General features: G+C 43.0%; 3 protein-coding genes across 8 annotated transcripts; 1 reads left to right on the top strand and 2 right to left on the bottom strand.

Moving 5' to 3' along the window:
- The first annotated feature begins 21,564 nt into the window (after window positions 1-21,564).
- ZNF488 (zinc finger protein 488) lies at window positions 21,565-31,370 on the top strand. Of its 6 annotated transcripts, none has more exons than XM_016142838.2 (3): window positions 21,578-21,627; window positions 28,771-28,890; window positions 28,986-31,370. In XM_016142838.2, the coding sequence occupies exon 3, from the start codon at window positions 29,143-29,145 to the stop codon at window positions 30,115-30,117; it is 975 nt and encodes a 324-aa protein (XP_015998324.2). In that variant the 5' UTR covers window positions 21,578-21,627; window positions 28,771-28,890; window positions 28,986-29,142; the 3' UTR covers window positions 30,118-31,370. The 6 variants fall into 6 exon arrangements, with proteins under 6 accessions (XP_015998322.2, XP_015998324.2, XP_015998320.2 ...); XM_016142834.2 differs by lacking the exon at window positions 21,578-21,627 and adding an exon at window positions 26,714-26,869 and having other exon boundaries at window positions 28,218-28,890; XM_016142837.2 differs by lacking the exon at window positions 21,578-21,627 and adding an exon at window positions 26,714-28,423.
- A 6,102-nt stretch (window positions 31,371-37,472) lies between these two features.
- RBP3 (retinol binding protein 3) lies at window positions 37,473-46,916 on the bottom strand. The gene is made up of 4 exons (XM_016142777.2): window positions 43,869-46,916; window positions 41,430-41,620; window positions 39,447-39,589; window positions 37,473-37,918 (listed from the first exon to the last, which is right to left on the bottom strand). Exons 1-4 carry the CDS (start codon window positions 46,914-46,916, stop codon window positions 37,473-37,475), a joined length of 3,828 nt encoding a protein of 1,275 aa, XP_015998263.2.
- Window positions 46,917-64,506: 17,590 nt separating this feature from the next.
- On the bottom strand, window positions 64,507-70,262 carry GDF2 (growth differentiation factor 2). The gene is made up of 2 exons (XM_016142840.2): window positions 69,658-70,262; window positions 64,507-67,133 (listed from the first exon to the last, which is right to left on the bottom strand). The coding sequence occupies exons 1-2, from the start codon at window positions 70,001-70,003 to the stop codon at window positions 66,187-66,189; spliced, it is 1,293 nt and encodes a 430-aa protein (XP_015998326.1). The 5' UTR covers window positions 70,004-70,262; the 3' UTR covers window positions 64,507-66,186.
- Between the last annotated feature and the right edge of the window lie 1,173 nt (window positions 70,263-71,435).

The raw sequence follows: 71,435 nt of genomic DNA, 5'->3' as shown, positions 1-71,435 counted from the left end.
AAATTAGATATTATCAATCAAAAGAATGAAACTAGACCCTTTGCTTATATCACTCACAAAAATTGACTGGAAATGGACTCAAGACTTAAATGTAAGACCCAAAACAATGAAATTCCTAGAAAAAAACATAGGGAGAAGGATTCTTAATATCACTCTTAGCAATGATTTTTTAGTTATGAAATCTAAAGATAAGCAACAAAAGCAAAAATAAGTTAGACTATATTAAACTAAAAAGGCTTTGCACAGGAAAAAAATATTAACAAATGAGAATGGTTAAGATGGCAGGCTGAGTAAAGCGGGATTCACCTCCTTCCAGGATTGCATTAAATTACAACCAAATTATAAAACAATTAACATGGAGAATCACCTGAAGTCTAGCTGATCATAACACATGCATCTAAGGATATAAAGAAAAGCTACATTGAGACTGGTAGGAGGGGCCAAGATGTGAAGTGGGCTGGTCCTGTACCCATACATGGCTGTTGAGCACAGGAGGGTGATTGCAGTTTCAGAAGTCCCCTGAAGGAATGAGAAGCCCTAACCCCATGTAGGGAGTTCCCAGCTCAGGGTTCCAGTCCCAGGAAGAGGAGTAGCCTCATAATCTTACTATAAAAATCAGTGGGAATTCTGGCTGTCTGAGTGAGATGGAAGGAACCTAAAAACCCAGACATCCCCTTAAAGCTTCATGCACAGACTCACTCAGTCATAGACACTCACCCTGGGCCCTGAAGAAAGGTCAGCAGCTCAGAAGGGACAAGAGACATATAGGGAAAGACTGAGTTGTGTGGCATTGAGGTGAATGCTGGAGAGATAGCCCCCATTGTTCCTTTGTCTGGCTTTTCTCCAGGGCAGTATACAGATGGGTGCCACTTGCCTATGCTGAACTCTTACCCTGAACAGCCAATTCTGAAGCTGCCTTGGCTCAGTGAAATTGGCTCACTCCATCTCTTGTCTCTCTGAACCCCATCCCCACCCAACCCACAAATCGCTCGCAGTGGGCCTATTGCCAGAAAGCCAGCCCCATCTTGCTCTTTCCCTGGGCTGTTCATTCATTGCAGGCAATGGCTCTCTACTTGAGGGGTAAGTGCACAGTCCATACATTTTGGGGGAGACATTTGGTGGTGAGCCACTGGTGCCAGCACAAGTTGAAGTGTCTGCTGGGAGGATTGCAGGGATCTGAGGGCCTGACGCAGATAACAGCTGTTCTCATTGTGATCTGTGACTTTTGTGGAAACCCACAGACTCAGCGCTGGCAACAATTCTGATTTTGCATTGGCTTGATGGGGTCTGCTTTACTCCATGTCTCCCTGAGATTCCACACCACCCAACACACACATTACTCACGGCAGGTCCATTCTCAGGTAGCCAGACCCACCCTGTGCTTTTCCTGGGCAGTGAATTTAACAGTAAATAACATCTTTTAGCTCATGTGGCCCATGCATCCTGGGAGATACTTTTGGTTGGGGACCATAAACCCTGCCCTGAGCTACAGTATTTCTTGAACAGGTCTTGGGTATCCATAGGCCTGAGGTGGGCAGTGGCTGGCCTTGCTGTGATCTCAGACTTTTAAGTAAAGTCACAGATTCAGCACTGGCACAAAAACTGACTCTGCACTGGCCAGGAGGAAATCTCATTTTACTCCAGTGACTTCCTGGGTCCATGTTCCACCCACCCCATGTACCACTCAAAGGCTCTTCCAGCTATGGAGACTGATGGGCAATTGGCAGGTAGCCTCAGGCCTTGAGGTGCACTGGTCCTTTTGCTAAGCTACCCCATGTCTGGTACTGGGGGTAACCAGACCTTGGTTTGTAGTATTGTCTCTCCTATTTGCCTCCAGACCCAGCACCGGCAGCAATCATCAGTGGATTGCTTGGTATCCCCTACCAGGCAGCCCTGAACAATCAAAGGTAGTAGCTGACCTTGACCTACTTGGAAGCCCCACCCAAGGGGCCACAGAACCAACACACCTGGAGTCTGGCACCAGACCACAACAGAGCACCACCTGACTAGCCCCATGAACAGAACACCAAAAGGGTGGTCTCAACAGGTACACAAGCCTGCTGGAGCAATCCCACTCCTAGAGTTCAGCCCCACACAGTAACTCATACACTAGGGGCATGGCCAATCCTCACAGCCAGTTAGCTCAAGAGTCAGTTCCATCTACTGACACACTAACAGTAATCAAGGTGACAACAGGAAAACACATACAACACACACAAGGAACACACCCAGAGTCCCCAGTGCAGGAGATTAGGGAGATTGCACCACTGGGCCACACAGGACATCTACTACATAAGGCCATCTGGCCAAGGCTGGGAGATTTAACAAATCTTTGTAATATGTAGAAACAAACACAGAGAGGCAACTAAAATGAGAAAACAAAGAAACATGCTGCAAATGAAACAGCAAGAGAAAAATCCAGAAAAAATCTAGAGGAGAAGAAACTATGAATCTCCTAGGACTGAGATAAGAAGAACCAAACAATCTGAACTGACTGCTTATCATCAATGAAATCAAATCAGTAATCAAAAAACTTCTAAAAAACAAAATCCTGGACCAGATAGCTTCATAGATGAATTTTACTCAACATTCCAAGAAGAATTAACACCTCTTCTTTCTGAAACTATTTCAAAAATTCATGAAGATACAAGGTTCTCTAATTTTTTATGAGACCACTATTACCCTAACTCCAAAACTAAACAGACATTACAAAACAAACAAACAAACACAACTATAGGCTGATATTCCTGGTTAACATAAATATAAAAATCCTCAACAAAATATTAGCAAACCAAATTCAGTAATATATTAAAAATATCATATACCATGATCAAGTTGGTTTTATTCCTGGGACGCAAGGTTTGTTTAATATCTGCAAATCAATTAATGTGATACACCACATTAACAAGTTGAAAGATAAAAATCATATGATCATATCAATAGGTGCAGAAAGTGTTTGACAAAATCCAGAATCTGTTTATGATAAAAATCCTCAGCAAAGTGGGAATAGATGGAGCATACCTCAACATAATAAAACCACATATGACAAACCTAAAGCTAATGTCATACTCAAAGGGGAAAAGCTAAAAAGCATTTTCCTTATGATTGGGAACAAGACAAGGATGACTGCTTTCACCCCTTCTATTTAAGATTGTATTGGAAGTCCTAGCTATAGCAATCAGCCAAGAAAGAAAAATAAAAGGCATCCAAATTGGAAAAGAAATAAAACTGTCGTTATTTGCTGATGACATGATACTGTGTATAGAGAATACTAAAGATTCCACACACACACACACACACACACACACACACACAAACTGTTAGAACAGATAAATGAATTCGGTAAAGGAGCAGGATAGAAAATTAATATTTAGAAGTGCTGCATATTTATACACCAATGATGAACTATCAGAAAGAGAAATTAAGAAAATAGTCTCATTTACGGTTGGATCAAAAATAATAAAATTCCTAGGAATCAAAATAACCAAGGACTTAAAAGAACTGTACAGAGAAAATTATAAGTTGTTGAAAAAAATTGAAGAAGATACAAATAAATAAAAGCATATACAAGTGCTCATGAGTAGGAAGAGACAACATGGTTAAAAAGGCCATACCACCTAAAGCTATCTATAAATTCAATGCAATCCTTATCAAAATATCAATAGTGTTCTTCAGAGAACTAGAACAAATAATCCAAAAATTTATATAGAATCATAAAATACTCTGAATAGCCATGGCAATCTTGAGTCAGAAGAATGAAGTTGGAGGTATCACACTACCTAATATCAAACTATACTGTAAGGCTATAGAATCAAAACAGCATGGTACTGGCATAAAAACAGATGCATATCAATGGAACAGAATGGAGCACCTAGAAATAAATCCACACCTATATGATTATTTAATCTAGGCGTTCACAACCCCCGGGCTGCAGACCAGTACTGGTCTATGACCTGTTAGAAACTGAGTCATACAGCAGGAGGTGAATAAGTGAAGCTTTATCTATATTTGTAGCTGCTTGCCAGTGCTAGCATCACCACCTCAGCTTCACCCTAGATCATCAGGCATTAGATTCTCTTAGGAGCACAGGCCTCTAGTGCCAAAAAGGTTGGAGACTGCTGATTTAATCTATGACAAAGGAAGCAAGAATATAAAATGGGTGTAAAGACTTCTCTTCAACAAATGATGATGAGAAAACTGGATGCATACATGTAAAGAAAAACGAAACTGGACCACCTTCTTATACCATATGCAAGAATAGGCTTAAAATGGATTAAAGACTTAAATGTAAGACCTGAAACCAGGAAAATTTTAGAAGAAAACATAGGGAGCAAACTCTCTGATGTTGCTATTGGTAAGGTTTTTGTTTTGTTTTGTTTTGTTTTGTTTTGTTTTGTTTTCTGGCATATATCATTGGACAAAGGAAATAAAAGAAAAAATAAAATGGAAGGACAACAAACTAAAAAGTTTTAGCACATCAAAGGAAACCATCAACAAAATAAAAAGACAATCTACTGAATGGGAGAAGATATTCGCTAAAGATATGATGCATCTAATAAGAGATTAATATTCAAAATGAAAGAACTTATACAACTCAACAACAACAAAACAAACAATGCAATTAAAAAATGGGTAGAAGACCTGAATAGATAGTTCTCCAAAGAGGAAATACAGATAGCCAATAAACATATGAAAAGATGCTGAAGATCCCTAATCATTGGAGAAATGCAAATTAAAACCGCAGTGCAATATAACCTCACGCCTGTCAGAATGCTTATCATCAAAAAATCAAAAAACAACAAGTGTTGGTGAGGATGTGAAGTAAAGGGAACCCTTGTACACTGTTGGTGGGATTGCAAAATGGTACTGCCACTATGGACAGCAGTTTTAGATTTCCTCAGAAAATTGAAAAATAGAACTACTTTATGACCCAGCAATTGTATTTCTGGGTATTTATCCAAAGAAAACCAAAACACTAATTTTTAAAGATCTATTCATCCCTATGTTCATGACAGCACTATTCACAATAGCCAAGATATGGAAGCAACCTAAGTGCCCATCAATAGATGATTGGATAAAGAAGTTATGGTTCATATAAACAATGAAATATTACTCAGCCATAAAAAAATAAAATTTCACCATTTGCAATATCATGGGTGGACTTACAGGGTAAGTTGAGTGAAATAAGTCAGAGAAAGATAAATACCATACGATTTCACTTATATGCAGAATCTAAGGAATGAGAGGAACAAACTAAATGAAAACAGAATCACAGATACATATTCAATCTGATGATGGCCAGAGGGGAGGGAGATTTCGACTGGGTGAAAAGTGTGAAGAAATGAAGAAGTAGAAAGTAGTAGTTACAAAATAGTCACAGGAACAATAGAGTAAACATAGGGAATAGTCAATAGCATTGTAATAGATATGTGTAGAGCCAAATGGGTTCTAGAGTAATTGGGGGGATCACTGCATAAACTACATGAATGTCTAAATAATATACTGAACACCTGAAACTAATATAAAATAATTTTTTTTTGAAATGAAAAGGCAACCTGCAGATTGGTAAAAGCATTTGAAGACACATATTTGATAAAGGGGTTCTTATCTAAAAAATATAAGCAACTCACAACTCAATTACAAAAACAAATCCAATTAAAAAATGGGTAAAGGACCTGCAGACACATTTTTCCAAAGAAGTAATTCAAATGGCCAAGAGTTGCATGAAAAGGTGCTCAATATCACTAATAATTAGGGAAATTCAAATCAAAACCACATTGAAATATCACCTCACAACAAGTAGAATGGTTATCATCAGAAAGACCAGAAATAACAAATACTAGTGATGATGTGGGGAAAATCTACCCCATAGTTTTGCTCAGAAACTGGTGGGCTGGGCATGCATACCCCCCAAATCATCAGTATCCAAGGAGAATCAGAGGAATCAGAAGCAGTATATCCTGGAATGTCGGAATGAGGGCAGCACAGACAACCTGAGTATTGTCATCACTACCAGCATTGGGGCTACTTTAACCAACCTCTAGTATTTGCCCCCTTTCCAGAAGATTGAACATAGAATCACCTTCCCTACTCTATATCCCAGAATTGTTTTGAGGATGACAGAAGTGCAGCGAAAGGGCTGTGGAAACTGTAAGTATTTCAACAATAACTATGGACTGTCATGCCACTGTTACCATTAAGTACAATTTATTCAGCAAAGGAGTTAAAAATTGAATCAAGGCAATCTCGTAAAGCCTGAAGTCCTGCCCCTTCACTTTCTTCCTTGAGGGCCAGAAAGTGCTCAATGCACAGCCCAGCTTCCCAGGGACACATTCAGACAGAACAAACTGTTCTAAAAGTGCACACAAACTGTAACATGAGTCTGTTAAAGAAAAGCAAAACACTTATAGTAATAAAACAAAAGACTTTCACTACTTAGTGAAACATCTCAGAGAAGCACGCAGCAATCTCTCTGGAAGTCATTGGGTGAAAAACAAATCAGCACAGCAAAATGAAACAGAAAACCCACAGTGAACTTCTAATAACTCTTGAGAAGGCAACTCTGCCGCAGGCCACAGACCTCAGGCTGTTTGACACAGTTGTAGCTGGAGTGGGACGTCGCTTGCAAAACAAGCGATGCTAGAGTCATCTGTGCCTGTTGCTTTCTTCAGTATTGTCTATATTGGGAATTTATGCATTTCTTTTGATTACTGTTCCGTCCTTGGGAATGGAGGGGAGTGTTAGAGGGAAAGGCAACTTTTTCAAGAATGGGGCACAAAGAAATATGAGTAATAAGGAATTAATCAAACAACTTGATCAAAGGAGAAAGCAAGATTTACTTTCTGAGCAGGCCACTGTGTCAGTGTTTATGTGGAAGGCCCCCGTTAGGCCCAAAAAGCCAGGGTGGGGGGAACGTAGTGGCTGAAATAATGATTCTTACTGGAAATTACTGTTCGACTATCACTATAGGAACATAGGCCTTTGTTTATAGGAACATAACAATCTAAACGAACTTTCTGCTTCTGTAACCCTGCTTGCATACCCAACCTGTGGGTTGACAGATAATGAATCAGAAGGAAAAAAATAGACCTTTGTGTTGAGACAGAATGAAGAATGGGATTTTGGGCTTAAAAACCCTGTACCTCTACATATCGGGGTGATAAAAAAAAATAAAACTGCCTTGCGTCTAGGTTCGCTGCCTGTCGTTTTTCCTTCGCCAACTCCATGTATCCTTCAGCCCTGGAATTGGCTAGAGCTAGTCTCCAGCACAACTCCTAGCAATCACCTGCCCCTCCAGCTGTTTAAGGGGTATGCAGGACACAAATCCTGGCTAACCTTATGGGAAGTTGAGAGCCATCCAGAAACTCTATGGTGTTTTGTTTTTTTCCTTTCCAAATGAGAAGGTCCCAGGGAATAAAATCTTGGGCATTCCTTCTGCCTTAGAAACAAGGAGGCAACAGAGACCTTGTTACTTGGCCCTATTTCCCCTCTCAGAGGCTGGAGTTCCCTTGGACCACTTCCTGCCAGCAGTGACACTAGGGAAAGAGGTACTCTGAGTGGCACCCATGGCCAAGGTAAGAGGGCCACTCACGTGTCCACAAAGAAGTAGCGATTGAAAATGCTATTGCAGGATCTTATACTCTCTTCTTTGCTCCTATTGTGACTGTCACTGTGGTGGAAGCTTCCCAAGTCTTGATTGAGGTGGTGGTATAAATTTCTCCAGCCCAGAACACTGTACTGGGAGCCCCCCTACCCTCAGCAGGGAAAGTGTCATCACCTACAGCGAAAAGGGCAAGGGTCCCAGCACCTGGGGGTCATCTCTCCCCATTTTCATGGCCATCCCTCTGGACCCACTGGACACCAGGTCACATCAGTCACTTCAGGTTGCCACTTTTGCCGCCTTTACTTGTGCCCATGGGTATTGGCCCCTGAACCTTTTCACCAAGGTGCACTGCAAGCCTCCACCTGGTACTTGCCTAGTGGGCAGAATAATCTAGCTCCTGACTCTGGGGCAATGACACCCACTAATCGCTTGGCCCTTCTCTGGTTCAGCAGAGACAGAACACCTGTTGTTATGATGGATAGGAAGGTTGGCATGGTAACTTTGTGACCTGTAGCTCTGCTCAGTGTTCTGCATATGACAACCTCAGATAGAAATCATAGGATCTTTGTGGGGTAAGAGGAGGCCTCCATTTCTTCCTTATCCCAAACATTCACAGTTGGCCATTAAAGTTCTAGAGAAACCCTGCCTTTTTGTAAAATGAAACTGAAAGAGGGCAGCTGTGGCGAATTAGACGAGGACATCACTGTGGGTGAGAATGTTAAGGACTTGAGAGACTAGAGTGTTATAATGGTCATTCATATGAAAAGCAAAACCAACCAAGGGATGGAAGGGGATGAGGTCATGCAAGGATGCCAATATCCTTTGTGCATGAAGGACATTCCAGTTAGCTATTCTTGTGAAACAAATGTTCCCAAACTTAGTACCATAAAAGAATCAAATTATTATGTCCACAGGTTCTGTGTATCAGAAATTCAGAAAGGGCTGGGTGAAGATGTCTTGTCTCTGCCCCATAGACATACATGGGCATAGAAATTTTGAGTTAAAGTAAATCAAAAACTCAGACTGGGAATGTTAAAAGTATCTAACAATTCCTTAACGAGTTTACTTTATTTTTCCTTTTTTGTATGCACAAATGAAGTGATATACGCAAAACATCTTTCTTTAATAAGTCTAAACTACATCTTTCAACATGTATAACTAAAATTACAAGTGATAAAAAATGTTTGTTGCCTGGGTTTTTCTTTTCCAGTGGTATTTATAATGTAATATTTTAAATAAATGATATATTGGAATTGATGAAATTAGTAAACATAGGTATTAGCATATTTTTTTCTTTGTTTCATATCCTTCATAACACTTGGTATCATCATATTTTTATAAACTTGCCTATTTATTAGATATTTCATTGTGGTCTTAATTTGCATTTCCCTATTACTGATAAGATCAGTAATAGGGAAATTTGCATTTCCCTATTACTGTTCAAGAGCTTTGAACAGTAATTCATTTTCTTTTTTGTGAAGTGCCTATTCCTGCCTGTATCCATTCTCTGATTCAGGTGTTTGTCTTTTTCATATTGAAACTTTAACATTCCTTATGAATTCGAAATACTAATCTTTTAGTAATTGTTGCTTGTTTTTCACTCTATTTATTATCTTTTAATAAACCAGAAGTTTCTCATTTTAATTTAGTTGATTTGTCACTTTTAAAAATTTTTAAGATTTGAACTATTGTGTACTCTATTTTAGAAAAATTTCATGTGTTAAGATGAAACAGATTATATCTGAAAAGTTTTGCCTTTCGTGTTGAATATTTAATACATCTGGAATAAATTTATAAGTGTGATTTGTGCCAGAGATATGATTTCATACTTTTCCATATAGAGAAGAAATTTCCACAGCACCATTTGTTTACTATTCCATCTTTTTCTCAGTGATATGCATTCCACCTCTGATGTGTTTCAAATTCCATAGGTATGGGTCTGGTTCTGTGGTCTGTTCAATTCCCTCCATCTCTCTTTCGGTTTATATAGTTAGTGTCAATCCCACAGTATCTTGTTATAGTGTTGGTCATTGTACTACTGTTCCTCACTGCCCCTTCCTTTTGTAAGGAAAGATTATGCTCTTCTGCCACTTTCATGACAGGCTTGAACTTGATTCCACCAATAAAATGTTAATAGAAGTTACATGTGTTATTTCTGGACAGGATAATTAAGAATCTAGGTATGATTCAGGTGGACCCAACTGCCTTGTACCTGAGCAACTATGATGTAGAGCACGTTCTTGGGAACCTGGGAAGAATAGTGCATATAGTACATACAGGATAATGAGATATATGAATGGGAAATAAAGTTTGTTGCTTTTAAGTGATTAGACTTGGGGACTTTGTTACCATAAGATAACCCAGCAGAATCTGATTCACACAGGGTCTCAATTGCCTAACCTAACAAACACAGACTTCCACAGCATGCTTAATAGTGTCAACCGTAAGAAAGAAGATACCTACTAAGAAAAACTCCTGGTGGCTAATTGGGCTCAAAGTTAAGATCAGAGCCTAGGACCCATTTCTAAACAGGGGTCTCTCAAGTAAATGACACTTCAAGGAGAAGACTGCAATGACCTTCCTGCTTCTGCACTGAGCTGCCTGCCTGCACTGTGTTCCTGCCAACCCAGCCAATCCTTATAAAAGAGTTTTCAAAATTATATTTTGACCAATACAATTGAGACTTTTCATGTCCAATCAGAGCTGCACAGCTATATCCACATTAGTATCTTCACCAATCAATCAGAGTAGCTCCATTCTGACCAATCAGAATAGTGCTTATTGGACCAATCAAACCGTGAGTATTTGAAGATGGACCAATAGAAACTAGAGGCAGGCAGGGACTCTCTATATAAGTCTGCTTCCTTCTGGCATGGAGAGTAAACTTTCCCTTTCTACTGTATCACCATTGAGCTGCTCCACAGATGTGGTGTTCCACAACTGTGTTGCATCACAGTTGAACTTTGTGCAACGAATGAAATTTCCTTTTTCACTGCACCCCAAAATGAGGATTTCTATTGGCATTGAATTGGCACGAATGACCAGGTCACAATAATGTGGGCAAATTATTCACCTCATTTTTCTTACAGAAATTGTTGGACATTTCTTTTTCATGTAAAATTGAGAATCAGCTCACTAAGTCTCCACTTCTCCCAAATCCTCTTAATATTTGATTACAATAGCATTAAATATGTAGATACATTTGCAGAGATTTGATATCTGCTATTGGGACTCCTCCTGTCAGTGAAAATGGCAATGTCTCCATTTATTTAGGTCTTTTTCAGTGCCTTTTATATAAATTTCTCTGTGAATATTTTGACTTTTTGTGTCAAGTGCCTTCCCTAAATACCTTGTATTTTTTTCTACTATAATAAGTGGCATTTTAAAAATAAAGTTTTAAAGCGTTTATATTTATTGATACTTTTACCCAGCTTGCTAACTCTTTAATTCTAAAATATCTGCAGAGACATTTGGATTTCTATGTAAAATTAAAAACAAAACTCAAAATCATTATGGTAACTACTTCAATGAGATGTTAACTAGAAGCTGTGATGGAGGCATTCTTGATTTTAAAGAGAATACTTCTGACACACCACTATTAAAATATTTATTGAAAGCTTTTGGTAGAAATCCTTTATTAGATTAGAAAGTTTCCATACTATTTTTTTATTATTAAAATGTAGTTTATTTGAAATATTACATTAGTTTCTAGTGTACAATACGGTCATTCGCTATTTATATACCTTAAAATGGATGATCATAGTAAGTCTAGCAACTGTCTGTCACCATACAAAGTTATTATAATATTATTAACTATCTTCCCTGTGTTGCACATCACTTCCCTGTGAATTATTTATTTTATAACTGGAAGTTCGTAGTTCTCATTCCCCTTCACCGTTGCCATCCATTTCCCCACCCTCTTCCTCCCCCTTGGAAACCATCAATTTATTCTCTGCATTTATGAAGGTCTTCCTGTATTTTTTTTTGTTTATTCATTTGTTTTGATTTTCTAGATTCCACATGTAAGTGGAATATAAGTGTTTCTGACTTCTTTCACTTAGTATAATAGCCTCTAGCTCCTTCCATGTCATTGTGAATGACAAGATTTAATTTTTTTATGGCTAATATTCCACTGCATGTAAGTATCACATCTTTTTTATCCATTCTTTTATCGATGGACACAGGTTGCTTTCATATCTTGTCTATTGTAAATAATGCAGCAGTGAACATAAGGGTGCATATATCTTTTCAAATTAGGGTTTTTGTTTTCTTCAGATAAATACACAGAAGTAGAATTGCTAGGTCATACAGTAGCTTCAAAAAATCTTTTTTTGAAGTACCTCTATATTATTTTCCATAACGACTACATGAATTTACAATCCCACCTAACAGTGCAGGAGGGCTCCCTTTATTCCACATCCTCATCAACATGTGTTATTTGTTGACTTTTTATAATAGCCATTCTGACAGGTATGAAGTGTTATATCATTATGGGTTCAATTTGCATTTTTCTGGTGATTAGTGATATTGAGCACCTTTTCATATGTCATTTGGCTGTTTGTATTTATTCTTTGGAGAAATAACCACTCAGGTCCTCTGCCCATTTTTAAATTGGATTGTTGTGTGTGTGTGTGTGTGTGTGTGTGTGTGTGTGTGTGTGTGTGTTGTGATGCATGAGTAGTTTATAGATTCTGAATATTAACCCCTTATTGGATATATCATTTCAAATATCTTCTGCCATTAAGTAGGTTGTCTTTTTGTTATGTTGATGGTTTTCTTTGCTGTGAAAAACTTTCTATTTTGATGCAGTCTCATTTGTTTGTTTTTGCTTTTTTTTGCACTTGCCCAAGAAGTTATATCCCCCCAAAATATATATTGCTAAGACTAATGTTAAAGAGTTTACTGTATTTTCTTCTAAGTGTTTTATGGTTTCAGGTCTTACATTTAAACCTTTAATACATCTTGAGTTTATTATTTTTCTATAGTGTAAGAAAGTGGTCCTGTTTTATTTTTCTGTCCAGTTTTCTGAAACCCATTTATTGGAGACTTTTACTCCATAGCATATTCCTGCTTCCTTTGTCATATAGTAATTGACCATATAAATATAAGTTTATTTATGAGCTCTCTATCATTTTATTGATCTATGAGTCTGTTTTTATGTCAGATCATACAGTTAATTACTACAGCTTTGTAGTATAGTTTGAAATCAGGGAGCTTGATAACTCCAACTTCGTTCTTTCTCAAGATGTTTTTCATTCCATATAAATGTTAGGATTATTTTTTCTAGTTCTGTGAAAAATTCCATTGGGATTGCATTAAATCTGTAGACTGCTTTGGGCAGTACGAACATATTAACAATGTTAATCCTTCCAATCCATGAGCACGGTATGTCCTTCCACTTATTTGTCTTGTCTTTAACTTCTTTTATCATGTCTTATAGTTGTCGGACTACAAATTTTTCACCTCCTTGTTCAAATTTATTCTTAGATATTTTGTTCTTTTTAATGCAATTGTAAGCGGGATTATTTTCTTAATTTCTCTTTCTGATAGTTTGTTATTAGTGTATAGAAATGCAACAAATTTCTGAATATTAATTTTGTATCCTGCAATTTTACTAAACTTATTTATCATTCTCAGTTTTTTGGTGGAATATTTAGGGTTTTCTATATATAGTATGACATCTGAAAATAATGTCAGTTTTACTTCTTCCTTTCAAATTTGCATGTATTCTTATTTCTTTTTCTTATCTGATTGCTGTGGCTAGAACTTCCAACACTATATTGAATAAAAGTGGTTGGAGTGTTTCAGCTTTTCACTGTTGAGCATAATGTTGAGCATAAAGTAGTAGGCTTTACCATCTAGGTTTATGTAACTTCACTCTATGTTTGCTCTATGACAAATTTACCTAATAATGCATTTCTTAGAATGTATCCTCATCATTAAGTGGTGCATAATTATTTTTTGTTGAGAATTTTTGCCTATGTTCATTAGGGATATTGGCCTCTACTTTTCTTTTTTTGTAGTGTCTTTGTCTGGTTTTGATATTAAGGTAATGCTGGTCTGAAAAAAATAAGTTTAGAAGCGTTCTTTTCAATTTTTTTGGAATAGTTTAAAAAATAGGTATTTTTTTAAATGTTTGGTAGATTTCACCTCGAAGCCGTCAGCTTCTAAAATTTAGTTTGTCGGGAGTTGTCTGATGATTATTTAATTTTGTTACTAGTAATCATTCTGTTTGGATTTTCCATTTATTCCTAGTTAAGACTTAGACGATTATATGTTTCTAGAAGTTGAATATTTTTGCTAGGTTGTCCAACTTAGTGTTCTTTTATGAGCCTTTGTATTTCTGTGGTCCCAGTTGTAATTTTCATTTCTGATTTTACTTATTTGGTTCTCTCCTCCTCCTCCTCCTCCTCCTCCTCCTCCTCCTCCTCCTCCTCCTCTCCTTCTCCCTCTCCCTCTCTCCCTCTCTCGATGTGTCTGGTTACATGTTCAGTGATGTTGCTTATCTTTTCAGAGAATAAGTTCTTAGTTTCATTGGTCTTTTCCACTATTTTTTTTTTTAGTTCGTATTTTGTTTATTTCCACTCTGATCTTTATTATTCCCTTCCTTCTACTTTGAATTTTATTTGTTCCTTTTCTAGTTTCTTTAGGTGTAATGTCATATTGTTCATTTTGGAATTTTCTTGTTTCTCAAGGTGGGCCTGTATCATTATACACTTTCTTCTTAGACCTGCTTTTGTTGCATCCCCTAGATTTTGGAAAGTTATGTTTCTGTTTTCATTTGTCTCAAGATATTTTTTCATTTTCTCTTCAATTTTTTTACTAACTCATTGATTGTTTAGTAACCTGTTGTTCAATCTCCATGTGCTTGTGTTTTTCTTAGTTTTCCTCTTATAATTGATTTCTAGTTTCATTTCATTATTTTTGGAAAAGATGCTTAATAACATTTTGATCTTAAATTTATTGAAATCTGTTTCGTGGCCTAACATATGACCTATTCTAGAGAATGTTTTATGGGCATTTGAAACATTCTTCCAGTTTGGGATGTAATATTCTATATATATTAAGTACCTCTGTTGTAATAAGTCATTTAAGGTTAACATTTTATGTCATTTTAGGCTAATGTTACCTTATTGATTTTCTGTCTGGATGATCTATCCATTGATGTAAGTGGGGTATTAAAATCATCAAATCTAATTGTAAACTCTTCCTTTATTTCTGTTAATATTTGCTTTAAAATATATTTAGGGGCCCCTATGTTGGGTACATAAAATTTATGAATGATATATCCTCCTCTCGGATTGACACCTCTATTATTATGTAGTGCCCTTCTTTGTCTCTTTTTATAGCATTTGTTTAAAAGTCTCTTGTGTCTGACATGACTATTGCTAACTCAGCTTTATTTTGTTTTTATTTGCATGGAATATGTTTTGCATCACTTCTCTTTCAATATGTGTGTTTTTAGATTTGAATTGAGTCTTTTGTAGGTAGCATATATATGGGTCTTGTTTTAAAAATCCATTCAGCCACCTTATGTCCTTTGAGATTGAAGCATTTTGTCCATTTATAGTTAAAATAATTATCACTAGTACATTTTTATTGACATTTTGTTAATTGTTTTGGTTGTTTTTGTAGTTCTCTATTCCTTTTTTCTTCTCTTAATCTCTTGCTTTGGTTTGATGATTTTCATTAATGTAGTGTTTGGATTCACTTCTCTATTTTTTGTGTATCTTGTAAGTTTTTGGTTTGTGGTTACTACGAGACATAATATATATATATATATAATATATATATATATTATATATATATATATATTTTTTTAAGCTGATAGACATTTAAGTTCCAACACATTCTAAAAGCACTACATTTTTACTCCCCCTTCCATGCTTTAAGTTTTTGACATATCTCCTACTTATTGTAGTTATAGTTGATTTTCTTAGTTTTGTTTTTTATCTTCACACTAATTTTTTATTTGGTTTATCCACTACCTTTACTATATATTCCTCTTTACTAATGCGATTTTTCTTTCATATATATATTTTTATTTCTGTTTTTGGCCTTTTGTTCTCTGCTTATAGAAGATCCTTTAACACTTCTTGTAAAGCCAGTGTAGTGGTGAGGGGCTTCTTTCGATTTTGCTTGTCTAGGAAACTCTTAATCTCTCTCACAATTATAAATGTTAATCTTGCCAGGTAGAGTATTCTAGGTTGTAGGTTCTTTCTTTTGAGCACTTTAAATATATCCTGCCATTCCCTTCTAGCCTTCAAAGTTTCTACTGAGAAATTCGTTGATAGCCTTATGGAGTTTTCTTTGTATGTGAGTAGGTGTTTTTTATTGTTGTTTTCTTTGTTTGTTTTGTTTTTTGGTCTTTGCTTCTTTCAAAATTCTTTATCTTGAACTTTTGTCATTTTAATTGTAATATGTCTCATTGTGGATCATTTGGATTCAATTTATTTGAGACTCTCTGTGTTTCTTGGTTCTGGATATCTGTTTCCTTCCCATTTATGAAAGTTGTCAATCATTATTTCTTCAAATATGTTTTCTCTCCCTTCTCTCTCTTTTTTCCTTCTGGAACCCCTATAATGTGAACTTTAGTATCCATGAAGTTGTCCCAGAAATCTCTTAAACTCTCATTTTTTTAAAAAATTATTTTTTCTTCTTGCTGCTCTGATTATGTAATTTCCATTATTCTGTCTTCCAGATCGCTAATTCACTCTATCTTCTCTAATTTGTCCCTCTATTGTATTTTTCACTTTAGTTATTGTATTCCTTAGCTCTGATTGTTTGTTTGGTTGGTTTTTATATATATATATTTCTAAGTTTTTGTTAAAGTTTTCACTGTGTTCCTTTATTCTTCTGTTTGGTAAGCATCCTTACTAAAAATTCTTTATCAGGAAAATTAGTTTTCTCTGTTTTATTAGTTTTTCCACCTTCCCCCTTTTGTGATTTTCATGTTCTTTCATTTGGAATACATTTCTTTATTTACTCAGTTTATTTGACTTTCTTTATTGGTTTCTATGAATTAGACAAAAGAGCTACCTCACCAAATCTTGAAGGAGTGGGTTTGCTAAAAGTAACTTCTATGCAGACTGCATGTTTAGGGTGGCTTTGGCAGGCCACCTGGAGTCAAAGTGAGTCTATGGCTCCTAGGGTTCCCTCATGGGCTGGCTGGCTGGGTCTAGGGTAGGCACAGGTCCAGATGCCCTGGGTGCACAGCTCCTGGGGTCCTCTGGTGGGCTGACTGGCTGGGTCAACAGCAGGTTGATATATCTCCTGCTTGTGTCTCCGGGGGTGCCTCGGTGGGCTAGCCGGCTGGGTTAGGCACTGGCCAAAGGAGGGCACTGTGGTGACCTTGCAAGGCTGGGTGGAACACTTGAACTGAATTCTGGCCTGTGCTATCTAGATGTAAGGGAAATGTAAAAATGGAGCTCACTGGCACCTCCAATTTTGAAAAGTTCTTGTAGATTCCAGAAAGTTCCTGCAGTTCCCCACACATCTGACAGGTTCCTTGGGGACAGTAAATGAATTTTTTTCATGTATAGTCTATATGCCCTTTAAATTGCTATTTTATCACTGTGCCCCTGGGCAAGAAAGTCTAAGTATGGACCTCTCAGTGATATCTCTCCCATTGTAGGTGGCCCCTTAAAGGTCAGGTTCCTGTGGTTGCCACATCTCCAACTCTTTTACCCTTCTCTGTGTAGTCTCTCTCATTTGTTGTGAAGAAGCTATCAATCAACCTCCAGTTGCTTTCCAGGAGAAATTGCTTATATGTAGGTGTATAATCAGTATATCTGTGAGAGAAGGTGAGTTCAGGGTTTTCCTATGCAACCATCTTCTACAACCAGATCCCTACTATTCTTGGTTTGCTACAAATCATGGAATGATTGTTGAATTTATCTAAATCTGTCTTCTGTTTATAGTGATTAATATGTATTTTACTTTTTAAAATTTATAGTACATATATTTCCAGAAATATATTAAAATGATTAATTACATTAATGCATGTAAAACCAATTTTAATATTTTATATTAAGTCCAACTTGGCCAGGATAATTTTTTAAACACTGATAGGTTAGGTTTACTATTAGTTTAGGTTTTTTTTTTAACATGATTGTGAGGGAGTTGGTCTATAATTCCCTATTTTTGTAATATCCTTAACTGTTTTTGACATTAGGTAATAATAGCCTCACAAAATGCATTTAGCACTTTTCTTTACTTTCTCCTTGGAAAGACTTTGAACATGACCCCGATAATCTGCTTCTTGATTATTTGGTATATCATCTGTGCCTGATTTTCTTTGTTGAAAATCTTTATACCAATGATATTATTTATTAGATATTCACTGAATAGTATAGGCAATTCATATTTTGAAGTTTTAACACTTAATGTGGCTGTATTTGGAGTTGGGCTTTTAAGGAGGTGATTAAGGTTAAATGAGGTCATAAAAGTGAGGCCTTAATCCTATAGGTCTGGTGTCCTCAAAAGAAGAGGAAGAGATACCAGAGCTCTCTTTCCATGCAGGCATAGAAAAGGCCAGGTAAGGACACTGTGAGAAGGCAACTTTCTACAATCCAAAAGGAGAGGCCTCAATAGAAACCAACTCTGCTGACGCCTTGATCTTGGACTTTCAGTTTCTAGAACTATGAGAAAATTTCTGTTGTTTAAACCACCCAGCCTGTGGTCTTCGTTATGCCAGCCTGAGCAGACTAACACACTGGATTATTTAGTGCTTCTATTTCTTTGATCGGTCATTTTAAGTAACATTTTCCTAGGAATTTGGACATGTATTCACATCGAGCAGTATAAAGTTGTTCAGAATAATTTTGACTTTTATATTTATGCTCTATCTATAGTTATATCTTCTTTTTAATTCTTCTTATTACTTATTTCTTTTCTAGTCTTTGCATTCACAACAGGAAAGATATTGCCCTCAGGGAATGAAAATTATACTTACTGTTTTAATTATAAAACACCGTACATGAAGATATGTACAGTAAAACTGTGGTATTAAATTTTCATGAGGTAACTATAAGTAAAAAAGTATTTTGAAAAGACATTAGGGCAGGTCATATACATATTTTTAAAGTTGGGAAGCATTGTCTTATTTAATGATCAATTTCATGAGACTATTATCTACATTAGTAAACATTTCAAGTAATTTTTGGTTTGTTTTTACTGTTGATTTTAATTTTTGTATTCTATTTATTTCTTCTTTCTCTAAAATCTTTCTTTCATTTTTGTTGGGTTTATTTTATTATTATTTTTCTAATATTTTTAGATAAATTATGAAATCATTGACTTTTATCCTTTCTTTTCTGTAACATAAGCCTTTTGGGCCACGAATTTTTTTCTAAGTTTCTCTTTCATTGTATCTCATAAATTTTCATATGTCATATTTTATTGCCATTAGATTTAAGTATATTTTAATTTTAGTTTTGATTTATCTTTTGATCCATAATTACTTACACGTAAGATTTTAAATTTTCAACTGTATTTACTTTTTCAAATATTATTTCTGTCATTAATTTTCATCTTAATTGCATATGAGAACATGGTCTGTATTATACTATTTCTCTGAATTTTATTGAGATTTGTTTCAGTACATGATTGGGTAGAAGATTACTTACAAACCCATTAAACCGAGTTTATTTTGTTGTTCAAATCTATGTTTTAAGTAATACTTTGTCTTCTTGAGAGATGAGTATTGAAATTTTTCATTGTAGTAATGAATTTGACAAATTTCTCCTTTATTTCTCATTTATGTTTATTATTTCTACTTTATTAGGTGTATACCAGTTTAAAATTTTTATAGTTTTCTGGCAAATTTACCCTCTTTAATCCTAACACTGATTTTACTGTATTGTAGACTTCAGCCTTTTAGTTTGCCCAACATCTCTGGCATATGTATTTCCATTCCTTTATAGTCAATTGTCTTATGTCCTTATGTATTAGATGTCTTCTTTAAAAAGTATGTAACTAGATTACAAACAAACAAACTTGACAAACTCTGTCTTGTAAGTCAAGTCCATTTACATTGTAGGGGCCATGGAAATGCACAACTTAGATCTCTGACAGTAGGAAATATAATTGAGGCTGCTCCGAGCCCACCACCTACCTCCACAATTCACCCCAAATTAACAGAGGAAACACTCTTGCTGCCAGCTAATGACTGACCCCAGCAGGGACACGGATGCAAGGCCCATGCCTAGGAATGCTTAGGCTCCTCTGATGGCTTCAGGACTCTCCAGGTGAATGGCTGAAACTTTCTTGGAAGTGCTTTACCCTCTGAGACTCTATCTACCTAATCCTACTTCATTCTTGCTAACCTTTTCAAAATAAGAAGTATTTTCTAAATTGGCGATTATCTTTATGATATTCAGTATATAGATATTCCCAATACTCTTCAGGTTTTTTCAGCTCCTTTGCTCACCCTGTTTCTTAAACTCTCCTTTCACCTGAGTTCTATTTCCTTAATTCTGAAAAAAATTCTTTAGTAGCTCTACTAAGATTGTGTGGGTGATAACCTTAGGGTTTGTACACCTGAAAAGATCTCTTTTGTGCTCACTTTTGTGTAACAGTTCAGTTAGATACAGAATTCTAAATGCACAGATCATTTTCAAGGTTGTCCTGGATGTTCTGTGATTTCATCAAGGCTGTGTGAGGTATCACATTTAGGATTTGATGCCTTATTTCCATCTTCATCAGTGGTTTCTCTTCATAAAAGTTTTGCTTTGGAGATTGTCCCCCAAAGTACTAATGTATGCTCTCAATCCTGTTTCCCCATCTCAGACTTGTCATTTTTGTCCTTTACAATCTAATCTCTGTAATAGATTGTAATAGATCGTGGAAAGCACAGAGCCTGTCCCTTCATGTCCCCACAACTCCTCCTCCCGACGGCATCCAGAACGTTTACTGAGAGACTGAATGAAGTAAAGACTAAGGACTCAAAGCTGATTTTCTTGTTAGTCCCGCAGGAATTCTCTTCCAGAATCTAACATGGTCTGCACCCCCACTGGGCCCGCATAACACTACCCACACATCTGTATGCAATTGCAACAATTCTGGTTACCTGAGACTATACTCCCATCTTCTCTCAACTCTCACTACAGGGCAAAGCTCTGGGTAGTCTAAGCCCGGGCATGAATGTCATCCACTCAGAAGCCATCCCTCACACTCCTTTCAGCCCTAGCCTGTCCCACCTTCCCTGGGTAGTTAACTTCCCAACACTTTTGTATTCTGTGAGGTCTCAGAACTCACCATTATTTCGCTAGCATTTCACAACTGAGGTGGCTGAGAAAGGCAGAGAGGCAGAGAGAGGGTCAGCTCCACTGAAATTTGGATACGGCAAAGATGCTGCTTGCGCGCCTGCTGAGTGGGGAGAGGGAGGGAAAGTCCGGAGCGCTGATCCGATATGTGGGCAGCATGTGGGGGATCTGCAGCCACGGGGCGTGGACCACCTGGATTGACTTGCTGATTCTCGCCTGGGTCCCACAGACCCAAGAGAGAAGTCGCGACGCACAGGGCAGGTGAACAACAGCAAGCGAAGCCTTGGCCGTGGCTGGGCACCACCTCCAGAGGCAGCGGGGGCTGATGGCAACGTGAGGCAACTGGAGCCAGAGCTTTTCCTCAGTCCTGCAGCCGCGAGGTGCTGGGCAAAAGCCGAGGCAGCTGGGGAGTCGGGCAGGGATTGTGTTGTTGAGCCCCTCAGGAGGGCCCTGCCAAGCCGAGCGGCCAGGGCGCAGACGTGCGCTTGGCGTCCGGAGATCGGGCCAGCAGTGCCCGGGAAGCAAGTGCGCTTTGCGCCCCTCTGGGCCGGTTCTGTCGCCTGGCAGAAGCCTTCCTGGAGGCCCTTGGGCCCCTTGGGTGGGGCGTGGCTCGAGGCCCCGCCCTTGAGGCGGGAGGAGTCAGAAGGCAGGATACCCCACCCCCAGGGCTCGTGATCCAAGTTCTCACACCAGTGGCTAGACGCCAGACCTGGAGGCGGCCGGGCTGCAAACGCGTCCCTAGCACAGCGGAGAATCGAGGTGAGGCCCGCTGCTCTGCCCCACGGGACGGAGCTGCGAGTGGGCATGGAGGGTCGGGATTCCTCTCACTTCTACTGGCCTTTCCCAGGGGCAGAGTTTTAGTCTTGCCTTTGACTACCGGGTTCTTCCCTTCCTTCTGACACCGGCTTTCTCCATCTCTCTCCTTTTTCTCCCAGTACAATGCTGTCCTCATCCTCTGCCTCTGTCTTTTGTCTCCTTGTCTCTTCCAGTTTTTCTCTCTCATCTATTTCACTTTGTATAGTCTATCTCTTCTTTACTGCCTATTCCCCCTGTCCTACCCCTAAACCAAATCCACCTCCCCAGCCCTCTTTCTCTCCCCTCCCTCCTCCAGATTTCTCACAAGAAGTCTGCCTTGCATTCCCCTCTCCCCCTAACGCACACACCCCAGGTTGATTTTTGTTTTGTTTTGTTTTTTACTTTTTAATTAAATTTATTGGGGTGACGTTGGTTAATAAAATTATATGTTTCAAATGTATGATTCAATAATGCATCATATGTATATCGCATTCTGTATGTTCACCACCCAAAGTTAAATTTCCTTCTGACATCATATATTTGACCCTCTTTACCCTTTATCTACTTCCCCTCTCCCCACTTTACCTCTGGTAACCACTAAACTGTTGTTCATGTCCACCAGTTTCTGTTTGTATTGTTCATTTGTTGCTTTTAGTTTATAAAATTAAGTTGACTTTTGGGGCTGCGGTTCTTTTCATCTGTCCACCTATCTTCTCATTCACTGGTCCTATGTTGCTCCATTATTCTCAGTCAGGACTTGTGCCAGGTTCTAGGCTAATAAAGGTGCATCTATCTGCCCTAGATCCTTTCTCTGACAGATTCTATCTAAAGATCTGGGCATATAACCTGTTCAGTCCTGTTGCGGAGGGAAATACATAAATGAACAAGTTATAAATCCCTGAGTTTTCAGGGCGAGGTAAAAGAAAATACTTGGATTTAGTGACAAGGCAGAAATTGAATCCTTTTCTTGACAGTTACCTTTAGTAATAGGCATAGACAGCCCCTAAGGAAGCTAAACCTTGCCAAAATATTTAGGGGACAATGGAGCCCATACTATTCTTATGTGATAGCAGTGCCAAGGCCAGGCTGGTGGGGAGGGAGACAATAGGAAGGCCCGGGCTTTGCATGTGAAGCATTTAAGTCAGAGTTGAAATAAGAAATTCACTGTCTATTTCCCAAATATGTACTTGTCGATGCTGCTGATGTGCAGAAATTAATTTACATCATTACAGTTGAATGAGACAGGCATTTTATAGCAATTATTATAGCATTTGAAATTAATGGTTTTGTGTACATTAAGTAGAACCATGGTGGAAATATTTTATTCTAATATCAAAGATCGTCTTAGGCACATTCTAAAGGAAGAAGTCTAGATAAATCTGAATCATTTTTGAGGAATAAAATAGAAGTATTGTATATCAAAGCAAATTTTTTGCTTTCTGTTAAAAATTTAATTTTGTCAGCATTACATTATTTTATTATTTAATAATTTATAATATATATAGCTATATGTTCAAACACACATATACTCAAACTATATTTTATACACACACACACTAAATTGTAAAAAAAAACAACAACAACTTTGTTTTTAAAGCTATTAATTACCACCCAACAATTGAAGCTTTGGGTTCTTATAAATAATTTAGCTTACCTTTTTAGTTTATTGTGATATTTAATGATAATTCAGCATATTTAACTATTCAGTTGATATGTCGGTAGATAAATCACATAGAAGTAAACAAAAATTAAATATGATGGAAGAGGATTGCAGTGTGTTTATAGAAAGAATTTTTCATTTTAGATCAAAGTATGTTGGACAAATTCTAAGGTATATCCATGGAACTTTGAGTCAGAAGACTGTTTTCTCAATTGGAGAGTTAAATTGTCTTTTAAGTCATTTTAACCACTGACTTCCAATGTATTAGAATTCTGGGGTAGGGTGGGGTGAAAGAGTTGGTTTTCAAATGACTTAGAATTATGTGTGCTTTGCTTAGAAGATTTCTTTTTCAGAAATCCAATAGGTGACAACTTTTCTTTAAAAAAAGTAATCATACCATTTTTAAAACTCCAGGTTAAGTCTCAAACTTCAATGCTTTAAAAAAATTTCCCCCTTTAAATAGGCTATATCTCTCTAGCAGATGACACTATTGTTGACATCAGGCAGAGGCTGGCTGAGAAGTCTGATGTACAAACTTGGTCCACGTGGCCAAGTTGTGTTAGGACTCCAGCTGACCTCCTTGTGAGCCTGGTGGCTGGCTGCATTCTGGGAATCTTGCATTTAGTTTTGCTTGAACAGAGCAAGCATTGGCGCTGGAGGGGTGTAGGCATAGTTGGACATGAAGCCTATGGGGGCTGGCTGAGAAGACCTCTTCTCCCTCAGCTCCATGTCACCATCAGTCAGCCTTCAGAGAAGCCTGTGTAACTCTTCAGTGTTTAATTTTCTTAGGGTTCCAGAGTTAAGATTATGCCTAGAAAAATGTGTTTCTCTTTTCAGGAAAACCAAGAACCTCACAGTGTATATGTAGAAGAGATAGATAGATTATAATCCTTTGGAATCTTCCAAAAGGGTCTGAGAAGCATCTCCAGAGTTAAGGGAAACCATAGAATTGGAGCACAGGAGGTATTTTCTGTGCTTGTTTGTTTTAACTGATGAGGAAGGCAGACACAGGAAGCCACTGGCTGGAGGTATAGATGGTGTCACTGAATATGATCTAGTTTCTGAGCTGCAGCTTGGAACTACTGGAGGCTGGCCAGCTGACTTGGGGTAGAGAATATCTTCAGATATCTCAGGAAAATGAGGTCTCATAGTTATTTGCTCAGAGCTCTTTTCTCTCTAAGTGTGTGTGTGTGGGGGGGGGGTGCTGAGGAAATTTTTTGGCTGTTTGGTCATTCATTGAACAGTATTGTGCACTGGTCCCTGGGAGCATCCAAGTAGAGGAAAGGTGGCCATGACTCTTTTAACCCTTTGTACCAGTGTGATAATAAGTTGATAAATTGATATAACCTAACATTTATTGAACCAGTCTTTTTAGCACTTTATTTATTTTTTAGGTGAGGCAATCCTTGATTGACCTCACAGATTGCAAGGACCTTGCCAGCTTACAATCCCTTATTTTTCATTTTTTACGCTTACAGCACTTAGTCTTCTAGGTGATCTCCCATCCAAGTACTAACCAAGCCTGATCTTGCTTAGCTTCTGAGATTAGATGGGATCGGGCTTATTCAGGGTGGCATGGCCGTAGACCCTCTTTAGCACTTGATATATTAATCCATCTGATCTTTATAATCACTTGATGAAGTGGGCACCAAGGTGATCCATTTTTTAAAGAAAAATGGGAAAACAGAGGTAGGAGAAGATCAGCACCTTGTCCAGGGTCACAGGTTTGGGAAGAAGAAAGCTAGGTTTGATCCAGGCATCTGACTTGAGAGCCTGTGTACTTAACTCTATGTGACACGACTTGAAGATTACATGGGATGGCCTGGTTATGGCATAAATAGGTAAGTAATATGAGAGAATGTGACCAGTTCTTCTCAGATGAAAAAATGATGAGAGTATGTTGTTACTGCCTTGGAAATGGATAATAAACAAAGAAACATGCTTTTAACACCATGAGGTGGGTGAGGCTTCATTTCTCAGAATGCGGCACTTGCCATGTCGGTCAATAGATCACAGAAGGGTTGGGAGCCTGGGGAGAAGCATCGCCATGGTAGGGAAGGTTGGATGTGGGCAGATACCCTGTGGATTTGGTAGCTCAGTTTCAGAGGGTTTCAGATTATCAATTTGTAATCTCATGATCTAAGGGCTCAGAAAATATTGGAGAGCCTGAGATTGAAATCAGGTTCTTTTAAGAGGAAGAACATAGGGTGGTACTAAAAGATGTCTGTGAGGCTCAGGGGATTGTGTTGCTCAGCTCAGACTGAAAGAACTGAGGAAGACCAAAGAGCCCCTTCTCAGGACACACACACAGTAGAGTGACAAAGACCAGTAAATAGTGTCAGGGGGTGAGAGCCAAGGATGAACTGTGGCTATAGAGAGAGGAGGACAGCAAAGTGTTCGTTAGTATTGGTTTGGAGCAAAGAGAACAAGGGTTGCATAGATCTACTGGCTGCCAGGGCAGCTAGTGTCTTTGGAAGGACAAAGAGGAAGGAGCAACTTTGCTTTGCCTAGTGCTAGAGAACTACCCTCTAGCTTCAAAGAGCATTTGGAGGTCTAAGTAGGAAATGAGTGAGACAGTGCATGTAGTTTCCTGACCCAAGTGTGTGCATGTAGTTTCCTGACCCAAAACTCACTGGCAAAGGCATGGAGTGACCCCAGAGATGACATCACATATCTGCAGAGGTCATCTGAGTAGTATTGGGGTATATGACAGAAGTGCATGTAGCTGGGAGCTGGATGAGACTTAAAGTCTGATGCTGACCCCAGGAAAGAACCTAGGAATTTATCAAAAAGAAGAGGCGAGCATTAGGAGTTGGCAGGGGCTTCCTGTTGACAAGCTATGTCAGACTCACATCATTTTCCATTCTGAGAAGCTTAGATCTGGTGATTGGTGAAGACACAGTGGACTGAGGTTAGATAGGTCTCCAGACAGTTTTGTAGAACATTCTTTGCAATTGTCTAAGTGACCTCACCCCAGCAGTGCTGATGCATGTGAGAATGGCAACTCTCAGGAGGTCATTTGGAGAGCTGTCTGGGATAAAAAGAGAGAGAGAGATGGGGATCCAAGTGTGTGTGTTACATGTGCATTTATTTGAATATAAGTATATGCCAAGAGTCCCCAATCAGCATCTTCATCTACTCCTTTTCTCCTTCTCCTCCTCCTCCTCCTCCTCTCCTCCTCCTCCTCCTCCTCCTCCTCCTCCTCCTCCTCCTCCTCCTTCTTCTTCTTCTTCTTCTTCTTCTTCTTCTTCTTCTTCTTCTTTCTCCTCCTCCTCCTCCTCCTCCTCATTATTATATCATCTCCTTTTCTTCTTTCTCCTCATTCTCATTATCATTATTGAGATTCATCTGACAGCATCGATGGAGGGGGAAGTTGGATGGATATCTAAGATAGCATTTGGCAGAATCCAGATCCACAGTGGTCTCAAAAAGCTGAAATGTAGTGCCATTTAGCAATGTGATATTTGGCAGATTGAAGATAAATGCACTTGGATTGAGCCATGCAATTTTCTGCATATGATTGTTGTGAAAATTCCATGAAATAAGGTGAGTAACCCTCTGGCATGTTGACACTTAAGTAATCAATAAACAATGACTTCTATTCTTATATCATGAAGGATCCTGGTAGCAAATATTCCGTCTTGCAGAAAGACCACATGTCCAAAAGTTCAGTGCTGTGGAGAGGGTTGTCACAATTGTGGCTCAGGGCACTCTGGACAGTTCTGTCAATAGGGTCCATAGGGCTTTGGTTGGCTAAGGTTGCCTGAGCTGTGAAGGCAGCCCAGTGGGGCTGTCTACAGAGGGCTGTTGGGGTGCTGTAGGACCAGGAGGACAGCAGGGAGGCTTCTGCCCAGGCTTGGGAAAGACATCGTGTGGTTCTAAACTGTCATTTGGAGAACTGTCTGGGATAAAAAGAGAGAGAGAGATGGGGATCCAAGTGTGTGTGTTACATGTGCATTTATTTGAATATAAGTATATGTATATGTGTGAATGTATGAGTTTGAGTGTATGTGTATGTGTGTATATATTTGTATGTGTGGAGGTAGGATGCACCTGACATGTGTGTCTTTATAGAGCTCATGGAAGCTTAACTAAAGGGCTTCAACCCAATCATTAAGTTTTGAGAAATGAATTTACTTCACCCTGATCAGAGTCATGCACTGGTAGATCTTAAAGGACTGTGGAGATAGTTTAGCCCAGCCTTAGTTTATAGATGGGAAATTGAGTGTGAGAGATGTGGGGTTGTCAGTTCAGGGGCACTCGGTAGACTAACGTGGCCACTTCTGTCTCTTCTAAAAACATTGGCCAGCATTAGTCTCTGATGTCAACAGCATCTCCTTTGAGGAATTAGTTTGGAAAGGATGTTAAGAAATGCTCAAGATTCCCCTTGCAGCACAGTTTGGACTTGGTGCTCACTGCTAGGGGCACCATGAGAGTGACATGAATAGTGCAACCAAAGCAGACTTGGAGGATACACTCTTGGGTTTCAATCCCAGCTGCAACTTCCGTTTGCAGGGGGCATTGAACAGGGTGTGTAACTTTCCAGAACTTGAGTTCTCTTATCTGTAAAAGAAGGTAAAGATGGAAGGAGGGCATATGCAAAACACCTGTCACAGTCTCCTGCTACTGAGATCGAGGAAGGGAAGGATGTCTGGGCTTCCTTTTTCATGATGGGCAAGAGGCAGGACAAGAGGAAGGAGCTGACATGAGTCCAGGTGGTATTTATGCAAAACAGGCCCATGGAAGTTCCTGTGAAGAAACAGCTTAGCTGCCCATGTCCTCCTTAGCCTGGGATAAATATTTTCTAATGATGAAAAATTGGAGCACTCAGTGGAATACAGCCTAGTTGTACTGCTCATCAGCTGAGCAGGGTGCTTGAACATTGGTTTCCTAGTGTCGAGAATTCACTGGTGGAGCTGATTATGGAAAGGCAGAGATGAATGCTTCCCTGGCAGGAATGATGGCACCCTTTCCTCCTCGGTGCCACACTCATGCGTGGCCTCTCTATGTCTCCGCTGAAAGCCTCGAGAGCCAAGTGGAGGCTTGTCCATTTGAGTATGCCCAGCAGGTGGACACAAAAGGACAATTGACAGTTATCAGGTAAACAGAAGAAAAACAAGTGGATTAATGCGGTAGGAGAACAAAGTCTACCCTTTCAGTGAGTAGAGATGGGAGAGAGGTGGCTGACCCCTAGGTGTAGGAGCAGAGGCCAAGCAAGCCCCAGACCCACCCCATCATGTCTAGGTATTTATTGCTTCAGCTTTTATCTCTCTGGACACCTGTGCCTTCGGGAGCTCCTATCCCTAGGTGCTTAAAGTTCTTGGCACTTTGGATTTTTTGGGGGAAAATTGGCAAGGAATGAAAACTGCCCTAAATAACATGTTAGAACTGTCAACAAAGTCATAACTGTCTGGTGGATGCCTTGTGTGCTCTGTTAACACCAGTAGCTGCTGTCTGGATGCTGACAGGGGAGCCATGCCTCTGGGTGGCAGCATTGTGCAGTGTGATCCTTCCTCCCTAAGAGAGTCCTGGAAGTGAAAGCAGGTTGCATAGAACTCTGAGATAGGGTGAGTGTGGCATCTATAGTAGTCAGGGTTTTTTGGATGCAAACAGCTAGTAAAGAGCACCTTTTCTTAATGCCTGTTGCTTCCTCTCTCTGCAGAGCCCTGTGGTCCAAGTGTGGCTGGCCCAGCCATTAGGGGAGCTCTCCAATTTCATAGCTCTTCCTTGGGTCAAGTCCTCCAGACCAGCAAAACCCCGAAGATGACAGCTGTTGGAGTGTCCACCCTGCTAAGCTGTTCCAGGCCCTGCTAGTCAACATGGCTGCTGGGAAGGGGGATCTGCAGAGCCCTTCAGCTGAAAGCAGATGTCAGCTTAGTGAACCTGAGCAGCACCAGGGCTGCAAGCCAGTGCTGCTGGAGAAAGTGAACCACCTGGACTCTGAGGCTGCTATGGATGGTGGTAGTCAGGATGAGTCCTATGCTAAGCCGGTACTGTCAGAAACCTCAGACAAGCTCAGGTTGGGAAAGCCACTGGCTCAGAAAGTGTGCTGGGAACAGACACGGAGTGCCTTTACTGAGGTGACTCGGCTCAAGAAAAGGCTGGAGGACAGGCAGGCCATGGATAGGGAGCATGGTGACCTCACAGGTCAGCATAGCTCCCAACAGCTGACCCAGGACATCTCTCAGAAACTATCTAGCAGCACAGTCTTTTCTGCGTGGTCTAGCCGAACCCGAATGGAGCAGAGAAGCACCTTCAGCAAACCAGCCCAGTGTCCATCAGGGAGTCCTGGGTCAACCTCATTTTTTCAGGGAGGCAGACCTGCAGATGCCCTCGGGGAGCTGTTGGGACTCATCAAGACAATAGATGGCCCTTGTTGGGGTCAATTTTCAAATTCCAAGCTTTTGGTGGGTGATTTCTGGAACCTGCAAACATTGCCACAGAATGCTCCTCTCTGTAATGCTTTCTTGGGTGCCCCCACACTGTGGCTAAAGCATGCCATGGCCCAGATACCCACACCATCCTCATCCTCCTCTACTGCCTCTTGGGCCCTCTTGCCTCCCACATTCACCTCCCTGGGCTCGTCCACCCAGAACCGGTGCGCAAAGTGCAACCTCTCTTTTCGCCTGACCTCTGACCTGGTTTTCCATATGCGATCCCACCACAAAAAGGAGCATGCAGGGCCTGACCTACATTCTAAGAATCTGAGAGAAGAGGCCCTCTCATGCCCCATTTGCCATGAGTACTTCCGGGAGCGCCACCATCTCTCCCGACACATGACTTCTCACAGTTAACAGGTGACTGTGGAACAAATCTCTAGGTGCAGTGTCCAACATTTGCCAATGAGGCAGAGATGACTCACCAGAGCTTCCTTTGAAAAGGCTGTGTGCATTTGTCTTCAGAACTGTCTACATTGGAGTGCGTAAATGAACAGCTCAGTCAGAATTTAAAAAAGAAAGCCCTTGGCTGTGATGTGTTTTAAAGTAAATAATGTCATGAAATAAAATGATACGCTTTGCTAACTCAGGGTATCAGGACTACTTGGCACAAAGTGTTTATTACATCTTCAAGAGTAGGGGCCCTGTTTCTCTCACCATTCCTTTTGCTCCATATGAAGTCAAGTTTGGCACAAAGCATGGGCTTTGGAGGCAGACGAACTTGCATTTGAATATTGGTCCTTTTACATACTAGACTTGACAGTTAAATTGCTTTAATGTCTGGGCTCTAGTTTTCTTATCTGTAAAATAGAAATCATAACACCTCTATTTTAGGGATGTTGCTAGGGTTACATGGAAATATGCGTGGAAAATGGCCAGCATCGCATCTGGCACAGTGTGACCACTGAGTAAGCACTGTTTATTATCATTGTCCAGATTAGTCAGCTGTTATTAAAAAACTAAAGTGGCAAACAACACGAAGTATCTGTTTTTCACTCATGGATATGTGAGTTTGCTAGGGTCAAGCTGGTCTTGGCAGATCTTAGCTCGATTTGGCTTCAGGTCACATATTTCAGTCCATGCTTATTTTTTTCTCTAGGACTCTTGGGCTACCCAGATCACACTTCTTTCATGGTTATGCCAAGGGCATAAGAGGGCAAGTCTAAGTACATAAACATGACCTACACCTCTATGTGGGTCACTTTTGCTAATGTTTACTTGGCTAAAGCAAGTTAATGCCAAGCCCAAAGCTAAAGAGTGAAATGTGCATGATACCCACGGTGAAGCTATGATAGAGAGTGAGTGTTATCATACTGCTACAGGAATATAAAGACTTGGGATCAATTCAACCATGATTCTTTATATTCTGAATATGTACAAAAGGAAAAATGGAACAATGCATGTCCCCACCCACCATGCACCCCTTAGCTCTCAGGAAGGGAGGATGTGCAAAAGTTTAAGTCTTAAAATATTGTGAGAATTGGGAGAGTTTTGGGTCCCATTATAATATATTCTGCTTATATATGTTTGTCCTTCCAAACTTTAGGTCATAAATTTTGATGTCATGCAGACCAGTTTGTGTGAAAGATATTTGTTGGGAGTTCTTTTGAGTCAATGCAGTTCTTTTGACTAGTCTCCACTTCATTTTCAGGATTTTTTCATTTGACCTGCAGTTTGCAGCCCTCTGGTGGGGCATTCTCACAGAGCTCAGGCTTGTGGTTGGGAAGGAGCTGATGGGGGTACAATGGGGGAGGCCCAGGTCAGACCTGTGGGGAGAGGAGTGTAGTACTCCTGGAGGCCTCCTGAAGAGCAGGGGCATGAGCTGAACGTCTGAGCCCCAAAGTCCAGCAGAGGCCGATGATTCAGACAGGTAGGACAGTGGCTGGGGAGGAGGGGTGACCCAGAGCTATAAAAATCCTGAGGTGCTACAAGGTCAGTGGGAGGAAAACTGAGAGGAGGAGATGGCCCTCAAGAGGAGATGGAGACAGGAAAGCCTCAAAGGGGAAGAGTGGACTGGGGCAGAGGAGGGCTGGCTCCAAGAAGCACTTCAAGGGGGCCTTTGGCTGCAGTGGGAAGGGTGGGTTGGAGGGGAGGAGAAAACCGCCTGAGCCCGTTTTCCTTTGCATCTGAAAGAAGCCAGGGGTTCTCCCTGCAGACATCAATGGAGCACTTCCATTCGCACAGGGCACAGGGAAGTTTGGAGGCCCTGCACTCCTTGAGAGGGATGAGGAATGGTCTGCAGGCCAGCCCCTTTGGGAGCTGCGCAGGGGCAAAAGTTGCTCACAGAGAGGCTGTGCCCAAATTGGCTGAAGCTGTAGGGATCCTCCCTCTCCTGTTGTCCCATGTGAGACAGAAAAGGGCACCTCACAGGTTTTGAACCTGAGGCTCCACACTATGCAGTGACATATATCATTTAATCCACCCAGGAGATGATATTTAATTCCCATTTTACTGCAGAACTAAGCTCCAAGAGGTTAATTGACTTTCTTAAGACCGTGAGTATAAGAACAAGACCCCAGGAACTTCCCACTCTGAGCTCACATTCTTCCCAGCCTATCACACATTTCCTCAGCATGTGCTCATATGGCATCATGTATGGTTTAAAAACTGAGACTTAGGACCAGGTCTTAACTTCAGCTTGCACCATGCCCAAACTCCCATAGATACACACATTTCCTATTGCCCTTTTCTTTAACACTTTTCAATATCTTGCATACTATGTTATTTTATTGACTTGTCCTGTTTACTGTCTCCCATCACAAGAACTTAAGCTTCATGAGGAATTTTTGCTGTTTTGTGCACTGCTGTATCCCCAGCAGCCAGAACAATGTGGGCACAGCAGGTGTTCAACAGAAATTTGTTGAAGGAATGAATGAGATGCCTAATTCCAGTCTCCTTGCTGACAAACCTGAATCAGCTTTCATCTGTCAAATTATGTGCACAGTCATTCAACTCTGGCTTATTGGATTGGTTCGTAATTTATGACTTTGAAAGGCATAAATACACTGGGATAAGACAAAATAGAAATTTAGAATTGAAAGAGACTGTAAAGGTCTAGTCCATTTTCTCACTTTACAGTAGTGAGCACTGAGGTCCACTGATGAGCTGATCTGCAAAGTGATACAGGACAAGTGGTGATGAGTCAAGGCCTCAGATCCCTGATATATCTAGATCTGTGTGTGTTCCCTGGCCTGTCTATACTCCTCAAGGAACCAGGCATCATATGGAATTATTACTAACTATGACCACATCATTTACAAACAAGGAAAATATTTTGAAAAATAATAAAGTTAATTAAATTAATTAAATTTATAAAGAAGCATAACAAAACATCCCCCAACTCAATTTTTAAGATGGAGCTTATTTTGGTAAAAAGTGATGTAGATGCTCGTTGCTTTGTGGTTATTTAAATCGACTGAAAGATGATTTTTAGAGGTGATGACACACAGCTTATACATGTGGCAGTTCCTGCTTGTCACCAGGCTGGATTCCCAAAGCCCCCTTGGCAGTCGAATCCTGTCTCCTTTGTTCTTCTCTCCTGCCCTCCTGTATCTACCAGAGAATAGTCTCTTTTAATCATGACTTTGCCCAAGCTCTCTTAGCCACCTTCTGTACCAGTTAAAGTTTGGCTGGTGATTTTGCCATAAAACATCACATCGGCAGGTATGAATTTTCTCTACAATTCTGGGGTAAGAATTGCCACATTTCTTAAATTCTCTGTATCAAATTTAATCTCTGCACCCCAATCTCATAATTTTGGTAGAATATGCAATCTGTCATTTTGAAATTCCTCACCTGCCTTTCAAGTTCAGAGAAAGTTCTCCCCCACCTAAGACGGCACCCTCTCTTAGCATCACACCATCTCCCCATGCTGCTTTGATGTCTTTGCTTTTATTCTCCAATGTGCTCTATCTTCTGTCCTCCACCTCTTGCAGGATCCTTCACATTTTTCTGGCAGTGCTGTCATTAGGTGGGGAACATAGAAGCCATCTAGTCAATGAACAGAAAGGCTTGGCTAACTTCTTAGACAAAGGAAGGGGAAATACCTATAGTGACTGCAAAAATGGCTAATTGTATCTTAATAAATCATCTCCCAGCATTCGTTTATAAAAGTCCACGAGATGTCCTAATGAGGCTAAAATAATGCATTCTGAATTCACATCCATTTTAGTTCTTAATTTTAATCAAGATATGCTTTTCTTTCTGTTTGTATCTGGAGGAGAATTAAAACCTTGATAAGGCTGGAATCCTGGATTTCAACTTATGACTTGAATCTTAGACCATGGATCCTACTCAAATAATCATATAATTAGGTTAATGAAAGTGAGTGAATCCCACTCTGTTCTGAGGGAGAGGAGAGAAAAGAGAGGAAAGGTACTCCTGACACCTAGAGCTCATGTTCTGGATGAAAGTTCCTCAGCACCATGCCGAACACAGGTTTAAAAGAGGCCAAAAATCAGGATGGTATGTGGAATTAAGGGTCAACTGATTTAGTTGGTTTTTAAACACTAAGTCAAAATGACATGGACTTAAGGAAGCACATTAGTGATGGTGGTGGGGAGGGACAGGAGCTGGAGACCCTTAACTCTATTATGGTCCCAGTCTCTAATAGGCTGGGTGCTGGGCCTGGCACTGCTAGCCCCAGCATACTGCCCTATTCCTCTGGACACATAAAGAGGATTCTCCGTAGGGTAAAAGTCAGTAGATATTGTCCCAGGGTTAACTTTGCATCTTTCTTTATTTTGGTGGGTGCTCACACCCCCTGGAGGCAGCAGGCCTCCACTGCATGCCACTTATCTTCAGAGAAATGGTTAACACACCCTAGCTATTTGCATAATATTTTATTTTTTGTAGTACAAGTCACGTGGGAGGTCTAAAGATCACATAGCAAGATATGAATCCCATACAAAATAAACCTTTTATTTTAAAAAATAAACCATTCTCCAATGTATTTTAATTTTTGTTACTTCTAGGAAAGAATTTTTGGAAACCAATTTTGCATGGGGACTGAGAAGACAGTGCATGCTGGGTGGAGGGCTGGGGTTATTTAAATTCAACTTTTCTCTTCCCTGATCATCTTGTTTTCCTGGGTAGAATACAAGGAAGCCAGTGGCCTCTGATATCCTTGCTATTCTAAGATGCTTGGATTAGGAAACTATTTTCGGAGCCAGCTGCCCTGGTCAGCAAGGCAATGAATAGGTCCTTAGGCCAGGTGGCACTAATCCTATAGGGACCAGGATGTGTGAGATGGGTGCCCTCCAGTGGAGACCTCAGAGGCAGGTTTCCTTGCAGTGTGCTTCTGGCTGTGTCATTTTTCTGAGCCATGTTTTCTTCCATTAAAGCCGTGTGGGTCCTCCGTTAAAACCATAAAGCCAGGGCCATCACTGACATGCAAACGTGGTCACTGGTTGTGTGTTGAACTGTGTGGGCAGATGCAGGAAGCAAGAGAGTAAGGTGGGGAAAGAGCTGATTTTCTTCTCTGGTGCTCCAGTTTAGCTTAAAGAAAGAAAACCCACGAGATCCTGCAGGTGCCCCCTTCATAACCCTTCTTGAATAAGTGCCCGGCCCCTGCTGCCCTAGTAGGGAATGTGGATCAAGTTTCCAGCAAGGATTTGATGATGAAGTACACCTTTTCTTTCTTCTCCTAACTACATAGAGTTTGGCAGAGGCATGGTTTGTTCTGTTGGAATACACCTGCATGGGGCTCCCAGGACCCAGAGCCGCTTTCTTTCATCCTGCCCACCCTGGCCCTGTGTTGTCGGCCCCTGGTCAGGGAGCAGGTGTGCTCCACTGAGCCTACCTCCTGAGGCTCACATCTGGTCTCCTGGATCTTCTCTGCCTCTACCACTTGTTGTGGCTGGCCTGACACCCTCAGGATCTGTCCAAAGGTGGGGACAGGAAGAGGATATGGGCCCAGCACATCACTGTGTTCCTTTCTCCATATAATGACTCTGTGGTTTGGTTGCCCTGAGTGTGGTCTGGGTTTGATGAAGATAAGGAAGCCCCTAGTCCTGTCCTGGCCTACAGAGCCAGCTTTGAAACTCTTTCAGGTCCTTTATAATCCATTTGTCACTCATGTTGTTACAACACAGCCTAGCTGGAGTCTTCTGGGCACTCCAGCACCCCTGGATGCAGGCCAAAGGGGCCGCCCTCAGCCCTTCCTGCTCACTCTTGACTGACTTTCCTTCTCACCATATTCCAGGAGGGCTAGAGAAATAAACCCCCTTGAGTGTCTCTACATCATGTAATAATGCCCTTTCAGTAGAGAGGGGCCTCATTTGTTCATTCATTCATTCATTCATTCGTCATTCATGGTATGCTGAGCTCTTCCTACCAGATGCCAGGTTTGTTTAGGGCTGGAGGAGCTGAGGCAAACAGATTAAGTTTCCATCCCTGACTGCTCCATAGGACAGCTGGGGAGATTGATAATGTAAGAGAGACAAGCACTGTAGCAGGGTTCACAGAAGATTGAGCAAGTGCACAGAGAAATCAAGGGACTTTATCTGACCAGATGACATCTGAGCATGTCCTGGACAATAACAGTTCTAATGAATAAAAAAAAAAGATTGCAGGATACATAATACTACTAAAATTCAATCGTGCAGTTAATCTTACTTGAATTTAGCAGAAGGAAAAGGAACTTAAATGAAATCTTCCCTTCTAACCAGGCTTTCCTATTTAGATAGGGTTGGTTCAAAGTTTTCCATCTTGGTATAGGTGATGGCCCAGCAGTGTGCCCAGATTCCACAGCTCTCTGGAGTTTGGGGGCAGGAGGGCTGGTGAAATCAAGGTTGTGTGGTTAAGTTAGCCCAATGCCCTGGGGGACGTGGCCTGTGGCAGTTGCAGCCTGGTCTCCCCAGACAGCAAGGCCAGGAGACACCAGTACTTAATCCTCACTCAGATATCTTGGATCCTGGGGCTCCAGGAGCACTAAATGGGGGCTGGAGTCCCCCCCCCCCCCCCGCTCTTGTAGCCTCACCCTCACTGTTACTTTGGGCAGGATCTCTCACTTTTGAGTCCCCAATGACTCCAGGAGAGCAGGGTTTCATGGCTCCCAGGGCACTAGCCAGGGGCTTCTTTCCCTCAGGTTACCCTTGGGCTCCCTGTCTCCTTCTGGTGCTTGCTCAGTTTTGGAGGAGGTCATGGGATTTGCATGCTACAAGTTCTCACCCTGTAAGGAGTGGGCTTGGTCACTAAAGGCAGTGCAGTTGCAGGCTGTACTTGAATGAGTAGGGCAGCCACCCAGACTACCACCTAGGACTGCTCTTCTTTTTTGTAGCAACATGGTATGTTGGGACATCGCATGGCTTTCAGGATCCTGACAAAAGCTGGAGAACAGGGGTGTAGAAATAACATGTGAAGGAAAGATAGATTTGCTATGTAGAATTGGATTGAGAGGGTTTGGGATAGGGAGGAGAAGATTCTAAGTAAGCATGGACTTGTCTTCAAGTGTCTGAGGGCTGCCACCTCAGGAAAACACAGACTTGCAGCCCAATATTCACATGTGTTCACAGGGCATCCATTACCTGGGGTAGATCTGGATTTCATTTCCCCAAAATAACTACTGTGGAGAAGGCTAGCTCCCTGTCCCTAGATGTTCAAACAGAAAGGACTCTGGCAGCGGCAAAGAGACGGGATGGATGAGCTCCAAGGGTACTTCCAACACAAATTCTAACCAGAGCTCAGCAGGCCCTTTCTGCCCCTTGTGGGACTCATGCAGGACCATGTGCCTGAGGTGCCTTAGTGTCCATAGTGTGTGGCCCAGAGGTCCCGCTCATCCTGGGGCTCTGCCCACGGAGGCCCTCTTGGGGGCCCTGCTGACCTGGACTCCGCCGGGCCCTTCTCAGAGTGTATTGGAGCATCTCCTTGGCTCTGGTGAGGGCTGTTTCTGCAGGGACAGCCACATGGGGCACCACACCCACCCCTTCCCAGGAGCTGCCATCTGCAGCCCCCACTGAGCGAGCTGTGGGGATGGTGATGTAGAGGTGGGTATCATCCACGTGGTAGGTTTGTGGAGGCTGGCAGCCCCCACTGGTCACCTCCCCAACAACCAGTGCCCGGCCCAGCCTCTTCATGATGTATGTAAATTCCTCTGCAGCGCCGGCTGTCACACCACTGGTCAGAATGACCATGCTCTTCTTGGAGCCATAGCGTTCACCTGCAAGAGAGAAGGCCTTTTAAGATGGGGAGTCAAGTCATCTCCTTGGGGGAATCTGCCTCCTCCAAACTGCCTGGACCCAACAGATGAGGGCCTGAAATTTAGTTCTGCATGCTTGTGTCCACATGCAAGTCACTTCACCTTTCTGAATCTCCAGTATCTGCATCTGTAAAATAAGGATAAGAACGTGTACCCAACCCTAAGCATGTAAGTGCTTCAGAACCCCCTGTGCCGCCATGCAGGTTCTTTTACTACCAAGTAGTAGGGAAAGGCTTGAATTTTTTTCAGAAAAGGGCATGCTTCCTTTTTATGAATGGGAACAATTAACCTGGTCAGATTTTCTTTTTACTTTAGATTCTCAGAAGAGCTAAGTTTGTGACTTGACAAGTCTCTAAGACAAAGATGTCTAGCAGAAATGCAATATGAGCCACAGATGTCATTTTATGTTTTCTAGTAGGCACATTGAACAAGTATAAAGAAACAGATGAAATGAATTTTAATAATATTTTATTTAACTCAATATATCAAAAATATTTTCTCCTCAAAAATATAATTAATAAAATTATTGATGTGATATTTTAAATCTTTTCCATAAAATACATTCAATATCTGGCATTCATTTCACACTTTACACATCACAATTCATATGTGCCAAATTTCCTTGCTCAGTGGCTGCCATATTGGACATCACGGTTCTAGGACCCCATGAACTACAGAGCTGAGTCTATTTTAATACCTTGCTCTTGAATGTCTATTTGAATTTAGAATTCACCTGGTTCTGATTTTTATTTACATTTTGCAATATTATTGAATGTGTGTCTTGAAAGTTCCCCCCAAATGCTTGTGTGATAAGGAAAATTGTAGGGTGCTTTTCTGGTTATAGCCATACCACTTTTGGTCTCCCAGTTCCCTTTTGTTGATGGGAGTGCAGGTTCTTTGGTTTTGTGCACTGGGCAAGGGTGATGGAGTGAGGCTGTCCACCAGGAACAGGGCTGGGAGAGTCGTGGCTCTATAAAGCATGGGGCCTGCACAGCTTCTTCAGCCTCTGCTCTGGGCCCAGGGCAGGCAATGAAAGCCCAGCAACAGAACTTTCTTTTGGCAGGAATGCTGAGCTGCTGCTAAGTGTTCAGGTAAGATGAGCACTGGAAACCCAATGAGGTTTGGTGATGGGCATGGGAGGGAGATCCTTCTAGTTCTGCATTTGTCTTGCAGGCTGATGGTTATAGTGGGGAGAATGGGAGGCGTTTGTGTTTTAGACAAGCCAGAGTTTAAGTTTTGGCACTTTCACTCACTAGCTAAGTGATATTAGACAGGATAGTCTACCCAGTTGAGACTCATTTTTCTCCTCTAGAAAATGGGCATAATTGTACAAGTTTTGTGGGGATTAAAGATCATACATGCAAGTGCATGGCATAAGACAGGGACTTTATTCCACTTATTATTACTTTAACCTGAACTCAAATGTCTTTCTCTAGTTCTCCAGAAGTTTCTAGAATAAGAACAGGAAATGGAAGACTTCTGCACGCACCTGCAAGTTGGGAGTGGGTCCAGAGCTCACTAACAGAGTCATTGGGCCGGCTGTAGATTTTGTCCAGCAGAATGGGAGGGCCTTCCTCGAAGAAGTAGGAGCACAGGGCAGAGATGGAGGAGGTGGGGCCACCAATGTTGAACCTGAGAGAAGGGAGTGGAGGCCACTGAGGGCAGAGCTCACAATGAGACCCTTGGTGCCCCTATGGGAGGCTGGGGTCTTTGTCCTGTGGAAGGTTCTAATTCCAGGCAGCCTCAGTCTAGTGCCACTTCCTCTTCCTACAGAATTATTTGGTTGGCGGTCCCCAGAGTACGAATCTCTTGAGAACAAATTTATTTAGAGTATACTACATACCATACTCACCCCTTCTAATCACGTATTTATTGTGTGATACATATTGTATACATTACATTAAAGGCTCTGCCAAGTCCTGTAGTCAGGAACTCAATAAATTCCCCTGCTTCCTGACCACAGACTGTTTCCCTGCACCCATGCTGCCTGTGAGAGGAACACATTTTGGTAACAGAGTCCTCCCCAGTTGCATTCTTGATAATTTCACAAAACCCACTAGGTGTCTTGGTTGAGGTATCCTAATGTGGCACTTAGTGTTGTAGAATGCTCAGAATTGTATGCATCAAAAGTGGAGTCTGCATTTGTACCGGGCCATTTAGATTTAGCTCATTTTGTGACCTCCCTGGGCACATCTTCTCATCTTGGAAATAAATAGTGCAGGGCTGGCAGTGTGTTAGGAGCCTCTTCTGGTTGATAATTTAGGATGGCCCAGCTGGAATCAGGGCCCATGACTTCGTGTCTGAACATCCATACCTCAGGCTGGAAAGGGCTTTAAGCAAAGCACACCTGTAGGCTATTCAACAAATGTGGCTGGCACAGTTAAGCAGATAGGGACTTAGCATGAGGATAGTTTGGATGTTTAACAGCATTTGAAGAGTAAAGAAATCAGAGTTACACATAAGAGACCCCAAGCTCAAGTTCTGGGCACACACTGTGGAGCCCTGGGAGACGGTTTCTCTTCCAGGAAGAACAAGCCTCTGGGATCCAGAGCCACCTAATGATGACTAAGAGCCACGGGAATGCTGCAGGCCAACTACCAGACTTGGAAACTCCATCTCAGCCAATCCTTGCTGTATCTCTAGTAATGGGAGTAGGTAGGGGTGGGAACCGTTTGCATCCCAGGGGAGCATCCTGCCCTTTCCTGTGCAATGGAAGGTGCCCATGGCAAGCCTACCTCTGGACCTGGGAATCACAGGGGGCCTGGGTCTGGCCACTGCCACAGGGCATTCTTTGACCTCCCACCTGTTATAAGACAGAAACCCACCTCTACGAGGCACACCTTTACAGAAGCAGAAGGGAGGTGGCTAGCTGAAAACATTCTTTCAATAATCATTTTGTGAAGCGAAAAATTCTTTTTTGCAACAATAGCAGCTAATTTGCACATTCTCTCTGAGACTTTGGCTTTATGATTCTCATGCCCAGGGTAGTCATGCGCTGCTTTTGTATGATGTGAGCCACAACCACAGGTGGAGACCTAGCTGTCTCAAACATGACCGACCATCAGAATCACCTGGGATAATACCTATCAAACACACAGATCACTGGGTGTCACTCCTGGAGCTTTCAACTCAGTAGGGCTGGTATAGGGCACTGGAATCAGTATTATTTGTGTCTACCTTCCTCCTCCCCACTCCCTCTCCAAGAACTCCTATGACCAGGCACATTTGGGGACAACAGAATTGGTCCAGTGATTTTTTAGCCTGGAATGCACATTGAAATCATAAAAGGAGCTTTAACCAGAACCCCTAAACTAGCTGGCCAGAGCCCTGATAGTCAGGTGACTTAGTCCCTTTTAGCTCCAATTCTGTGTCCCAGGGTCCGTTTTTCCCCCATGAATAGACCCATAGCTTTTACTGTTTTCTGGCAACTTCCTTTGCTTGGCCAAGAACCACTGACCCCTAGTCCACTGACCTCATGTCAATAATTATGGCATCCGTGTGTACAATCTTCTTCCAGACATGTTCCACCAGCAGCTCTGAGACCTGGGTGAGTAGCTCACAGTCTCCAAACATGTCAAACCTCAAGTAGCCAATGTTGTCCTCAAGCACGTTAGTGTGGAAGGAAAACTTAATCAGATCTTCAAAAACTTCAGGGGAAGGGATCTGAAAGATTAAAGGGCCCGGCTCAGTGTAAGAAGAGAGGAACAGAGTTTAAAGCTTGGGAAAGTGGACACCATGAATTTTCTTCATACCATGAGAAATATTAAGGGTATGCAAAGGAAACTAACATTTCTGAAAGAGGTAATAGGTGCCAGGACCTTTTCTGATGGTTTTGGCAGGTTATGTGGCAGGCAACTCTAAGATACGAACCCACCTATGGTCAGAAGCCTTCTTACTGAGAAAGCTCATGTGTGCCAACCCCATTCCCTGGTGTCCAGAGCTGAAAGACCCAGACATTGTCTGCACTCTGTTTGCCCTGACCTCACCAGACATTTTTTGATGTCCCTGAGCTCATTTTATCCTCTTCTAGGACAGGGAGGGACAACGTTAGCTACTGGGATCCTGAATCTTTACCAGGGACTTGTCCCGTGATGAGCACTTTGCAGCACTTACCATCACCTTCATGGTGACATTGTAGAGGAGACACCATTATCCCCATCTTTTGGTTAAGAAACTGAAGCACAGGGTGATAAAGCGACTTGCCCTAGGTCACACAGCCAGTAAGTGGTGGAGCTAGAATCTGAATCCACTTGTGACACTAAACTGAACTCTGACTACACTAGAAAGGAGTGAGCCCCTCAATTTGAATCTGGAGGCCCTGCGAGCTTAGCATAGTTCTGGCACTTACTAGGCTCCCTTAACATGCCTGGGCTTCCTTCTTCCTCCAAGGCTGCTAGAAGGCAGGTTCTATGAGCTGGACTGAAGGCAAGTAGCCAACAGGGATATACCACTGTTGACTGGGACATACAGCCTGCAAGCCCTGCTGTAACATCAGTCACAAGCATTTTGACTGTAGGACACTGTCCTCTGCATCCTCCCAGGCCTCAGTTCCCCTTTCGTAAAATGAGATAACAATTCTGAAGTAGATGCTTCAGGTGCCCTCGGTCCTCCTTTGATCTGAGCTGCAACTGGACCCCAGCTATCAGGGTCCTGCCTCCAGCACACCTCCATAATTTTTTGCTCTCTACTTTGAGACCTTCTCCAAACTTCTTTGGAATTTGAGAAAGTTCATGTTCCCTGGGGGGACCCTCAGCCAATGGAGACTAGAAGCTTCAGAGGGACACCTCCATTTGTCAGGGTCTTGTTGGAATCTTCAGAAGCAACAGTCTCGATAATGCACCCACCTGTCAGCTTTTCCATCCTTCCTCCCACTCTCCCTGCTCCCTCACTCCTACTTCAGCAACTACCTCCCACATAAATTGCCTACACCCATGCCCTTATCTCAGGCCCTGCTTTCAAGGAGACCCAAGACAACTGCAGCCCTGACTATGCAGTGAAATCATAGATGATAACCCACGTGGAGAGATGTTGTAAATGCTGCTTTTGATGTAGCTCTTTGCTGATGGGAGCTCCTGGGGAGAACTATGGCTTACCTTGGCCACTGGTATTTCCCTCATCTACCCAGCAGCACAGCTCCTCAGCACTGATTCACTTTTTTGGTGTTTCCCCAATCTTCAGTGCTGGCTTTACATATTCTGACCATATCAGCTTCTCTCAGAATTTCTTACCCAGCTGGCACTTGGATCAGGGTGCGTGTCCAATGAGGGCAATCCCTTCAGGATGCAATGCTTTGCATTGTGGGAGGGGAGGGGAGGAGAAGGCTGTCCATGCCTAACATAGCAAAACTCATGGCCATAATTCTCTGGGCTGGGCACTGGCATACTTGGCCACTCCAGGACCTGCATCCAGGTTCCACATTTTAGCTCCAAGGCACTGTGAGGCCATGCCTTCTGCCTGTTTTCCTGTCTCCATTTCCCCAATCCATCTACAAAAACTGTGGACCCCTGAGGTAGGCAAGTAATAAGCATTAACTCAAACCCCACATTTCCAGAGGAGGAAATTGTAGTAATCTCATATGACTTATTGATCCCTTTCACAAAACTGACGATGAGAAGCCCTGCAAACCCTTGCCTTCCACCAGCCAAGAGCGAAGCTCCTTTTATATCAAGGGTTTTTAAACTGAGTTCTTGTGGGTACCAATGTTCCACAGAGGTGCTCAGAGACCCCATGGGCATGGGGAGCAACTAAGATGACAGGATGTGAGAGAGAAAAAGATGTGACTAGTGAAAACTTAAGCATGAAAACAAGTCTGGAAGCCATTGTCTTGTATCACGCACAGAGCTCTGGATGTGCAGACAATTGGTCAACTCCCCCCAGGACTATGCTGGGCCAAGTCTCCCTTGTATCTCACCTGCATGGGTACAATCCCAGGAATGCGGTCCTTGGCATCCTCAGGGATATGGGCTGTCTTCAGGTGTGGATCCCCAGACAACACCTGCAGATCAGCACCCAGCATCTCAGCCAGGGCTCCTTCTGAGGTCACCCTCGAGTAGCGGCCCTGCAGACGGCTCAGTTTGGCAGCCATCTTGGCCCCCAGCTCAGGAGAGGCGTAGTTGTCGGCAACAAGCTTCCCAGTTGTCTGCAGCACAGTGGGTACCTTGGCGCGCAGGGCTACTATGTCTCGGGCTGTGGAGAGGGCCTCACTTGTGGGCACAGTGATGTCAGGCTCCACTCCTGCTAGGTCCCAGGCCTCGCCAGTGCTGGCACTCAGGGCCATCTGTGTGGGCATGGAGGCATATAAGGGGCTGCTGCCCACCTGGTAGATGCCCACAGAGAGCGCCCCCCCAGCGGTGGGCTCCCCAATGACTGTGGCCCGCTGCAGATCCTGCATGGTGTGAGCAAAAGCCTCAGCGGCCGACCCACTGGTGTGGCTCATCAGGATGTAGAGGTCTTTGTGGGGGCCATAGCGCTGGCCAGCCACCTGGGGCAAGGTCCACACTTCTGTGACCCTCGAGGTGGCCCTGTCAAAAACAGAATAAAGGTGTTGGCGGGGCTCTGCCTCAAAAAAATAGGAGCAGAGTAGGGGCACAGCTGTGGAGTAGCTGCCAGGATTGTAGCGCAGGTCGACAACCAGTGCAGCTGTGTCTACCAGCTTCTGCCACACCAGCTGTACCAGCTGTGGCCCAATGGCCTTCACCGTCTCCAGCTCGGCCATGGCATCAAAACGCAAATAACCCAGCTGGCCAGGCAGCACCTCTGTCTTAAAAAGGGCCTCGATGAGGTAGGAGAGCTCCTCTGGGGAAAAAATGGCAGGGGGTGGTGGAGGCACCTCTTCTGCTGCCAGCTCACCGGGGCTGTGGAACACCAGCAGGCGATGGTCCCCGGACATCTCCTGCAAGTCGGCTGTGAGCTGAGAGGCCAGGGAGTCCAGGTCCACAGCTGTGCGGTAGGCCCCCTGGGCCAGCTTGGCTCTAAGCAGATCTCCTGTCTGCCCTACAACCTCTGGGCGCGCATAGTGAGCTTCCAGCAGGCGTCCTGTGCCTTCTACCAAGGCCCCCAGGCTGCGGTGAAACTCTAGCACCTCCTGAGCTTTGTCCAGGGCCTCCTCAGCCAGCACGATGGCATCGGGCACCACTCCGCCGCCCAGCCAGCACTCTCCATGGTTGTCAATGAAGGTGAGTACGGGCACAGTGAGCACCAGGCCGCTTTCAGGCGTCTCCAGCAGGGACACCGTGTGGGTGTGCAGCAGGCTGCCTGCCGTGATCTCACCTACCAGCGTAGCCCAGCCCAGTGACTGCATGAGGAAGGCCAGCTCCTCGGCAGCAGTCGCAGTGCGGTGGCTGGTGAGCAGGTACACCCCACGCTGGGAGCCATAGCGCTGGCCTAGCAGCTCTGTGCGGCTGAAGTGCTCCTGTGTGACATTGGTGCGGCGGTCATAGGTGGTGAAAAGGCGCACAGGGCCAGAGTCAGGACCCTGAAAGTAGGACAGCAGCAGAGGAACAGCGGAGGATGGCCCTCCAGGGTTCTGGCGCAAGTCCATAATGAGGTGCTCCGTGTCCTGCAGGGGCTCCCACACCTGGTGCAGGATGTATGGGCCCAGTGCCCCTAGCACGGAGGCATCTGCAAACCTATCGAAGCGCAGGTAGCCCACGTTTCCTGGCAGCACTGACACCTGGAAAACGGAGTCCACTAGAGCCTGCCGGGCAACCTCATCCTCTGGCACTGCTGGGACCACCTCTGGTGGGTAGTCAGCTCCAGCCTCAGGCCCAGAAGAGGTTTCCCTGGGCCTAATGGCTCGCACCAGGAGCCTGGGGTCCTCAGACACAGCCTGCAGGCCAGCGTTGAGCTTAGTAACCAGATCTTCCTCAGAGACCACTGCAGCAAAATCCATGCTGGCCAGGTGGTGCAGCAGGGCCGGCACGCGGTCCACCAGTGTGTAGTAGTCCTGCAGAGCCTCCTGTAGGCGCCGCATGACTCCCGGCAGGGCCCTGCGCAGGGTGAGAATTGCCAGGGCCTTCTCTAGGGCCTGCTCTGCCGGTGTCCCAACACAGGGCAGCACCCCACTGCCCTCCCATGTCTGGCTGCCTCCTCCCAGGGGCCCCAGGGACCTGGACACAGGCACAGTGAGGAAGAAGTCAGACTGGCCTATCCTCAGCTTCTGGAGGTCTAAGGCACCCCCTACGGTCCGCTCGCCCACCACGATGGCTCTGCGCATCTGTTTGAGAATGTATGCTATGTCTTCAGCCACTCCCCCGGTGTGGCCACTAGTGAGAACCACCACATCCTTGTCAGCACTGTACCTCTCCCCCAAGACCTGGGGCAAGGTCCAGATCTCAGTGGTCGTATTGGAGGGGCGGTCGTAGATGGTATCCACATGCAGAATCGTGTTTCCTGGGTGCAGGTAGGAGATGACATAGGGGATGCCGGAAACGTGGCCCCCAGTGCAGTGTCGGAGGTCCAGCACCAAGGCAGAGGTGCCCATAAGCTTTCTCCAGACATTTTCCACTAAGAAGCCCCCCAGCTTGCTCACTACCTCCTGACTTGGGATGTCGTCCACTCGCAGGTAGCCCACATTGCCCTCCAGAACATCGTGGCGGATGCCTTTCTGCAGTTGAGCAAGCAGTTCTTCTTGTGTGAGGTGGGTGAGTGCTGGCACCTGCTGGGGAGCCATGAGGGCACTGGGTTCATAGGAGATGACCAGGCGAGGGTCATTCAAGGAACTCTGTACCCCGGCTGTCAGGACATGGGCCAGTGTCTGAGGGTCTGAGATACCTAAGATCTCGCGACTCTTGATGGCCTGCTCGATGGCTTCCTGCATCCCCATCAGGTTCTCTGGGAAGCAGTAGTTATCCAGGAGGACCTTGGCCATGTCCAGCACCAAGCTCGGCTGGAAGAGGTGTGTGGGGCCAGCCAGGCCACAGAGCAGGGTGGACAAGAGCAGGGCCCATTCTCTTGTCATGGGGAATCAGAAGGAGGGCTGGCTCCTGCACAGAAACTTTCTTGATTGTGCTCAAGGCCACAGCGCTGCCCTGTGTGGCTGCCCTCTTTCCTTGTCCTTCTCAGCTGGCAGACAGAAGGTCTGAGGCTAAATGCGGGAGTTGGGGTGTGGTTTCCACCTTCAGTAAGCCTTTAATCCTGTCTAATTCAAGCGCATCAGCCCTAGGGACTGGGCAGAAGGGGCCAAGGTGGTTTAACCCAGAAGATATACTAAATGTCATTTTGCTGTGTCACCTCTGTACATAATAGTTTGAATAACTACTATTTATTTTTGAGTCCCTGCCACATGTAGGAACTGTGCTCCATGCTTTACAAGCTGTTGTCTTCCTTGCAAGTAGTTATTAACCTGCAAGTAAAGAACATTTCCCCACTACACTGAGTGGTCCATGCTTCTCAAATTAGGTAGAACTCATTGGAGGCATGGTTCTGTCATTCTTTATTTTGTGGTCTTAGGGAAGTGTCTCACTTATTGTGTAATAATGTAAGAAAATATGTGTAAAGTACTTCACAGTGTCAAGCAAGAAGGAAACATTCAACTACTAAGTTTTCCCTGTTAGATATTATCTCTGTGTTATAGCTGAAGAAACAGTTTTAGTAGATAGGGTATGTGGGGGTAGAGAGAACAAGCTTGTGGGAGTCACTGGCTCAGACAATGCAGAGTTTGAGTCTGAGGTTCCTATCAACTTCAAGGCTTAAAGTTTATTCCTGTGTCCTGCTAATGACTCCATGGAACCTGTGTGGTCCTCCTGACAGCTTTAAAATGATGATAATGACATGTCTGGACCTAGTGAGTGAGGAGGGGACCTGTTTTCCAGACATCATGGAACCAATGACTCTAGGTCGGATGAAGTTAGCTCTGAGATACAAGGAGTGTCCATTTTCCTGCTGGTTGAGGGCTCAGACCACTGCCTGCTGCTCTCAGAGAAAACTAAGTAGTAGAACTTGGGTCTCTGTGGTCCCAGGCCCCACAGGTACCAAGATCAGTCTCCTCATCTGCACGGAGCATACGAGACAGTCCCAGGTGAACCAACTGCTGGACAATCTGCTTCTTATTTTCTGCTTCTTCACATGAAAGTCATGTGAGTACTTTCTAGATTCTAGAACCCCTGCTTCTTCTCTGCATCCCTCCAGGAGTGGAAATTTCCCTCACTCAACAAGTGAGACAACTATGGTTCGAAGCATTGTCACACAGCTGGGGAAGAACAGTGGGAGAGAGGCCTGGCTCTACTCCTCTCACTTTGCCCTTTTATGTCCAGCACACACTTTATGGGCTGTGTAGACAGCAGGCATGCACACATGGGTGTCTCAGCAGGCAGCCAGAGGAGATAGACTTGGAGACAGGGGCGGGGGGTGGGGAGGGAGAGCATTTTCAGCACACTTGAGAGCCACAATCTGCTCTCTGGAAATCATTATCTGAGAATGTTTACCAAGTGGTTTATGAAGGCCAAAGAGGTCAATTAGCTAAAAGAAACATATTTTTAGCTCATTAGGATTTGTTTAATGCCCAGTGACATATGGTCACATCACTCCACCTTTTGCAGCCAATGAAGTGAGCCTGATTTAGTACAATAATAAGGCCTCCTAAGTGCCTGCTTGGAACACTGGGCCTTTTGCTGTGCCTCTACTTGGAATCACAGCTCTGAGCATGCATCCTGGTCCTTGGAGGACACTTTTCCATCATTGCTTGAGCCCAGACAGAGTCTCTGGACCAGGAAGGGCAGGGATGAAGATGAAACAGAATAAGTCTGTTTTAAGGAAAGTGCTTTTCCTACACTCCTATCAAAATGCAGTCTCAGGATGGAATGCTTGGAGCTGCTGCTGTGCATTGATTTAGGTGGATGGCTCAGAGTCTCACAGAGGAGAAAGTGAACTGCAGTCTGTTCAAGTCACTGGCGTGCCCGAGTTAGACAGTACCTGTGAGGAGAGACAATCTGTCCTTCTTGGGTGTGACCTAAGCACAGTGGAAGGAAATTCTGTCCTTGGAACTCTCCATACTCTCCAGGAGCTAGGGGTGCCGTGGCCCCCAAATGAGGGAGAACATAACAGGTGGCAACAGCTGAGAAAAATATGTTCTGGGAAAGTCCCAGAGTGTGAGCCAGGCGATAGATGCTCTCTATCCTTCCATTTGGCCTGCTGGTCATTGGCCCATGGGCTACAGAGAGTCCCATTGTAATCTTGGAGTTTGAGTTTGGAGTTGGGTTGGAGTTGGGAGCCCCTGCCTCCTCCCTCACTTGTACAAACAGCCATGTGGGTAGAAGTGTCAGGAATGTGGACCTAGGAACCCACAGCCAAACCCTACTGCTTCTAGAGTAGAGCGTAAGATTAGGTGACATGACTGCTCTGTGCCTTGACTTTCTCAAAAAGAGAAAAGCCTCACAGTATTGTTTTAACAGTGTTAGTGGATATAACAAAGAAGCCGAGGACTCAGTAGGAGTTGGTGAGAGGCAGTTTATAATCAGAACTCCTCTGTGAGGTTGGGAAGAGATATACCTAGGGGCAGGGGTTGTCCTTAAGACTGGGATACCGAGGGCTTCTGAGGCCCCGAAGCATCCACAGGCCTCTGTATGTCTGAAGAGCTTGTAATACAGACTTGATATTCACTTCAGATCATATTCCATAGTGACCCCAGCATAAAATTAAATGACTCAAAAGGTATGCTGGTGGGTTGATCAAAAGGAACATGCCTGGAGCCTGGACAATCCAGGAAGGAGTGAGTTGTCTTATTACATTGTGGATTCACTTTTTTTCAGTGGCCGAGGCCTTGTCAGTCTGGCTATTTTTCCACCTACCTACCCACCCACCTCAGTCTCTCTGTCTCTCTGTCTCTGTCTCTGTCTTTCTTTGTCTGTCTCTCTCTGTCTCTCTTTCTCTCTTTCTCTCTCTCCATCTCATATAAGTTTTCTCCTCAAAGCTCATTATGGACATTTTCAAATAGTACAGCAAATATCCATGTACTATTTAGCTGGATTCTACCAATGACATTTCATTACACTTTCTTTATCTTACCTCTCCCTCTTCGGCTCCCTCCCTAACTCTCAACCCAACATATTTTTTTGGATGCATTTCAAAACAAGTTGAATATTGTCTTTATTTACATTTTTTTGCATTTTTAAAAATAAAAGTAAAATGTACTCATTTTTCCAAGTTACATAATTCATAAATGTGTGAAAAATCTTTTTCAAAGCCTTTCTAGCTCAGCCAATAGTAACAGTTTAACGTGTGGCTGTCCTAACCATTTGTCCATTTATCATGTGTCATCTCATAATAGTATGCACAATAATTTGCACTTTGTTTTTCATTTAAACAACCTTCCAAGTTGAAGCATGTATATAAAGTTTATCCTTTGAATAGCTGCTTGGTAGTCTTTTATAATGTAAGGTAGTAAGGTATATTTTAAGTTGTTTCTGTTTTTGATTCTATAAATAATGTTGTGATAAATGTTCTCAAACACATGTTCTTAAGGATTGGTGCTTCTTATTTCTTTAGAATAAATTTTTCAAACCTGGGCTTGTGCACTTGTTTATTTAATTGTTTCATTTATTGTATTTTTAGTAAATCCTACATTATATGATAAATGCATGTTTTTTTGTTTTGTTTTGTTTTGTTTTTACAACTTCATGTATAATGACATACAATAAGCTGCCCATATTTGACATGTAGAATTTGATGAGTTTTGGCATGTGTATACACCCATAAAACTATCACCATGATCAGGATAATGTATACTGTCCTCACCCCTAAATTTTTCTCATGCGCCTTTCCATCTCTATCTCCAGACAAACACTAGGTTAGTTTACATTTTCTAAAATTTCATATAAATGCAATTAAGCCATATGTACTATTTTTTGTCTGCTTTTACTCACTTTTTTTGCTTTAATGATTTTTGAGATTCATCCCTGATGTTCAGTGAACTATTAATTAGTTTATTTTATTACTGAGTCATAGTCTATTCTATAGATAGACCACAATTTGTTATGCACTCACATTTTGGTAGACCTGCAACTTGCTTCCCGTGTACGACTCTTACAAATAAGCTTCTGTGGAAATTTGAGTATAGACCTTTGTGTGGACATGATTTTATTTTTGCTAGGACAGGAATGCATGTTTAATGTCTTAAGAGACTACATACTGTTTTCCAAAATTTAAATTTCTACCAGCAATATATGAAACTTCCAATTTCTTCAAATTAATACCCGCAATTTACCAATTGTTAGACATTTTAGTTTTAGCCATTCAAATGGAAATATAGTGGCTTCTCATTTTAATTTTAATTTGGATTTTCTTGATGACTAATGGTGTTAAGACTCATTTCACATATTTATTGGCCTTATAGTCTATGGTAAAATGTCTGTTTAGAACTTTTGCTCATTCGTTGGAGGTGGGAAGAGGGAAAAGATTGTTTGTCTTATTATTGATAAGGAGTTATTTTTAAATTCTGAATATGAGTCTTTTGCTTGATACATCTGTTGTAGATATTCAAAACTGTGGCTTGTCTTTTCATGCTCTTAATAAATTTTGAAGATCAAGTTTGTTTTTCTTATTGGTTAAATTCAAGTTTGTCAATTTTTCTTTTATGATTCATATTTTTGGTGCCATATATAAGAAATCTTTGTCTATCTCAAAGTCACAAAGCTTGTCTTTAATGTTTTGTTCTAGATGTTCTACAGTTTTAGGTTTTACATCTATAATCCATTTTGAGTTAATTTTCATGTATGGTGTGAAGCAGAATGTCAAGGTTTATTATTTTTTTCCATGTGAATACCCAGTTGATCCAGCACTAGTTTTGGAAAGACTTCCATTGAATTGTCTTGGCTTTTGGTCAAAAAGTGATTTGCCACATATGTGTGGGTTTATTTCTGTACTTTGTGTTCTATTATATTTTTCTACTTGGCCTATCTCTCCACCAGTGCCATACTGTCTTGGTTACTATAGCTTATAGTATATCCTGATATCATGTAGTAAGAGTCTTTCAACTTTGTTATTCTTCATCAAAATTATTTTGGAGTTTCTAGCACCTTTGATTGTCTATATAAACTTTAGATTCAGATAATTGATTTTAGAATCAAACATTGATTGGGATTGAGTTCAATCTATAGATCAGTTTGAAAAACAATTGACATCTTTCAATACCAAGTCTTTCAATTGCTAAATATAGCATATCTCTTTATGTAGGTCTTCTTTGATTTATTTGATCAGTTTTTGTGGTTTCAGCCTACAGATTATGTAAATATTTTGTTAAATTTATACCTAAGTATTTCTTACATTTTGGGGTTCTATTGTAAATGATAGTTTTTTCTTTAAACTTTCATTTCTAGTTATTTATTGAGTTTTGATCTTATATTCTGCAATGAAGTTAAATTCATTTATTCATCCCAGTATGTTTTTTAAGATTTCTCGGAGTTTTCTAAGAGTGTATTCATGTTGTATTTTTTTCTTTCACACCCCTTGTTATTGTCTTATTGTATTCTTTGGGACCTCCAGTGCCTTGATACTGATTTTAGGGTGAAAACATTCAGTTTTTACAATTAAACTCCATTAAGTATGATGTTAGCTATAGATTGTTTTTTGTAGATGCTCTTTATCAGTTTAAGAAAATTCTTGTCTATTTCTAGTATTTTGAGAGCTTTTTAAAAAATCATGAATGAATATATACTATTGTAAAATGCATCTTTTGAGATGATAATATGTTTTCTCTTCTTTAGTTTGCTAATATGATTGATTGCATTGATTGGTTTTCTAATTTTTAACCAGCCTTGCATGTGTGAGATAAATCTTACTTGGTCATGATGTGTTATAATTTTTATATATTGTTGGATTCAATTGACTACTGTTTTGCTGAGGATTTTGCATGCTCATGAGGGAGAGCCATCTGTAGTCTGCCTTTTTTTTTTTTTTTTTTTTTTTGGTTTTGGTATCAAGGCAATAACGAACTTATGAGTCAGAAAGTATTTTATCCTCTTCCTGTTTCTTCATTTTTATATTTTATGAGACAGTTCATGTAAAATTGATATTATTTCAATTATTCGAAGAGCTGAAAAGTACTGTTTTAGACAAGGAAGGAGAGCTGGTTCTGTTTATTTCTTATTCCTACTTCTTAACTGGGCATGTCAGTAGTTTTGTGCTATAAAAGGAAAACAATAACTAGAGTTTGAGACTGAAGATTATTCCAGCTGTTAACCACTCATGTTGGGAAATGTTCACAGCCCCAAAGATGACATCATGTTTCAGAAGGGAACTGGAGCAACTGCAGGTACAGTTCCCACGGGTGCCTCCAAGGGGCACTGTGTATCAGGCAATGAGCCCAGCAAGGTCAGGGGCCTTTGAATTTGAATCATTTCTGAGGTGTGTCACAGACTGACTCACAATGTGAGTCAAGGTTCCATCTCATGACCAAGGTTCTATTGTCAGTGTGAATATGACCCACATGCTTTCTCTACAACGTGGAAACCTCTCGAAGAACATGATTGTCCTGTCCCTTCCCTGTACCAAATATTTTCTGTACAGTGGGGTAGCAGTTCAAGTTTATAGACAGTAAGAGTAAATTTTGGCTAGAGCCACCCTAGAGATGAAGCATGGGAGTGCAAGGTCTCAGGAGGCTGTGGGAATGCATGATTTTTTCAAACAGATGAGAAAGACATTTGAACCTGAAAAGAATTCATGACTAAGAAACCATTTTTACCAGGAAGGTAATATGGTAAGAATGGTATTCCTGCTGCCCCAGACTGGCAGGGCCTAGGGTAGTATTTTTTCATGGGTCATACCTTCTGTCATAGGCCTCATTCACAGCCCTCATCTGAGGTGATTTCTCTGAAACCGCTGTGACTCCTGCTTTGTGGATGAGGAAGCTGAGGCTTGAGGAGTTTACAGAACTTGCCCAAGTTCACAGAGCTGAGGAGTAATGGACAAGCTGAAGGAAGGGAGGACATAACCACCTTCTAGGGATTCTGTATCCATTTACCTGGGCTTAGGTTCCTGTCTCTATGTCATAATCCCAAGCATGCACTTGCAGTGGGAAGTTGGGGCAGCATGAGCAGACATTAGAGTCTCTATGACTTTAGTAACCTCAGCAATGTCATGTCTCTGATAACTCCAGGGCAGATAGTCTGCTGCATGCTCAGGTGAAGCCACCACTTCCTGCTCCCTGGGAACTCAGGTGATAAGGGGGGATTGTACACGGGGCAAAGGTGAGTGGTAGGAGTGGTTAGTGGATCACTGTCTTGGAAATATAATAGCAGGGGACACCTTGGAGTAGGTAGTGGGGGAAACTCTGGAGGCCCTGGGGCCTAGGGATGGTTCAGGTCCAGGAAATGAGACTAGGACCACTCGCCAGGATGCAGGCCCAACACAAGGACTGGCCCTGGGACGAGAGGAGTAGGGAGTAGACAAAAGCAGGGACTAGGCCAGGAAGCAGCAAGAAGCAGGCCTTCTCCACCTCTCTTGTCCAAGGTTCCTGTTGTGGAACTGATCCTAGGAGGTAGGTATGCTGGTTTAGGAGCAAGGAGGTGGGTACTCCTGGGTTCCTTTCCTCTCATATGTCCTCCTGTGTCAGCACTCCCATGAACTTCTGGTGACTGAGTAGAGATTTCTGTACTGGAGACACTCAGGTTGTATGTCCTGAGCTAGTTTTCAGAGAGGGCATCTGGTCCCTATTGGATGGGCAGCCTGGCTTGGGGTTCTGAGGACAGCCTAATAAGGAGGGGTTGGAAAAGATGGTTAGAATCACAAAAAGAAAATAATGCAGGACATAGAGACACATGGCTTCTGAAGAAAGAATGGATTTGAAAAATAATCACTCATTTAATTTGTACCATGTTGCATTACTTTTATGAACATAGTCTTATTTAATGTTTATTTTTAAAACAGCTTTATTGAGATATAATTCGCATGCATACAATTCACTCATTTAAAGTGCAGAATTCAATGTTTTTTAGTATATCCACAGAAATGAACAGCTGCCATTACAATAATTTGTGAACCTTTTTTCTCACCTCAAAAGAAACCCTGTACCTTTCATTTACTCTATCTACCATCCCCCATCCTTGCTTCCTAGGCTGAAGAAACCACTCATCTACTTTCTGTCTCTATAAATTTTCCTGTTCTGGACTTTTATATGTGTGAACTCATACAGTATATGGTCTCTTGTGACTGGCTCTTTCACTTAAAATAATGTTTTCAAGATTCATCTATGTTGTAGCACGTGTCAGTACTTTATTCTTTTTTATGTGTGAATAATATTCCATTGTATGTATGTAGAACTTGTTTATCCACTCATTGGTGAGGGGCATTTGAGTTGTTTTCATCTTTAGCTATCATGAATTATTGTGTTTTAAACATTGGTGTACAGTTTTTCATTTCTCTTGGGTTTATGCCTCTATGTTTAGCTTTTTGAGGAACTGCCTTACTGTTTTCCAAAGTAGACTCACCATTTTATGTTCTCACCAGCAGTGTATAAGAATCTGTTTTTCCATATCCTCGGCATCACTCATCATCATCTTTCTGTTTGATTCTAGTCATCCTAGTGAATATGAAGTGTTTTGATTTGCAAGTCACTAATGACTAAAGATGTCAAATATCTTTTCATGTTCTTATTGGCCATTTATATACCTTCCCTGGGCAAACATCTATTCAGATTCTTTACCTATTTTAAAATTGGATCATTTGTCATTTTATTATTAAGCCGTAGCATTCTTTATATATTCTAGATATAAGTTCCTTATCAGATATATTATTTACAAATAGTCCCTACCATGCTGCGGGTTGTCTTTTCATTTTCTTGATGATGTCCTTTGAAGCACAGTATTTTTAATTTTGATAATGTCCATTTAATCTCATTTTATTTTTGTTGCTCTTGCTTTGGTTTCATACCTAAGAATCTTTTGTCAAATCCAGGATCATGAAGGGACATCCATGGTGTTCCCTGAGCATCTGCTCTCCAGGGGGCTTCTGCCTGCTTCCTCTTTCTTCTTCATCTTCCCTTTTCCCTTCTCCTCCTCCTCCCTCTCCTCCTCCTTCTTCTCTTTTTTCCTTCTCTCCCCAGCCCCTCCTCCCTTTCTTAAGGCACTAAAAAAAGGGATTCCTTCTTTAGTGCCCAGACCTCTTCTGGAAGATCAGGGAACAAGTGCCCTTCCTGCTATAATTCTATCAGTTCTCCCTCTCAATGGTGCTCTCAAACCCCTCTTCAGCCTGGTTTATCCATAGTCTTCCTTTCTCTGGTCTGTCTTGTCTGGGGTGGTCTCACCCCATGTCTCAGGTCACCAACATGCTACTGCTTAAAAGGCCTGCCTGCCAGAAGCCATCCTCACTTATGATAATTTTCCCTCAAGACTTAACCATTATTATTGCTTCTGTTATTTTCCCCAGGTTCACCAGATGTGTCTGTATATGTCTGAATCCCAACAATTAACAGGCTTCAGGATCTTCTCTGTGAGGCTTCTGGACTTAGGCAAATCAGGGAAGTGGAGAGTTGTCTCTATGGGCCCCAAGCATTTAGCTAAGTTTAAGGTTTGGATGCCAAGCACATAGAGGACCTCTGGTGTGTGTGTATGGAAAGGACACATGTTGGCAGGTGGAGCATTCATTTCCAACCCAGGTACAAGTAAGAAGACCAATGGTACTTGGACACATGAGAGAGACGATAAAGAGGATGGAAATGAAATCTTCAAAGTAAAAGAGTATAATAGAAGTAAAGTATAATAGAAGGTAATAAAGTGGCTCTAACATTTTCCTAAGCATTGCTCAGAAAAGCAAGAGCCCAAATGAACTTTTCCTAAGTAGCTGAGAAGCACTGTATGTCATCTTTGGGGTGATAAGCAAGAACGTCAAGGCTCAGTGAGCCTGTTCCCGTGACATGATCATAAGCTAATAGTGACCTGGTCAGGATCTGAGGTCAGACTGGGCTAATGCCACACCCCATGCCCTTCCTACCATCCTGCTGTCTCTGACTGACCGCTGCTATTGGCCTGTGAGCAGTATCTGACTATAGACACCACATAACATGCTGTCCAAACAAGGCACTTAGCATTAATTATACAAGGACACATGGAAAACCAGGATGATGGTCACTGAGCCAGAGAAAGAGGATGACTAGACATTTCCCAGTCAAAAGAAGGGCAGTTCAAGCACTGACATGGATGATCCTGATGGTGCTGGAGGGTGAGACCCAGCATGGCTTCCACATCTGACTTTGATACTGAGGTCCTCAGAAAGCACAGTTCCACAGACCCAGGAATGCTTTCCAGCTCCCACAAGGATATTTTCAGGAATTTGAACAATGTTTACAGCTTCATGCTTTTTTGAGGAGGGTCTCTCCTTCTCTTCTGTGCTCACTATTGCAAGTCAGAGGTGCAAAGTCCAGTTTTTCCTGTACAGTGATAGCCTCTGTTTATCTAGTGCTGATGCCTCCAATTTCCCTTGGTACTAAGAATGTCATTTCTCCTCCACTGAAGACAGTGAGCAATGTGTGCGAGGGAGTTCAGAACACTGAGAGACTGAAAGTTCAAGCTGACTTTGAAATCTGTCTTCTCTACCTGCCCACCTCATCAGTCTTATAGTGCTAACAGGTGAGTAATAAGAGATCACAGATATATACCTGCACAGTGCAGACAAGTAGAGAGGTGGAAGAAATAGACATTTACTTAACTATATACTGGATCTAGTCCTGGCTCAGTGTTGCAGACCCAAAGACAAACCAAACTCACAGGTAGGAAGACAAATATATCAAGAAATTACTGCAAGGATGATTACAGAGACATTACCAAATGCTATGGAAACCCTGTGGAGGCCCAATGGACACTCTCTTCCAGGAGAAGAGAGGAGGGACAGGGTGAGGATCAACAGAGCTGAGGGCCTGGAAGTGGATCTTGGATAAGGTATGTGTGCTGTGGGAGCTGCTCTCAGCTAGAGACCCTAGTGACCATGCCTGTCTCCCTTCCCTAGGTTTCTGCTATCACAGAGGCTGGGAAAGTGGACTTCTTCCATTTGAAAACTCTGGTGCAGCTAGAGTTGGCCAGTAGACCCCAGTCTAGTCAATGAGATGTAGCAAAACCTTCTAGGAACCTCTGAACGAGCATTTCCTGTGGGTGTTCTTTCTCCTTCTTCCTGTTGGGAATATAGATGTAATGTTTGGTGTTGAGGCAGCCATGTTGTGGCCATGAGGAGAGAAGCATGAGCTAAAGGTCAGAGCATTGCTGAGATGCTGACTCTCATCTAGGTCTTGATCAACACTAGGTAGCTATCCAGCTTCAGAACAATGTTGTGTGAGAAAAGCAAATTTCCCAGCAACCGAGCCATGTTTTCTAAAGCCTACAGCTGAAAGTATTCCTAACTAATACATGTATTAGGGAAATGAAGGCCTTCTTAAGGCCTACTTTTTAGAGCTTGAGCAAACTCATGTGGAGTATTCACTATGGGGAAGCTAGAGGCTTCAGGATTTAGAGACCTTAAAGAGAAGAGAAATCAAGTCTGTGCGAGTTCACCAAGGATATTCCAATTCAGAGGGTAACAGTGTGACTGCATGTTTTTTTTTTTTTAATTTTAAAAATATTTAACATTACTAAAAAACCCTAAACAAAACATTCATATTTTAACCACCCTAAATTAATAGTTTCAACACCAGTTTACTTTCATTTTTGTTTCAGTATATGTATTCTTTTTTTTTTTAAATCACATAAATAAGAAAAAAATACCTTTATAAGTAAAGCAAGATGTCTTTTTGACATTCCTCACCTTCCTGCTATTTGCTATGTGTCTTTCTATAGGCTTCCTTATATGCAAGCATATTCCTAGGATGTATGCAGACTTTGTATAGGTTTTTATGTATGCAACTAATATCATACTGTACATTTACCCTGCTGCTTGCTATTTTCATTCAGCATTATATTTTGATATTTAGACATTAGTTTTTTTTTTTTATTTGAGCTACATTATTCTACCGAATGCATGTGTCATCCTTTAGTCAACTACTTGCTTACTGACAGATATTTGGTTCATTACAGGTCAGGTTTCCAGGAAAACAGACTGAGACAGGACTGAAAGCACTCCAGGAGCTGTACCTGTCAGGAGAGAGGACATTGGAATGGACAGGGGAATAAATTTAGTTTGATACAGCTGCAAAAGGGGCCTCAGCCAATTCCAAGGGGCTCTAGAGTGGACGACCCTTCAGAATTACCCCATGCTGAAGTCAGTGGTCAGGCCTTCATGCCCCCACACCTCATTGAATGGAGGTTATCCCTGGGTAAAGGAAATAAACTGGGCAAGTTACTCCCTGTAGGTAGCAGGGGACAATTCCTGGGGAGAGGCAGTCTGTGAGCTATCAGTGGACGGTCCTGAAGGGGGATCTGGGTGGATACCTGGCACCCACTGCAAGGCTATGCCCAGTTTTTTTGTTTTGTTTTGTTTTGTTTTTTGATTATCCAACTCCGAGTGTGCCTCTGCTCATGTGCCCTAGAGTGTATATAAAGAAATGGAATCTCTGGATCTCTCAGCTCTAACTGATGTTACTGAATTGTAACCCAGCATGAGCAAATCCACTGGTAGTCCCTTCAGGCAACTATAACAGTGCTCATTTTCCCCCTAGCCAGCACCCATCTTTTATAATCTTACGTGGTTTCATTTACACACATCTAATAAGTATGGATGAACTGGAACCTCATTATCATTTCCATGATTATGAATAAGACTGAACACAAAAGATGGTTTGTGGCTAATTCTCTCATTTACATCTTACTTGGGCCTTGATAATAAACTAGACTATCCTTAGCTTCCTTTTTTTTCTTTCTGCTTTTCTTAGTTCTGTCAAGGAGGGGTTATTTCTTCTGAACTTTTTTGTAGTGTCAGAAGTTACCTAACACATCAGCAAGTCCTGGTGATTTTGCTTAACTTTGAGTCAAAGGCACACATGCATAGATGCATATGTGTAATGTGTGCAAGTGTGTGATACACACACATATATGATATGTTATATGCCTGCATATGTGTGTGTAGTGTGTGCATGGGTATGTGTGTGTGCATGAACATGTGTGCCCACATATCCATCCATGGACATTTGGGTGAGAGGGCTATTACTCCTTGTCTGGCCCTGTTTGTATTAACCCGTGTCATGTTAAGCTTAACCAGAGGCTGGCCTCCAGGTGTGACCTGATACTATTCTCTCTGCCATGTCTTTCTTTCTAAGCTCAGCGGGCAGGCAAGTGTCCTCCTATTGCCACTCAGCTGTTGTTCCAATGACTTCTGGAGAAAAATTTGATTCTTATCATCAGCCAGGCCCAGGAAAAAATGAGAAAGGAATTAACCATAGTTCATTAAATTATTTTTTTATTTGTTGATCATTTTACATAGTTTTCTGTTTTTCACTATGAAAAGCAATGTTCAGTGAACATCAAGATTTTTCCATATTTAAGAGTTTTTTAAGATGGAGACTTAAAGTCAGGATTCCTATATCAAAGAGTATGAGCATCTTGAGGCTCTTTAATAGAACTTCCTTGTTCTTATCTACATTCCTTTGATTAATAGTGATAACAGCCACCTTCACTGAGGCCTTATGGAGTGTCTGAACTCTGAGTCTCAGAGACCTGAGACTGGGGACCCAGGAACCATTTCCTAGGCCCCTTCTGGAGGGGATCCCTCAGTGCCTCTAAGCCTGGGTTCTGCATAAATGAGCATGTGCTCTTGTTGTTTTGGGGGCTGGCCCTGCCTGCTGCATCTTGTTGATATGGGTGTTTTCCTGAAGTTTTGGACACAGTTAGCCCCATTTGTTTCCATCCCCAACAAAGTGTCAGGTGGGAAGATGGGTGGCTTGTATGGGCTGGGCAGGAGGTAGAGCATACCTGGCTATGTAAGGACACATAGGTTATGTCCCAAGTAATATTTGAGAATGAAAGCTATGGTAAAAATCAGGTAAAAAGCCATGGTAAAAAGTTAGAAATGAGCAGACGGGCATCGCATATGTATCTGTAATGGGCAGATGCTGGGAGCAAGTGTAAAAGCCAAGGATTCGCAAAGCTTAAAGGAGGAGGACCAGGGAAGAGAGGCACAGTGGGAGCTTGGGGTGGTCTGGCCAGATCCTGGAGACCAAGGTTTTGGCTTGGCCCAGAGGCTGACAAGTCCCACATAGAGGTTGGGTGAGGCTAGTTTCCCTCATGGATGTGGTGGCATCAATAGGCACACCTCGTCATGTGGCTCCCAGGCGCGTGGGTGGGGACCAAACCTAGGAGGAGTCAGCGGCATGGGATTTCAAAAACCTATAATCATTGGAAAATCATTTTGCAAAGCAATGAAAAGTTGTCAGTATTTCGACAAACATGACCACGATAAAAAACAAAAGCCTATCACCTATGTTCTCCATCATTTCTTTAAAAAGAGGGAGATATTTGAACACCCCACAAACTGCATTTGACTTTTGTGAATGATATTTTATTGTCCATATTTTGTTCACTTTGACTCAAACTAGAAAAAGCCCCTGGGTCTCTGGAGGCCCACACTGGCCATACTTGATACATCAGAGGCCCTGCAGCCCCCACAGAGATGGCTTGTATGTTAGGGCTTACCCAAAGGAAGGGGATCCTCAGTCAGAACAGAGCTCAAGGTGGGGTGGGGGGAGCTGTAGAGAAGCAGACTTTGGCTTCATCTCAGGGACCCCTACCTGAGTCATCTACTAATAAAACAGGCTCCCTCAGGGAGGAGTAGTCATCTATGTGAGAAGTGTTCAGGGAAACTGAGGCCAGTGGTGAAGGATCTCTGCCTGGAGGGAATGCTCTTATTTGAAAAGGAAAAGAGCTCCAAAAAATTTATTCAGCCTCATCCAACATAAGCCCTCTGTGTGCAGTGCTGGCTGTCTTGTGTATGTATAGTCTCCAGCCTTCTTGTTAAGGAGAGTCTGGGAAAAGCGAGACCCCTTCAATCAGACTGATATGACTTTCCCAGGAACCTGGATCCCTGCGAGGAGCTGCCATATGTATGTAAGAAGCAAGCCTCTGAGATCTGAACCATGTTGCTGCCATTGGTCACAAATCAAAGAAGCCCCTGGGGAGGAGGCATGGTTGTCCTCCAGCTCAGACCCTGGGGCAAGCTCTAAGCAGAAAATCTTAGGCTCCCTGTCGCACCAGAATCAAGTTAGTGCTGAGGACTGAAATGGCCTCTAGAGTATCCCTGATACATGGGAAACCACACATGCATTTGTGATCAGCTACCTCATTTGAAGAGCTAAATACAGAATGGAAATGAGGGACCCTTATTCAAAATCTGTTATGAATTTCAGGATGGTGACAGCAGAATACAAAACTAAGTGGGCCCTGTGCAATCGACTGCCCAGGCCACACACCTGTACTTGTGTGCATTCAAGAGCACCGGTTCTCTGTAGGTAAGAGGCCAGTATAGCCTGGCTGGCTCTCCTCATGTCGATCATTGTCATCATAGTTAAAGACTGAGGTCTGCTGCAGGAGCTGTCTAGGCAGAAGGAGCACCCACAGAGGTGGGCTTGGCCTGGGCTCCCTATTACATGCCTTGTGCCTTTTGGGCCTCTGCTTCCTCCCCCTACTACTATAAGGACCACCCAAAGTGATGATATAGAAACTTCCTGGAGCCCTTGAGGTAGGCCCAGATACAGATGCCTCATTGGCAGGCATAGCAAATTTCTAAGGGACACTGGGAAGGAACTTATGTCCATGACGGAGGGAGCTGGTCAGACAAGCTGGATATGGAACCAAAGCTTTGGTGTATGGGAGAAAAAGAGTTTCAGAGTGACGTGAACTCCCACTCTCACCTGCATTGCACTAGCTCACCTGGGAATTAAGATAGGCTTAGAAAAGTGAAGGCTGCAAATTGAATTTGATCCAGGAATTCCTTTCTCCAAATTTTGGCAAAATTCTGGAAGAGGTACAAGCCACAATGTTTAGTGAACATGTTAATGGAGCATTAACCAAAGGGGAGAGGAGCCTCCTCTTCTCCCTTTTCCAGTAAATAGTGCCCTGTGGGTGTCTAGCTGACTAGAGGACCCTGAATAAGCAGAGACAGAGTGTCCAGGGAAGGGCAGTGCCTGTCCAGGAGAGCATAGGTTTTAACTGGTTCATTTAGTTCATGCTATAGCTTTGATTCTTCCTGTTAGTGTGACTGTAACCTTGACCTTGAGGAAGTCTTCAGGGTAAAGGCCAATGCAACAGAGAGTATGTGGGCTTGGTATCACAACTGGAATTAAATCCTGGCTTTAGCAGTTTCTGACTGGTAGTTCTGAGCAAAATGTGAGACCTTCACATGCCTCCATCTCCCCTTCATTTGTAAAAGTAAATATAAGTGTTTATTATCTTATAGTTGCTGTCTGAGCCACTGAGTACAGTTCTAATCCCAGCTAGGTGCTCAGAGCACACCCAGCCTTCCTCTGTGGCTGTCCTCACAGTCTCGCTGCTCTACTCACACCTTACTGTTTCTCTGTGTCTGCCTGTGGCTTCTACTTGGCATCCCTGAGTTTCTCTCTCCCCTTGTTCAAAAGGGTAGGTCACATGAGGGGCAGGGGACAGCCATCAATCCTGACAACTCATCACTTTGCTGGGTTTCAGCTTCATAGATGTGATAGTGATAGTATCACTACCCTGATATGACAAAAAAGAACACGCTTTAGGAAACATTACAAATGAAGCAGTAAAAGTGATGGTCTTTAGTAGAGGCCTAACTTGCTGCATAACCATGTCCAGAGGATGGTGCTGTTGCTTTCATTCTCTGTCTGGGGTAGGCCAGTGCTGGGGAAGCTGGTGGAAGAACACTGCCGTGAAATGGAAGCCAGAGCACATTTCTTGGGGTCACTCCTTCATGTTTTGTCTCAGCATATTTGTCCACATTGATTTGTCCTGAGCCACAGGTCGTGCCAGCCTTCCAGGAGTGAGAGAGGCTGGAGGCTCTTGGGCCTTGTCTCCAGGGGACTTGGTGCCACAGGTAGCTCAAGACAAGAGGCCATTAGGTCCTCATGCCAAACCAGTAACAACTGTGTAGTGATCCTGAGACAGAAAGATCAGAATAAGAGTGTCAGGAGAGGGGCCAGAGGGGGCGACACTAGAGCTGGGTCCCGGAAGGTGGACTTGGGCTGTGAAGTTGGGAGTTGGGTGGCCAGGACAGTCACCTAAAGGCTGAGAACAGGGAGTGTCCTTGAGGGTGTTTGATTGTTGTTAAGCACCTGAGCAGGGCCATAATGAAGGCAGATGCTAATAGAGTTGTGTGGACACCACGTGCATGACTTAGGGCCGATGTGTCTCTTAGCAAGAGTCAGAGCCTCTCTTCTGATGTAGGGAGGTCAATGATGGCATGGGGACTAACTATCCTTGTCCACTTACACATGCTCATGCCCACATCCACATATCCACATACATGCCCTCATACAGGCACATCCATTCACCCCCAACATGCAAGGACATTGCCCACATGTGTCCATCACCCCACAGTAGCTCATCTCCATGCTTTCCCCTCCATCCATGTAGGGAAGAAAGGGCCTTCAGGGAAGGGTGGACAGGGAAGGGTGTGAGGCTGGGAGATCATCAGGCCTAGGACTCACATGCACAAAAGGCCACAGAAGAGACGTTTGACTTTATTTCCAAGTAAAACTTTGTTGCAGGCACAGAAATATACCACCAGGACTAAAAGATATCCATCACTCATTTTATGATAGAGCAACATTGTCGTACCAGGAATTATTATTTTCTATAACTCCAGTAATTAAACAATGATATTTTATTGCATTTTTATGTTAAAGCTGTTCATTAGTTCCATGTAAACATTTAGCACAAATCTTTTTTTTTTTTTAATAAACTGGGAGCTTCCACCAGTGGAAATGGCTCAGGTCTCTTTAGACCTCCTACAGGCTTTGCTCTGGCAAGTGGTCAGAAGGGCCATGGAGTGAAATTGTCACCACTTCCAGACTTTTCTTCACTCCACCCCATTCTATGTGTGCCTCAAGAGTTAGAGGAGAGAATGAAATGCAGAGGAAACAGAAACTCTGTCTTCTCTTAGGGTCAGTGAGGTCTGAGTCTGGTTCTGGGGCTCAAGCCCAGGACAAGGGCTAGATGCACACTACTCAAGAAAGCCAGCAATGCAGGCAGAGCTGGCTGTGGCCTGTAAGAATCTGAATTCCCCTGAGATTTCTGTCTCCTGTGTGAAGTCCCTGTGGATGGAAGCCCACTGCAGTTGAGTTGGTTCTGCTGAGTAAGTAACTGCAGAGATGCAGGCCATAGGCCGCCCCATCCCTCTGGGTAAATTGTGCCCACCTCTCCCAAACCATCACACAGTTTGAGTCCACAGGAAGGAAGTGGCCTTGTGTGAACCTGCTGGCCATACAAGTGCTATGCCAGCAGATCAAAACAGCTCCGGCCACAATGCATGCTTTGGCCTGAGTGCTGCTGTCTTGCACATTTTCCATCCTGCAGTTGGTTTAGGGGTAGTTTTTCAGTGACTCAGGGTGATCTTAAAAAAAACATTTGGCCACTGAATCATCACAGGCACTGAGCAGTTAGAATGAGTCCTGGATGTGGCAGGCAGTCCAGTCACACTGGTGAGTACTGGCCAGTCTCTGCCCAATGCCCCACACTCCCTACCTCCCAACTTCTAATTTTCTTTAGCTACAAGATCTGCTAAACTGCAGTGGGGCACATGGGAAGGTCCTGGACTTTGGTGATAGATAGACTTAGGTAAACCTGTGAGATGGAATTAGGCCATTGACTAGTGCTACTTGACCTGCCTGAGCTTTGGAGTCATAACACCCATCTCACTGGATTGTGGGAATATGTGAAATGACAGGTGTAGAGCATATAGCCTTGTTCCTTTCCTCTGCACTCCCTGAGGTTATTGGTATAAGCCCCATCCTCCTCAACTTCTTTTTATTTCTCTAAGTCTCTGCACATCATCTACCTGTCTATACCACTCTGGCTCACCTTCGCTCAGTGTTCTACTAATTCTGGATTATTTTTCTCTTTTCCTCCTTTCGTCATATCCCTTTCTACTCCAACAACCCTTCGAGGCTTCCCTCTTCTCCCCAGATCCATACCTACTCTTGACATCACCTTCCCCTGCAGTTAAACCCAGTGGTGTGCATAGATTGAGCCATGGGAGGGACAGCAGGCCTTTACTGTGAGGATGTGACAGCTCCTTTTCCTTCCAGGCTGGCATGCAGATGGACTTAGTCTCTGTTGTGCAGGGGGACATAAGACCTCTCACTAGCACTCCCTCCCCATCTGGCCTCCCCCACTTGCAGGCCAACACTACCTGCACCCACATTCTGCCACACTCATCCCTTCATAGTGGTACTTGAGGGTAGGGACCCCCATGTCATCTTTGTAGAGGATGGAGATGGGGCTCAGTTTGGTAGGCACACAACAGGCCTTGCCCACCTTCATGGGAAACTTGAGATGCACCAGGGTCTGGACAATGGCATGTTTTGTTGGGGTCACATCATCAGCCAGGGGGAAGAAACAGCCACCTTTGCACTCGTAAGCATCATACTCTTTGGGTGCAATGATCCAGCTGTCCCAGCCAATGTCCTCGAAGTTCACTCGTAGGGAGGTCTTCTGACAGTGGTTGTTGGCCCCAGCACTTCTCTTCCGTCTGGCTAAGGACGACCCCACAGCCATGTGGCTTTCCACATCCTCCTCCTCCTCCTTGTTCTCACCTGCATCCACTGGGTTATTGCTGGACAACTTCTTTAGCACAGTCTCCTGCTCATGGCCAATCATCTCCCTGAGCTCCAGTCTGGTCTCCTTGGTCCCATTGCTGCGGTCATTTGAGAAGACAACGAAGAAGGGCAGGGTTTTGGAGGCTGGAGGGACACTGATATCCAGCTTATCACAGCCTTTTCTATGACTCTCCACGGTCACTTCCAGTTTATTTTTGCTCTTTGTGGAGTCTGCTCTGACCCACCGCTTCACAGCGCTGGAGACCTCAAAGGTCTCCCAGCCCTCGTCCCGAATGTCCTGGGACACCAGGAAGGTCTTGGTTCCTGCAGAAATGTCCCATGTATCTGCTCCATCCAGAACATCATAAATGACCATGTTTCCTTTCAGCTCATGAGAGGAGTCTTCGTGACTTTGACAGGAGATGTAGAGTCGGAGCTCTGCCCTGGTGATCTGCTCATGCCTAGGAATGGAGATGTTGAAAAGCAAGATGTGTTTCTGGAAGGGGAAGTCTTCTGTGGCAGATATAGAGATGGCATCTGAAATGCAAATACCTGTTGATGAGCATCTGCTGGGAGAGTCTGGTTTATGACAACAAAACTGAGATTCATGGCTCAGATGAAAGGGCATTCCGGATGACATTATCAAATTTCTATTTTGTTTCACTCAAGTTCTTAATGTAGAAGAGTATTCTGAAAGGTACATTTGGGATCTTCCAAAAAAAAAGAAAAGGCAGGACATGCTTCGCATTGGAGTGAGCAGGTCAAGGTATTTATCGAACAACTACTATGTGCTCAGCATTGCACTAAGGCCTTTGCTATATTTCACTTAACTCGTCACACTGACACTGAAAAGATCGAATTACTATTCTGCTTTTACAGATGTGGAACCTGGGATTAGGGTATTTAAGTGAGAAAGTACCCACATTCTATAAAGATCCTCACTTAAAAAATTACCAAATAAACAAAACAATAAAATATACTGTCAGGTTCTAAGTGTCAATTTTAAAGGAGAGATCCTGAGAGGGAAAGCGAGATTTTAACATTAAAACAATATGAAAAATCTCTGCATTTAAATAGTGGAACAATCATTCAGAATCATAACTTTTGAGCAAAGTAAAAGTGGACAACTTTTTTAATGTTTATGGTAAAAATATATATTAGCCTCAACTGCTTTGTCATGTCAAGCAAAAATGGACTTGCCTTTTAGCCACACAACTGTCCAGTTTTTCACTTCTGACTAGCACATGGCCATTAGCATGTCTCTATTATACCATGGCTTAGTCACAAAGAGGGAAGAGAAGTTGCATTTCATGAGCAGTTACCATGTGCCAACTGAAGGCAGACCATGTGCTATCCTGAAAACCAGCAGGTTTTGGTGTCTGATAGACTAAAGTGCCAATTGTGGCTCTGTCCCTTCCTATGCTTATGGTCTTAGAAAAGTCCTGAGTCTCTCTGTGCCTCAGTTGCTTCATCTACAGAATGGGGCTCATCCTTCCTGCCTCTCAGGGTTAGTGTGAGGCTTCAACAACATGGGGCATGGAACTTACCCAACACTGTCACTGACTCATGGTAGATACTCAATTTATATTTCTGTGTCCTCTCCAGACCATCCTTCCCACTAGAGCATGCCACCCGTCCAAAGCACATGACTTTTCACACAGTTCTCTGTGGCACCCTCACAGCTATTCTAGGTCCTACAGAATGTGCTGAGCTTTTGTGGCATATCTATAATGAGGAGTGTCTGTGAGAGGTGCATCAGTGACCTAATATGTTCTTACTGTGGCATGCCTTGATAATGGCCGTGGAACTGCAGTCAGACATCTAGAAAGCAAACGCCCTCCCTCCTGAGCCACATTTAGACTAGCTGTGAAGTCTATGAAGGGAAGCATATTTGGCCTCCACAAAAGTGCTGGCCACAGGCAGAGCTAGGATCAGATCAGAGCACTCAGGACATGGACAATGCTGGTGGGTAAGGGGAGGAGTGTTATCAAGATGGCTCTAAATGCTGGACTCCCAGACTATGGGATCTGGTGATTAGGTCCAGCCAAATAAGCCCAGCCTTCTCCAAATACAGAACTTACAGACATGCCCCATGGGCCTGGTGAGATGCTGGTAGATTGCATTTAAAAACAAATAAATAAAGCTCATGTTTTAAAAATCAGGCAAGTTCACACAAAAACTAGATTTGTTTTTCTTTTGGGCAAGCAGAAAATCTGGCACTGCTGGGCATGTATTGTGACCAAAGGGTTCTTTAGATGGGGCATACACTCTGCAGGCCAGGCAGGTCTGGATTGCCCTGGCACTGAGCAATGCCTGCTAGAGTTTCCAAGGATCCAGCCCAGGAGCAGAGAGGCCTGGTGCTGTTGACTCTTTAGAAGGAGACTGCAGCAGCGGGGAATACCTGAGCTGTGCAGACAGGTGGGCCTGGGTCAGAATCCAGCTGCTTAACCAATAAGTGACCTAGGCAAGTTCCTACAGCATCTGTGAGCCTTGTTTCTCTGCTTACAAAATCAGTCATCTGCATTGTGGGTTGAAATAAGCCCTAAGGTTAACACTTGTTATCTTCTAATTCTCCTAAATCAGTAAAATTATTTTATATTCAGAAAATAATTAAGTACTCCTCGAAATTTATCTCTCAGAGGAATTTATCTGGTTGGTTGGAGGCTGAGTCGTCTGTGTATAAGTGGGAAGGAAATAGTAAGGAAAAGGGGACAAAAGGAAAGGATGGAAGAAAGAGAACTGGCATTCCCCCCAGCTCTGGCTGAGTTAAATGTGGCACTGGGTCCTGGAAAGGAGAATCTTCTAGAGCAGAGCTGCCCAGTAGAATTTTCTGCGATAATGGAAATATTCCATTATCTACACTGTCCTGTAGGGTAGTCCTATGACTGTCAGACATTTGAATTTACGCTAGCGAAACTAATCAACTTTACTTCATTTTAATTAATTTAAATTGAAACTTAAAGAGCCTCGTGTGGCCAGTGGCAAACATACTGGACAGCGCAGCTGTGGACCACTGCGTCCTTCCCCCAACCCCCAGGTGCCAAGGTGGAGCCAACTCTACCTTCCACGCTGAAGCTGCGCACGATGTTGGACGCGGGGGTGGACGTCTTGTCGGTGGTGTACCTGTTGTACAGGTCGATCATGTACTGAGGTGGCTCCGCTTGGGTTTTGTCCTGGGAAGGAACCCCGCTCAGGTTGAGGCTGCGCAGAAAATCCACCTTCATGTTCTCCAGAAACATCCTTAGGTCGAAGGTGCCTCCCTCATGCTCATCTCCAGGCCCCTCCTGCAGGTGGTGGACAGCGTCCCCTGCCAACGCTCGGCCCCGGCTCTCCAGAGGCTTCCCCTGCACAGAGCAGGTCAGCAGGGAGAGTACAGGCAGGGCCACCCACAGTGCCCTGTGGCACATCTTGGGATGGCGAGCTTGCCCTGGACAGGAGACTGCCGGCGGCCACCTTGTGTTAGCGGGTGTTGGGAGGAGCCCAGGAGGAGCGGGCCCGCATTGTCCTGCCCGCAGCTCTGCACCAAGCACCCTGGCCAGTTCCCAGGCTCTCACCCGCCGTCCCAGAGCGTCCTCCACTTGTTCTTATCTGGTCCTCGATGTCAAGCTCCAACCTCTTATCTAAGGGAGCTCTCCTTTAATGAAGGCTCTATAAACATCTGACAAACACACAGAGCTTGTGGGAAGGACATGGCCTGCTGCAAAGAATCCTAATTTCTCCACGGGGTTATCGCCCCCTAATTAGGATCTTTTCTCATTTCCTTGCCAGCTCTATTCGAAAGAATCTCAAGACAGGGTGACATATACTTCATCTTCTGGGCCACAGAAACAAAGAATTCAGGAAACAAATAAGACCAAAAAGTCTTCCAAATATAGAAAAAACGGGAAACTCCTAGAAGACCTACAAACCACAGGCTGGAGTGGGTGGATGGTGTAGGGACAGCACCAAGGCCAGTAAGAGGGTTGCTCACAGTGGAATCAAGACCTGCAGGTGTGGCTCCGGTATGCTCTTTGCCTCAGTTTCTCATCTGTCAAGTGAGAGTTCCCAGTATTAGAGATTACACTTCAATTTGGCACAAAGTTCAATGAGGTGATGAAGACGTCAGAGTCAGACAAGATGAAGATTCAAATTCCATCTCCTTCTCTGCAAGTGGGATCTGGAGCAAGTCACTTCTGGTTCAGAAGAGAGTTGTAAAGATTTAGATGATTATGTGCTAAATGTCATGTCAGTCACAGTTAGTCCAGGTCAATTGGTTGGGTGCATTCTGGCTGCCACTTCTCCGTCCCAGGTCTGAGTAAGCTGGGAGTCGAGCAGGAAGCCCTGTGCCTCCCAGACTATTCTTTAGGGACACCACACATACATAGAGGCCTGCTGCCAAGAACCCCAGAACAGCTCTGTCAATGGTCTTGGGAAGGGAGTCTTTGCGTTTATCAGAGGAGTGGCTGCGTAGGCCGCATTTCTTAGTCAGGAGAACCATGACAAAGCAGGGGGAGGGGAACTCTGAAGCCAGTACATGCCCAAGAGACATCCCCCTGGCCTGAGGAAGCTGACAAAATCCAGTAGGGTCCTGCAAGGCCCCAGGGTCTTTATTATTTTAAGAGCATCATGTCCACACTAAGGTTCTGATCATTTCCATCATGTGTGGGTTTGAACAAGGCAAAAAAATGAACCTAACTAAAAATACTCTAGGGATCTACTTTGAGGAGGGTTTGAAGATGAAGTTTTTCCATGCTGGCAGTACTTCTGGGGAGGGTGACAGTGAGCTTAGCAGATTCAGGGAGCTGTAGGAAGGGTCATGGCAGGCTGAGGTCAAAGATCCCAGCGCACACTCTGCTTTTC

Source organism: Rousettus aegyptiacus, unplaced genomic scaffold (assembly GCF_014176215.1).
Source record: "Rousettus aegyptiacus isolate mRouAeg1 unplaced genomic scaffold, mRouAeg1.p scaffold_m13_p_6, whole genome shotgun sequence".
NCBI lineage: Eukaryota > Metazoa > Chordata > Mammalia > Chiroptera > Pteropodidae > Rousettus > Rousettus aegyptiacus.
Note: the sequence above shows the minus strand (reverse complement) of the source record. Positions and strands in the feature narration are given on the sequence as shown.

Coding starts and splice junctions, on each gene's coding strand:
- ZNF488 (XM_016142836.2), top strand. CDS start 29,143: ATGGCTGCTGGGAAGGGGGATCTGCAGAGCCCTTCAGCTGAAAGCAGA.
- GDF2 (XM_016142840.2), bottom strand. CDS start 70,003: ATGTGCCACAGGGCACTGTGGGTGGCCCTGCCTGTACTCTCCCTGCTG. Junction 67,134..69,657: donor GCGCAGCTTCAGCGTGGAAG/GTAGAGTTGGCT, acceptor TTTGCATTTCAG/ATGCCATCTCTATATCTGCC.
- RBP3 (XM_016142777.2), bottom strand. CDS start 46,916: ATGACAAGAGAATGGGCCCTGCTCTTGTCCACCCTGCTCTGTGGCCTG. Junction 41,621..43,868: donor CTGGGATTGTACCCATGCAG/GTGAGATACAAG, acceptor TTAATCTTTCAG/ATCCCTTCCCCTGAAGTTTT. Junction 37,919..39,446: donor GACCCACTCCCAACTTGCAG/GTGCGTGCAGAA, acceptor TCTCTCTTGCAG/GTGAACGCTATGGCTCCAAG.